This window comes from Ptychodera flava, chromosome 2, assembly GCF_041260155.1.
Source record: "Ptychodera flava strain L36383 chromosome 2, AS_Pfla_20210202, whole genome shotgun sequence".
NCBI classification, from domain to species: domain Eukaryota; kingdom Metazoa; phylum Hemichordata; class Enteropneusta; family Ptychoderidae; genus Ptychodera; species Ptychodera flava.
This window is the reverse complement of record NC_091929.1, coordinates 19157505-19222914: the sequence shown is the minus strand read 5'-3', so window position 1 is coordinate 19222914 and position 65410 is coordinate 19157505. Positions and strand designations below refer to the sequence as shown.

The 65410-nt window shown below is 37.6% G+C and overlaps 4 protein-coding genes across 7 annotated transcripts; 1 reads left to right on the top strand and 3 right to left on the bottom strand.

Moving 5' to 3' along the window:
• The first annotated feature begins 3625 nt into the window (after positions 1-3625).
• LOC139116191 (tubulin beta chain-like) lies at positions 3626-7675 on the top strand. Its single transcript, XM_070678753.1, has 4 exons — positions 3626-3806; positions 4304-4412; positions 6133-6243; positions 6417-7675. The coding sequence occupies exons 1-4, from the start codon at positions 3750-3752 to the stop codon at positions 7478-7480; spliced, it is 1341 nt and encodes a 446-aa protein (XP_070534854.1). The 5' UTR covers positions 3626-3749; the 3' UTR covers positions 7481-7675.
• A 4657-nt stretch (positions 7676-12332) lies between these two features.
• LOC139116178 (WASH complex subunit 3-like) lies at positions 12333-32887 on the bottom strand. Of its 2 annotated transcripts, none has more exons than XM_070678735.1 (7): positions 32727-32887; positions 22152-22250; positions 19918-19983; positions 19254-19385; positions 17875-17973; positions 15723-15787; positions 12333-14938 (listed from the first exon to the last, which is right to left on the bottom strand). In XM_070678735.1, the coding sequence occupies exons 1-7, from the start codon at positions 32775-32777 to the stop codon at positions 14845-14847; spliced, it is 606 nt and encodes a 201-aa protein (XP_070534836.1). In that variant the 5' UTR covers positions 32778-32887; the 3' UTR covers positions 12333-14844. The 2 variants fall into 2 exon arrangements, with proteins under 2 accessions (XP_070534836.1, XP_070534845.1); XM_070678744.1 differs by having other exon boundaries at positions 17875-17970.
• A 3178-nt stretch (positions 32888-36065) lies between these two features.
• On the bottom strand, positions 36066-44539 carry LOC139116147 (BMP-binding endothelial regulator protein-like). The gene is made up of 6 exons (XM_070678695.1): positions 44323-44539; positions 43980-44013; positions 40008-40286; positions 38674-38915; positions 36788-37080; positions 36066-36262 (listed from the first exon to the last, which is right to left on the bottom strand). The coding sequence occupies exons 1-6, from the start codon at positions 44386-44388 to the stop codon at positions 36253-36255; spliced, it is 924 nt and encodes a 307-aa protein (XP_070534796.1). The 5' UTR covers positions 44389-44539; the 3' UTR covers positions 36066-36252.
• An 11417-nt stretch (positions 44540-55956) lies between these two features.
• LOC139116157 (uncharacterized) lies at positions 55957-62834 on the bottom strand. 3 transcript variants are annotated; one of them, XM_070678723.1, is made up of 6 exons: positions 62630-62834; positions 62310-62337; positions 59340-59767; positions 58543-58784; positions 57748-58038; positions 55957-56510 (listed from the first exon to the last, which is right to left on the bottom strand). In XM_070678723.1, exons 1-3 carry the CDS (start codon positions 62690-62692, stop codon positions 59577-59579), a joined length of 282 nt encoding a protein of 93 aa, XP_070534824.1. In that variant the 5' UTR covers positions 62693-62834; the 3' UTR covers positions 55957-56510; positions 57748-58038; positions 58543-58784; positions 59340-59576. The 3 variants fall into 3 exon arrangements, with proteins under 3 accessions (XP_070534824.1, XP_070534808.1, XP_070534815.1); XM_070678707.1 differs by lacking the exon at positions 62630-62834 and having other exon boundaries at positions 62310-62507; XM_070678714.1 differs by lacking the exons at positions 62310-62337; positions 62630-62834.
• Positions 62835-65410: the final 2576 nt, after the last annotated feature.

Sequence of the window (65410 nt, the reverse complement as noted above, 5' to 3'; positions counted from 1 at the left end):
ATATATATTTTCTGATGTCAAAACATACTCTGTTGGACCCCTTGTGTCAATTTGGCCATAGAGGGCACTCTGCAGCCCGGACTTGAGTGTACTACAAAAGAGAGCTTTACATACACACAAGGGACTTGTACAACTAATTCCTAAAAATGTATTTTACTCATGTTTGTCTGCGAACTAATATGGATGATTGATTATTAAGATATTCAAAATTTATAAAGAACTAGATTCTTCAATTTGATAAATTCTGAATATTTTTTGACAATATAGACTCTCTGGGAAATTGTATACACACACACACATATGTGTGTGTGTGTGTATGTGTGTATTTACAATTTCCCAGTATATACAATATATATATATATATATATATATATATATATATATATATATATATATATATATACATATATAATGTGAATTACATTGTTGTGTGATATCGTCAACTACACAACTTGAAATTCTATGAACTGAATGTCCTGTGTACGTATAGATGCATTTAGTCGACAAACAGAATACAATGCAATTTTGCGGTGTATTATATTGCAGATAGACATGATATAACCAATGAAAGATAATTTATAAGATTATTGATTTGACTGGATTGTGGTGTATCATTTCAAGAATTGAAAATCAGAATCTTGTTTGTTTAGCACTTTTCAATATTCGTAATTATAATGCACATTGTAATGTTACATCAAACAGAGAGTTCGATTTAAAAGGATTAAACTGTTTGCCTCAGCATGTCCTAAAAAGTTTCCCAAGAGGGCATCATATTTTGAGTGTTGGGAAATTTGCATCGTAGAGCGCCCTCAGAGTCAGACATGCTCACATGTCAGTTGTAGCAGATGCCCTGTCATAATAACAGCAAGTGTGGTAGCAATTTTATCATGTATAGTCACTTACATTTTTTCCACACTTAAACATATTGGGATTACCTATTAAGGATGAATTATCCAATCAAAAGCTTTGATCTCTCCCTCTTGAAAAGAATAATATATATATATATATATATATATATATATATATATATATATATATATATATATATATATATATATATATATATATATATATTATATATATATACATATATATATATATATATATATATATATATATATATATCAGATCTGTGTATGTTTGTGTATGTGTGTGTTTAGTTTTTGGAGTTCAGTCATGTGGTGACATAGACAAACAGACATATCTAAACAAGTATGTATGTATAGTTTTGGTATTTATGTTTATTAGACATATGATACAAACAAACATATGAAGACTTCCGTAGGTCTGAGTCATTTTATAAAATTGACACTTTATGTAAGAATTAAATCTACATTATCATGGTCAAAATGGGCATTGTGCAATAAAGTAACATGTATGTCACATTTTTATGTATAAGTGCATCATATATGCACTCACACACGCACTCACAAAACTAGAAGCAGTTGTCTTCGTGGGAAATTACAGTGCTTGATGCTATAAAGCAGAGTGTTATGGTAAAGAATATAACACAAATATCTTCCTACAATCCTCAGACAGACAACTGAATTAAATTTTCCCTGGGTATTTACTCTAACCCATATGTCTTGGATTTACCATCATAGGCCTACTGTGGTCTTAGGTGCTGTTGAAATTCAATAATAGATAATATTTGTTTTGGTAGTGACATTTTGATACAATTCAGAGCACTGTGACTTGAACTAAAATGGCTGGGACTTACAATTATACAGTGGTCTTAAGTTATATTGAAATTCGATAATAAAAAATAATTTTAATAACTTTTAGTTCTGTCTGAAGATTGCTGGATGCATGAAACTTAAGTAACAGGTATACTTTTTGCTTGTTGCAATAACATTGTGTTGTTATTTATAACGCTCTGCTTTTGGCATCAAGCATTGTAATTTCCCACGAGGACATCTGTATACTTATATAAGTAATCATTATATGCATACCAGATTTATGTATGTGTACAGTGTGTATGAGAAAGCATTCATATTAAAATGAGAAAAGGTGTGAGTCACTGATTATTGTTCAACCGTTAAATGACAAAACATGGCATTGTGTTGTTTGTTTTATCATTTGAAAGAAATCTGACACGTGGCTCATTCCAAGCGGCTGACATCATTGTGGTACAGTGGAGGATGAGTCAGATTGGTGTTTTCGAAAAACGAAAATATGTTTGTCGCTTGTGGCGCTCTTTTGTATTCCCACAACGCCCGTGATATATGAGAAGTTTCGGTCCTGGGGTTTTGGTGCTGGAGCGTCTCTCGTCTCGAATTCGGTCCCGTATTTAGCGGCCCTTAGTCACTTCGGCACCTGGACACTCTATTTCCTGACAATGGTACCAATTTGGACCACAGGTGCCTGGGGTTGCCGGTGTACATGCATATGCATGTATACCGGCAACCCCAGGCACCTGTGATTTGGACCAACAAATTTTTGCCAGGCAACAAACACATATCACCACCAAGTTTTCATCGTACACCAGACCATGTGTGGCACAAAATGAGAAAATGAGCCACCAGACGAACAATCAATATGCCTAGAATGATTTTTTGAGAATGAATACGCAAATAACAAGGCAATAGATACGCAGCTGCAAGTTCGAAGGCAAATATCTGAATGTTACGCTTACGTATTCGACCGCCGCAGTTTCGAGCGTGTCAAATATTTGAATTGAATGAATTATACGCTATTAAATTTGTCTATGTTTGGTCCCAGTACCAAGTCCACGTTAGGGTGGTAAATACGGGGCCAAGACGACTTTGGCCGTGAGGTTTAGTACCTTGTCACCATGGATGTCTATTTTTTACGTCCATGCTTGTTACCAATGATGCGATACACTATGTTGTTAATTGCCCCGGGTTAATTGATGATTACTTGGTGCCCATTGACTGTGGTTTGTCGGATATTTTCAACCCTGCCTATAGGCTTGATTGTTTTTTTACCTCCATGTTATAATCCAGGAGACGGTGACACTAGTATTGGGTCATTCTAGTCCAGGTTCTATTATTAAGTAATCTCAGGCTACAAACCAGACCCATGGTCCATTACATGCATGGACGATCGGATTCTGCATGGACCGGGATTAAAAAACTACTCCGGTTATGTTCCCCATTAAAAACCGTTATTGATCTGCGCATGTTTGAGATAACTGGTCTGAGGCGGAACCGACTTTTGATTAGCTGGTTTATCACACCACGGTACGGGGCCCACCTACTTGCACATGTTGTAGCACTATTTGGCGATGGGGAGGGACGGGCGGGTAGGACAAATTTCGATTAAAATAAGACGTAGAAATGTGCTGGTATAGGTTTCGCGTTTGCTATCTCGCCTCTGGCATGGCTTGTCTAGTCCAGAGAACCCGGGAGATAACCACGCCAAGAATGCAGCACAAGAATGGAATGAGCAAACCCCCCACCCCATCTGATTTTAATATTGATCGACGCTGCGCGCTGTGTTAAAATGTTGATGGCGACCAGTAAACACATTAATTACGTCACCAGTCTCCGGGCCATGGTTACCGCCACGGTCGCCCGCCGACTTGGTGAAATTTACATAGTTATTCACAAGTAAACAAACAAAGCGGCAATGATTGGCTGTTTTGAATGTCATGTGACAAATTTGGCTGTATATAAAGCGCGTCCACTCACGACAAACGACACACAGACGTACGGAAGAACATTTCGAAAGAGACTATCGTTAGCATTGCTTTTCAAGTTTGAAATCAATACCATTATACCGACAGAATGCGTGAAATCGTCCACTTACAAGCCGGCCAGTGTGGTAACCAGATTGGTGCCAAGGTAAGTTTAAAACTGGGAACATTTTGAAAAGTTTGTATCCGGAATGGCTGCCACGCTACTTGCTGACTGCGTGACCGCATGCAATATTGCAACGGTCATTGGGCCATTCTGGTTTCTGTGATGCTGTAACTCGGGAGTTTGCCGCAAAACTGTACATTTTAAATTAAGTACGAGGTGTCAATTGAAAATTTAAGGCGTAAGTTCTGTTCTTTCCTCCTGCATGCTGTGCAGCCTTGGCTATGTTAATAACGACGACCGTTTTGAATAATTGAATCGGCCAATGGCGGGAGGTTAAAAAAGTGACCCATGAGGAAGTAGTTGCTGTCATGATACGACCGGACAGACTCAGGCGCACATTTCTCATCGTAGAGGAACCGTGTTTTTTGACAGATATAAAGCGTTGCATCAACCGTAGCGGATTTGTATAGCTGTATGTGTACAGGTGCGCATGCGAGTTGAATTCATAGGTAACGTTTTTCTTGTCTTTTCGTTCGCAGTTCTGGGAAGTGATTTCTGATGAACACGGTATCGATCCCACCGGCACATACCATGGCGATTCTGATCTCCAACTTGAAAGAATCAACGTCTACTACAACGAAGCAACAGGTCAGTTTGCAGTACTGTTACTGTCTGTGTATTGTACCCGCTAAACTAGAGTTTGCACTCCCATTTTACTTGTATCTGCTCAATCTGGTTCAAACCGGATGTAGAGATGACCTGTACCTGGCAGAGGTGAACGGCACAACTGCAACATTTCAGTGGTTTCACAAGAAGTGAGAAACAAGCAGAAGACAAGTCCATCTGCCTATATTTGTGAAATATACAGAATTCAGTCTGTCTGTACTTTAGAAACCTATTAATTAGTGGCAGTTAGCGGCATTAGCAGAGGTGTAAGCTTGTCATTGATGTTACGTCATACTCACCTGTTGTGCAGTGACATGGCCGTTGCCACTAGCGATTGCAAGCAAACTTGCCTACCAAGTAGATGACAAGTAGCATCTGATTTAAATCAAATTAGGTCTCTGCCTATTTCGAAATAAATTGAATACGATCTGTTGTCTGTCATTAGAAACGCAATAATTAGTGGCATACCTGAGATGAAAGCTTGTCATTGATTGATGTTACGTCATGTGCACCTGTTGTGCAGTGACATGGCCGTTGCCACTAGTGATTGTAAACAAACCCTGCCTAACAGAACAAGATCCCTTAAAGGGAACTCTATAGAAGTAGTCTGACTTTTTAAAAACAAATCCAGCAAAATGGAAAACAAAATTAGACCAATTGGTTTCCCCTTTTTCTAAAGAATGTAACACTGTAAAACCCCTGTTTGCGTTTCCGTTACAATTTCAAAACTTGCGTACGATTTTACGCAACTGAGTTTTTATTTGCGAAAATGTATTCAAAATGCGTACGGTAGGAATCAGTATCTGAAGTGAGTTGGGCAGGCTTTTCTGTAGAACTTGGGGGGTTTCCCGTAATGCGCATGCTCTATTAACAAAAAACAACAACCTGGGGAGCTTCAAGGTGTAGCTGAACGTTTGCCATGCCATGATGCATGTCCCGTATATGATCGTGAGCAGCCCAATGAGTTCATGTTCAAAGAAAATACCTTCTGACTACGAAATTAGTGTTTTCAAAGGGCCAACAAAAGCAATACTGTTCAAAAGTCCAGCGGGACCTCTCAAGAATGCAACCCGACAGTCTAAATGGTCACCCGTAAACACTTTCCAAATAACATGCGGCGTAATGACCATTAACTGTATTGTGTTACCAACAACGTAGACTCGATCGATTCTCGAATTTTTTGCATCTGTAGTGCCATTGTCTGTACAGAACTGATTGACATGACGTTTTGTGATGATGAAATACAATGTTGCATAAGGTGCTGCGGTCTGCTAAAGTCTAAAATGTTGCAATATCATGATAAATGTCACTTGCAAGCAGGTGCATATGTTCTATTTTTGTCCTGCATTGAACCACGTTCAGGCAATGTAGTAAGGCCAAGTACGTCGTGTCATTGGGCGGCATTTCTCAACGCGTATTTGTTTACGCAGTCATGATTTTTTTTGCGTATTTCCGAACAATTTTGCGTAAAATACGCAGGATTTTGCGTTAACGGAAACACTGCCTGTTTAAATTTTTGTTGGGTGGTAGGGTATGGGAATCTGGGATATTACTGCACTCAGATAATGAAGCAATGTCTTTGCAACTAATCTGAAAACTTGGTCTTGTAATGGGAAGACATTCTACCAAACTATCAATTATCACCACCATACTATGGTGGTGATAATTGTTAAATGTATCTATGATTCCTCTCTCACCACAGGTGGCAAGTATGTGCCCCGTGCTGTCTTGGTTGATTTGGAGCCTGGTACCATGGACTCCGTGAGATCAGGTCCATTTGGACAAATCTTCAGACCAGACAACTTTGTCTTTGGTAAGTGAACACGGTACTTATAACATTCCGGTTTGGCATTTTATGGACATAATACCCAGAACAGTTTCTTAATATTTGACAAACTATTGACAGTAGCCTTTCTACTGTCTATGGACACACACTATCCTTCTCGATTATTTATCACTTATATGTTGTTTCATTCATATTTTCAGGCCAGAGTGGTGCAGGTAACAACTGGGCAAAGGGTCACTACACAGAAGGTGCTGAACTTGTAGACTCTGTTCTTGATGTTGTGAGAAAGGAGGCTGAAAGCTGTGACTGTCTCCAAGGTTTCCAACTTACACATTCACTTGGTGGTGGTACTGGTTCTGGTATGGGCACACTGTTGATCAGCAAAATCCGTGAAGAATATCCCGACAGAATTATGAACACATTTTCAGTTGTACCAAGCCCCAAAGTATCAGACACTGTAGTAGAGCCATACAACGCTACACTCTCAGTCCATCAGCTTGTTGAAAATACAGATGAAACCTACTGTATTGACAATGAAGCCCTGTACGATATCTGCTTCCGTACTCTGAAACTTACCACTCCAACCTACGGTGACTTGAACCATCTTGTATCTGCTACCATGAGTGGTGTAACAACTTGCCTGCGTTTCCCAGGTCAGCTGAATGCTGATTTGCGTAAATTGGCTGTCAACATGGTACCATTCCCACGTCTCCACTTCTTCATGCCTGGTTTTGCCCCACTTACCAGCCGTGGTAGCCAGCAATACCGTGCCTTGACCGTACCAGAGCTGACCCAACAGATGTTTGATGCCAAGAACATGATGGCTGCTTGTGATCCTCGTCATGGTCGCTACCTGACTGTGGCAGCCATGTTCCGTGGTCGTATGTCAATGAAGGAAGTTGATGAGCAGATGTTGAACGTCCAGAACAAGAACAGCAGCTACTTCGTTGAATGGATCCCCAACAACGTGAAGACCGCAGTCTGTGACATCCCACCACGTGGTCTCAAGATGTCTGCCACCTTCATCGGCAACAGCACCGCCATCCAAGAACTCTTCAAGCGTATCTCTGAGCAGTTCACCGCTATGTTCCGTCGTAAGGCTTTCTTGCATTGGTACACTGGTGAAGGTATGGATGAAATGGAATTCACTGAAGCTGAGTCCAACATGAATGATCTGGTGTCTGAATACCAACAATACCAGGATGCAACAGCTGAAGAAGAAGGTGAATTTGATGAGGAAGAAGAAGCTGAGGAAGAAGGTTAAAAACCAGAATCCAAAAACATCTAATGTTAACAAAATGAAGAAAATTAACTTGAACTTTCTGTGAAGTTCAATGAAGAAAAAGCTTACACTATCTTTGAATGGACAATTTACTCATGTCAGAAAAATGTAAATAATCTTTCTATATACAGCAAACGCTTAACCATTTGTTGAATAATAAATTGAATAGAAAGAGAAGGACACTAGTGGTATGTTTTTGAATGTGTGTAAGTTTGATAGAAGCGTATGAGAGTGCACCTTCGAGACACATTCATACTTAAATTTTCTCAATACTTTTCTTGTGTGTGCTTAGTTTGAAGCATGGAGTAAACCCAAGTTTTCAGTCTTATTTGAAAAATGAAAACTTCCATGATAGTAAACACGCGTATGGTTATTTTGAATTTCAAATATCGGAAAGTTTAGACAGTTTGTTCCTCTACTACCAAAATTTACACCTTGACCCCTGCTTTTACCTTTTCAAGAACTGTTAGAAGTTCCTTTTAGGAATGCTTATGAAAGCCAAGGTTGTTGATCAGTTGAAATCTACTAAAGAAAGATGGATGCTCAGATGAGTATGATCGTCAGTTAGCAATCTAGGATAATTTACCAGATGCCTATGAATCCCCAGCATTCACTTTTGGAGAAAAATAATATGCGTTTCATTGACTATCAATTATGGAAATATCTGATGAAATCCATAAGAATACAGCCCTCCCCTCCCCCCCCCAGACCTTCATTATTGACTGAATATGCTTAACATCTACGTGACTGAGGTCTGTCAATCCCCAAATCTACAGAGTAGAAATCCTGTGAACTTGACAAGCGTTATCAATACTCAAAATCTCAACAAAATCTCAAAACTACCCTCCATATCTGGGATTTTTCAACCAAAAAGACACCAAGAAATTTAGGTGAAAAACCTAAAAATGTGCACTGGTATCAATTTTCCTTGAGAGTGCCGAAAACCGGTCTTTAAAGCTCCTTGTCTTGGCTTAGGTTGTAACAATGTAAACTGTTCATGTTGCAGTTGTGAGCAAAGGCTGGAGTATGATTGGTGCCTGAACAGCCAGAGAAACCAAGGCAAATTCCCAGACATGCCTGTAAACCTGGTCTTCGAAAAACCGTATACAGGGGTAGAGAAATTTTATATCAGAGCTATATGCACAGGCCTGAAACTGATCTGTTCCTGTCACATCAAATTACCCATCAACAGGTCAACAATCACCATTGGCAACAATGGGGTCGGCCATGCCAAAAGTGGTGTAATTTACTGTATCCGGTGCTTTGGGCTGAGGCCTTTAAGTTCAATCAATAAAGATCATGGTGGATCAGTATTGATTTTACAGACATGATAAAGGGTCTGTGAGGTTGCATAATCTATGGATGTGTATGTTCTGAACAAATGTGTCAATTTTCATGATAAATGTGTGTACAAGTAACAGTGTGCAAGCAACAGTTCCCAATTCTGTCACAGGTCTGTGTCCACAGCACTGTGTACAGTCCTGCATGTTGATACATTAGGTGTTATAAGTAGAAATTTTAATACCCTGTAACACCCTTGTAGACATGGCAGTGCATACATAGTGGAAGCAAAAGCTCTGCAGACATCTTTACTGATGGACCTGTTACATGGGGTTGTATTACCAGTCACAGGAATGTATATTTTTAGGCTGTGTGTGGTATAGCTGGCACTCTGAATGTTACACACTGCCATCATTTGCAGTCAAAAAAGCACAATTGACTGCTCACAGCCAGTGTACAATGATGTTCCCATTACAAAAAATATTGATCTCCAACTCTAATATCGACAGCAGACAATATCGATTTGCCTCAACTACACTCTTTAAAGGGCTTTGCCTTTAAAATCCTTGAATTTTCAGCCACACCCCTTTGAGTCCCTAAACTGCTGTTGTCAGTGCTTGCAAAACAGTGACACAGTGTCAGAATTTGCCGATTCAGTATGTTTCTCAGTACTGTGAACAAGGTCTCTATACCTCCGGTGCTGAAGGTTAACTGTTTTGAATATGGCTAGCCTGACCTGATAGTTTAACACGAGCTGATAGTGTGATTTGAGAACAAGGACGCCAATGTTCTTGATCATACAGTGGAACAGGAGAATGACCTATTGGCATTGCCAAGCAAATCAAAAGGCTAGACAGCATGTTTGCAAGCTTTACAAGTGACTTTTATTCAAATGAATATGTTCAAGGTGGATGATATGTTCATGGCAAGTAAAACAGCGGTTCAAGGTCACTACCAAGCCAGGTTGAAATTTATGTCCCATGCAGGCCAGCAATTATAAGACTTGTCTAGGCGAGCCTCAACAAACCAGAAGTGTGGGGAAATATTGATTTTTTGCGAAGTGAAAATAAGTCTAGCTGTGTATGCAACAGGTCTTGTATTGTTGGAAGTGCAGCCACTGGCATGAAGAGATCTCACTGAACCATGACAGGAGTAACAAGGGAAGGTTTCAGTGAACTGAATGACAAGCTGAGAAATCAATCAGACTAGATGATTCTGTTACACAGACCTGGGTTGGTCCATAGTTCCATTATCAAAATGGACCTACAGAATAGCGTACCTGGGTCACTAAAATCAAAGTGTTGTAACAGATCCTTTTCCTCTTTTTCATACCTACCTTTCCCACACAGATTAGAACTGGAACACTATAAATCAGTTTTTAATGTCTATGTTTGTGACAAATTCTACTGTGACCAAGTCTCGTAATTAATTTGAAGAATTAGCTATTGTTTGGTTGAAGACAATCTGACCGACCACCGCTCTCCACGAAAACCCCACTGAGAATTTTTCATTTTGAGCGGATCAGTGTAAACTGTTTGAGAAAGTCAGATTACCTGAACCACATATTGGGTTTTTACAGGTAACATATTGCACAATGGCTGCGGTTGTTCTGACAACCGCCTCAACAACGCAAAGAGAAAGACGCAATTGTTCCTCTTAAAAGACGTCTTTACCTTGATGATTTAATGCTACAAGTAATGGCATTTCAAAGACAGTTAAGGAATGTGGTGCGCAGAGCCTGTTAAATACAGATATAAACAAAAGACTTGTCAGGGCTTTTGGACCAGCTGAGACTAAAACTTGGCATGTTTCCAGTCAATATTTGTGAGGCAACGAGAAGTGCGCCCTCACACATCCAGGTCACGTCCAAATTTTTGGTAAAAGTGAGGCATATATTCAACTCTTCTCTCACATTCACATCGCATCGGTCAAATAATTAAGAAATCAAACATTGAGCAGATGATATAATTTAGAATTAAGAGAAAACTGTCACAGTAAAGCAAGTATGCCAACACCAACAATCGCGATGAAAATGTGTTTTTGTAACCAAGGAAACTTCATTCTGAAAGGGGAAACAATTTTCAACATCAGTGGAATAAAAAGTAATTAGAATAAGCCTATAATGTGGTTTCAAAGATGGATAGGATAATATTTTGAGGAATTTTTTCTTTTAATTTAGATTTGCTGCTTGTTCTGTGGAATGTGCCTACATGTACCATACTGGTATGAAGGTTAGGTGACAAGCATTTTAAGGACGTTTCAAAAATCATGCTCTCACAGTGTGAAAAAAATTAAAATGGTAGCTTTATAAGCACTGCATCCAAAGATGTTTTCCTCACCCAGTCGAGTAATGTTTTGGCTCCATGGAAAATAATATTAACTGTCTCACAAAAGCAGTGTTCTCCAACAATAAAGAGAGATTATCCACAACTTGGACGTCTACGTCTGCTCTTCAGTGCAACATCATGGGTCTATGTAAATTCAAGGCCTAAAATTTAATGTGGAGGGGCTTAGGGAAATCGCTTAATCTCATAATGCAGGTATAGCCTTTGAGCAGATTTTCAGACTCAGAAAACCTACCAATCTGTGTGGGTCAACAGCTGGGCCAGTGGTACAGGGCATATGTTCAAACACGGTCACTCCACAAAGAGTGACAATGGTTCAAACCCACTGAAATATAATCATTGAGTTTTCAATGTCACAAATTATACATTAGAATACTCTAATTTTGTTTTTTGTAGATTTGGCAGAAAAAAAGTGTGGTGATACTTTGAATTTAAATTTTGTGTACCTATCAAGTCACTACATTTTGAAGGCAATTCTTAATTTTTATTCTTAGTTATCAAAGAGGATCACCGAATTATCAGATTTGGATTAACTAAAGCCTGCTGTGTGGTCTGCAATTTATACATTGAACTCACCTAATGAATAAAGCAACTCAATAAACCAGCACTTGAAATCCCTGTCAAAACAAAGCTGGTTTTACACTGTTCTGTTTTTGCATTTTGCAAAGTTGCTCTATCAAAGTTTGTTAACAATTTCTGATCATATGATTTATCTATGACTACTATATAGCAGGTAAACTTCATGACACATTCCAGCAGCTCTGAGTAGGGAAGCAAACTTATTGAACAAAACGTTTGTTTATGCCAAGGTCGTTCACACCACACAAATGACCTTGAGGTTAAAAGCCTGATATATCACTGTACCTGCACTGCTGTACTGCCATGAATCAATGATCTCTTTTGAACCTTAGTTTCTAGTTCTGCTGACTTTTGACATTTTTTTACAAAATAAACAGCACAATAACCTACAAATACTTCCAGATTAAAATATCATTAGACTCAATGTTTTTGCCATTTCAATGGTTGGAGAAAATGTTGTCTTTGTATTAGCCAATCACCTTTCAGTGCCATACTGGGCATCCTGTGTTGGAAAATCCTTGTGGAAATTTACAGATTCATGAAAATCTTTTTTTATATCTTGACATTAAAGACAGACAATTATGTATAAATGTTCCCCTGTAAAGACTTGACACATTGCAAGCGACACATTTGTATTTAAAATTTATTTTCACTGATATATCTTACATTGCACAATTTTTACATGCTTCTGAGGGAAATCTCAATACTTAGGCATTAAATCTGAAAAGTTAAAATGTATAATTGATGTGCCCTTAACTTGTAATTCTTTGCTCAACTTGGAAGAGTCAATGTTGTACAGATAGCATTGTTGCACGGTTGTGTGATACATGAAACAGCCAATTTACATGCTGTCAATTATTTAAATTTATGCAAATGACACAATTTCTTCATTTAACCTTTTCACCCCAATTCCCAGTATACAGGTCCACACTTACCATTGATAACAATGGGTTTGGACCAAACCATGGTGGTGAAAAGGTTAATGCTGAATCCCTCTAGCAAACTTTCCAAGCAAAACTCAGTATCATTTACATTTATCTCATGATACGCAGTACCGGTATTTTATTTTTCTCTGATGAAAAATAAATTATAGTTTTAATCTCTCATATCCCAATGAACAAATTGCATTTCACATGTCTGTTTTTCTCATCAAGTGCCCCTATGGTCAGTGATGACAGCAATATGAGTATGTAGCAAATATGATTCTATCAATGGGACAGTTTTCCCTCGCACTTGATGGAGTAGTTCTTTGTACCTTGAAATTGTTCTTAAAATAGAGGCGTACTATTTCCACACATTTCCCAACAACCAATGAAATTATATATGTCTCTTTTTTTCATGCATTTCTCCAACAAAAGTCTCATGTAACCTGAATAATGGGTTAAAGTCTGAATTCAAATGGACCACAGTATAAACAAATCCATGTGCGCAAAGCACACAGAAATACATGTATTTCCATACACGTTTGTCCTTGTTGGTTTGTTTCTACTGCCAGCAATTCATCTTTTAGGTTAAATCTGTAGAACAGTGCACATTCTAGTCAATTTATTCAAGAGTAGAACATGCACAGAAACCAGTGCATATCTTTATTTGTGTGTGCACAGGTATTTTCGATTGGGAGAGTTACTATTCATTCATATGCATGCTTGGACCACAAGCTTGTGCAGTATCTATGGTATTCTGCAGCAAAATATAAAAAAGTCCCTCAGCTCTTGTTGTGAAATATAAGTTACTATTATTGACTTTATCTTTGCTTCACTTGTACTTTATATAAAGAAAATAAGTTTCTTCTCCAAATTCATTGGAATTCAGTAAAGTAGCTCTGAAAAAATGTCCCGTAGAGTTTTTGAACAGAAAGACTGTAATACCGCAAAAACAAACTCTGGATTAAGTATTCTACAGGGTGTAACTGAGAATGTGTATTGTATCAAACGATGTGTGAAAATGTTTTTTCCAGCAAAGACACCAGTGAAGCGGGCAATTTTTCAGCCATTTTGAGGGGCTCTTCTCTTGACTTTGTAACAGGTTTCCAGGTATTTGATCTTCAGCAAATTTACAACACATATTGTAGATTATGGGCTTGATTACAGACCCCATAACTGTTACTTCTGACTAACTTTCTTCAGGTTTTTGTTGCATGTGTCAGCCACAGTTTCTAAGTCTACTTCCCATAGCATGTAGAAATACCCAGTACTCAGCTTGTCAACATCAAGTATTGATATCATTCCTGCATAATAGTGTCCATAATCAAATAAGGTCTGGACAGTTGTCAACAATATCAATGCTTGTAAGTCTAACACACTTATAGGCTACACTGACAAGTCAAAGACTGGATATTTCAAAACTGATGTGGGAAGTAGACCAGATACTGTAGTGTGTAAAATGGAACAAAAACACTGAAAAGATTTTCAGAAAGTTACTGTAGCTTCAAGTACAATCATTTTGGAATATCTACTACAGTCCACAAAAACTGACTGTAGTTGGGCTGAAGTTGACCGTATATTTCCACTGTGGCAATCTGAGTATCCTAGGTCTGGTAAAACTGTCACTGAATGAGAAGACCAACCCTTCTAACTGCCAGACTTTGAACCATCCTATTGTTTTAAGTGTGTAGGCTGAACCACTGTATACAGAAATGGGGTGAAAGGCTGAAATATGATCAACTTCTTTCTAACAGCACTTTACTTTCACTAAGACAACATATTCCCTGATGATATAATACTTAAAGTACCTGGTCTTTTTTATCAGTTGACAGTAGTCTGATCATAACCAGTGAAGTACTTGAAGCCAACTTAAAAGTTAAAGTACCAAGAAAATCATTATGACACATAGCTCTGTGACATACACTATCATTATCTGGTCAAGTCAGTCAAAATAACCATGTTTTGTATGTTCTAGCAAGAAATGTCAGTGACAATCATGTCTATGTATGCTTTTTGATGGTTTTCAAATGGTCAGGTCTGTTAACCCTTTGAACCCTGACCTTTGACATCTAATTTTTTTTACCTATAAACAATGTTCCGAGAGTCAAGATATTTTATGCTTTACTGGTAATAACAGAACTTGACCAGATACCAACATATGAACCTGGGTAGGAAAAGGGTAAATGAAAAAAATAGAACATGTATTCTAAGTTTTCTTCTAGTCATCGCTGAAACTACTTTGGCTGTCATCATCGCTGAAGTCACTGTCACTCCCTCCTGCTTCTTTGGGTGGTGCTGGAGCGTTAGGGTCACTGAAACAGAGCAAATTTTGACAATAATTATGGATTTTACTGACAAAGGAGTCTATCATAACTGTTTTACAGCATATGTCAATATACTCTGACATGGGATATGACCCCTGTGGGCCCCTAATCTTACAACATTTTTGAACCCAATGAGTCAAATTTGGAAAGTTGAAATTCTTGTCATCAGCCCTTTTAATGTTAATGTTTGGTAAAAGTTTTCCTGAGTCAAAGACTTTTTTAAGTCAGAGGCATTTCAATTTAGCGAAAAGGGTACATCTCCAATTTTCCTGGATTAACTAACAGTATCAATAAAATTTTGAAATTTGAGTTACTTTGTTTCTGAATGCATTGGGCATTGCTTGCAGCACTAGATTCTCAAACACCAGAATAAGAAATACAGTCCCAGACTCCATGTAGTGTGTATATTGTATCTGTCTATCGATGTTAGTTTTCCAAGATACGAGTCAGAAATTATATAGAGCAGATTATGAGATGATCATGTTGGTATTCAAGGGGCTAGTGCTCATTTAGTTCATAAACACTGTGGTGAAGTAATTACGGAACTGTTTCTTGTTGGCATTGTGTTGATAATGTAAATAACATAACCACCCAGTGATTGTCTATTTCAAAATAAAATCTAGTAGTGATCATCAAATCAGTCTGCCAAAATACTTCAGACAATGATCAGATGATCAATCAATCAATCACAATCAATCAATCAATCAATCATCATCAGTCAATCAATCAATCAATCAATCAATCAATGATGATGTGATCATTCTGTACTTACTCTAAGATGTCCGGATCAACTCCTTCACTTTGCATTTTTAACTTAATAGCCTGTGCTGGAATACCCTGAAGGAAATAAAAATATCATTAAAGTTTCCAATGTTACAATTGCTATGCATGCAACTCTGTTTTATGTCCCTGTATCTCTATGTGTAACTTTTGAGAGAATTGTTCATTCCATTTACTCCATGTATAAGGATGATTTTTCAGGTGTACTCTCTGAAACATGGTGAAATACTTAGTATTTGGTTGTAAAGTTTACGTTGCAATTTAATGTGCCACAGGGAACTGAATTTCTTTTGCCTAATTGTAGTCTTACTGGAAACATTGTGTACACTAAATTTCTGTGATTGTGGACAATTTTTCCTGAAATTGTTATGGTGCCAGCAGAAGATGTAAGTTGATAGAAATAAATGTTCAAGTGACCCTAAACTTTATAGATTTTTTCTCAGTATTTATGTTCTATATGTTTAAAATGTTTCTTGGTATATGTGTAATATATTGAAGTCCTCAGTTTTCAGCATACCACACACTGTTCTGGCCTACATGTGTTTTGTAATTGGATTAAACTAAAGGTATATGTAATTGGACACTGGATGGCGCTCTTCATAAGAACTTGTCACTTGACTGCTTATTTGAAACAAAGAGCAGAGAGTAGACACAGCAAAATGATTGGAAACAATTGATAGACATGGACCACAGGTATCATCAGTATCAATTTGGAAAAGTTACTGACATTTTCTTGTTTGGCTTTGATTTAGATAATGTCAAATTTTACAGGGATTAGGTTTGTAAGGTAACAACTGGGTGTAATTCAATGCATTTTCCATGACTTGTATTCAGTTCAGTTTGATTGATCTAATGGTGGATAATTCTATGAAAATTGATGTTTTTAGTTCTTGACATATACTGTACTATATATAGATTTTCTCTTTTTTTGTGTGAAAATGTTGTATAAAACCTGTGGAGTGGCAAGTATATTTCTATAATGAAAATTTGCAAGAAACCACAAGAGCAAACCAGAAATATGATGTTTTGATCAAACATTGTCATATTGGATCTACATACATATTGTCACGATGTTCCATGCCATGAGTTGGCTCACACTGGAGAGTTTGTGTAGGGCCTGAGTCACTGTAGGTTTTAAGGAGACTTCAGGTAGGTTGCGCCTCAAAAATGAAAGACTTAACTTTTCTCCAACTTTCAACCATTTTCTTTCAAAATCAAGAATACAAATCGGGGAACATCATATCAATTTCGGTACTAGAGAAAAATTATTTGAATTCAAAATGGCCACCATCTCTCTGTTATCTCTATGGGGAAATAAATTCCTGAATTTCACAAACCTAAGCAGGTGCAAACTTTATTTTCTCAATAAGCTTCAAAATGAACCAAAACAAGTGGTATGCCAATAGAATATTGCAAACGTTTGGAAGTCTCAATATATGTCACCAAGGCACATTCTACCTTAAGAGAAGCAACAGAGTTACACTGTATTGGGCCAGACTCTAACACTTTAAGTCTTGGTGTGAAGAAGACTACAGATGGACCTCAAAGTTTCTTCAGACCATGGAATATGTGATGAGAAGTTATATTGGGCCTGGTCCCAGTTGATGTACTGGCAGTTGATTTTTCTTAAGGGTCTCACGGAAGTCAGGGGTCTTAGGTACTTTTTATTATGTGGGCCTGTGGCAGGCACTGACTTCAGATGAAAAGTTTTGATACAGATCAAATATATTCCCCAAAGAGGATGGCATCAGCCCTGTTTAATTGCAACTGTGAGTCATAGCTATCATTTGGTATCATTACCGTGTGATTATTTTTATGGTTGCATATTCGAGTGCAATATTCTTAGACACATGAACAGTGCACCTCCATAGCATTACACTTTGCATTTCATACTTAGTACGCCCCTCGAAAGTGAAAGACTTCAACTTTTGCTCAAAATTTCTGCAATTCGAAAAAGTAAGATGGTGAAACTTTTTCTTACTCTACGAGCTTTAAAACAAGCCCCAACAAGTGGTAGACCAAACAATAATTGTAAAAAATTGAGTCTGAATATCTATCCCTGAGGGACATTCTACCTTAAACATAAACGGTAATTTCCTTACATCAAAGTGTTCATTAATAACATTAGAAGTAATGATACTTACTACATTCAGCATTTTAAAATAGTGCGCAAATCTGGGATCCCGTGAGACAGGGTTGTCTGAAGCCACTGGTTCTGCTGCCGCCGGCTCTTCTGAAGTCTGCAGAAAATTTTATGGGAAGAATTCTATAATGATATTGTGAAGGTGTATGTGAGTTCTGGTAGTAAATTTGCTGAGGCCTAACCTGTTCACACCCAATTTACTGTAAACAGGTCCAGAGTTGCCATTGATTACAGTGGTTTTGGGCCAAACCATTGCGGTGGAAGGGTTGTCTCGTTGTTTAACCAAGTTTTAATTTCATTGAACGTATCATTCTGTTCATGCCATCTTCCAAAATGTTACAAATTTAGTCAATTTTAGAATAATTATCAATAGGAAGTGTATTTCTGATATTTCTAGAATGAATGTCTAGGTTCAGATTTTTAACTGCCACTGATCAGCTGCACGGATGACATAAGAAAATCAAACTGAAGTAGAGAAAGATAATTTTGACTGCAAGTATGCTGAAAATTGAGCAAAATTTCAACTGAGCGCAACATGGCAGTCGTCCAGTGTAGCTCCAAAGAATGAGAATAATTAAATTGTACCGTGCCTACAACGGATTGTTGGATGTGAAAAATTGGTTTGCTATTAAAACATTCAAGTCGCCAGACATAAACTGTTCATTATTATGTGTATTAACCCTTTGAGAGCTGTAATTTTTCCCTCCAAAATTTAGGTGCAACATTTTCACACTCTTTGTGATTTTTTCTTAAATTCTTTTGATAATTTTGGACTAAATGGACCTCATTTTACATTGGCTACAGTTTTTGATCAAAATTTTATAAAATCTGAACAAAAATTCATTGGTTATATTTTATCAAGGTGACAGAAATTGACTTTGGCACTCAAAGCCTTAACAGAGTATTGGTATCACATAGGCAAGATATGATGAATTTTTGATGTGTAGTTCCAGAGTAATTTGATTCAGCCATGAAAAATACTGTCAGCATGTTTGAAAGGTGATGCTGTCATCCCTTTTGGCCAACTTAAAAACACATCGGAGACCCAAGTTTTATACAATCATGTTGAGGAGCATTTGTATCCCTTATAGTTGTAAAGGGATACAAATGCTCCTCAACATGGTTGTATCAAAGTATGTATATGTCACATAATGTCTTACAGGCTTTCATAAGTTCAAGGCCACCAACAGTTTGCCTGACTGTGAATGGAAACACTGATTTCGCTAAGTAAATACTCAAAGCTAATCATGCAGAAATATAACAATATCCGCACTTGCTTCCCTCAACATGTATCACAACTTGGGTGTATGAGCTTACATGTTTGCTTTAATACATGGACTATGCTAATATAATACAGGTTTCTATGATATTTCCACTTACAGATTGACTCTCCTGTGGTGTGGGAGCAGCCTGTGGTGTGCTTGTTGCTGGTGCTTGGCTTGACGGAGCTGTGCTGCCTCCTGAGGGCGCTGTTGCTGCTGTGACATCATCCAGGCCAGGAATGGATGCAAGCTGCATGGAATGGAGGCAAATACTTCTGGTTTAGAGAAAGTTGTTTCGCAGGAAAGATAAAATGCTACTGACAAATGTCTCCCAGAAATATCACACAAAGTTTTTGGAATATATCAGCTTGGCAAATAAGAATACACGCCGTTTTTTTGAAACTTTCAAACTAAACTTGAAATAATTCAACATAGTGCTGATTGCAACTGTAGGATTTTGTAAATATAAAGAATCGTGTGTGCAACATTGTCTGGTTTGCGTCCGTGTTTCTTACTGTAGTTTGTGGTCAGATCATTTGATATGTGATTTCAATTATTTCCACAGTGTAAAATTGACGATAACAACAATCTTCTCTATGTCAACAAAATGAGCAGTACGATATAATTTCTCTTACATTGATTTTGTCATGAATCATGAAAGTGGTTCTGTATAATATTAGATGTTAGTTGATATTCAGTTGATATAAAATCAAATTTAGCATGTAACCTATCTGTGTCTCCTTGCATAATCAATGAATAAAAACACACTGTGTGCTACTTACCTTAGCTTCAAGTATACTTAATGTTGTGTCCAGCTTTTGCATCCTCAGATTGAGGGTTTCAAGTTTCTGAAAAATATAAACAAAAGATCCCGACAGATCTTTATGCTGCAATGTGGCTTGGAAGTCCAATGTTAACCTGTGCACCCCCAATTCCCTGTAAACAGGTCCACAGTAACCATTGATAACAATGGCTTTGGGCTAAACCATGGTAGTGAAAGGGTTAAAGGGCCAGTAGCTGTTTGTTTTGATGACTTTTTCACAATTTTTTTGTTTTTAAAGTCAACTACTGTTTCTTGTTCTACTCCCCCAAGCATGCTGAGATACACAGTATTCAGCTTGTCAGCTCAGCCTGTACATGTGTAGACTGTATTGTTATTGTTGATAAGTGAATTCTGGTCAAGACTAGAATTCAAATGTAAACAGCAAGAGTGCATTTTACACACATAGACATTGTGTTGACAACAAACTACATATTTGGTGTTTAAACATGCTTTGGTGAGTAGAACAAGAGCTTTCAATTCACTTACAAAACAAAATAGTGACAAAAATCATCGACAGTTACAGCTACTTGCCCATTAAATTTGCATATCACTGACGAGAGATTTCCCCTGGACAATAGAAAATTTACAAGGTAAGGCTGATGAACAGAAATTTCCAGAAATTCCCAATTGTCTGGAAGATGTGAGAATGGTCCAACGGTCAGAGGACACACTGTTTATCGGAAATGATGAAAAGATTATGCAAGATACTTTATGATAATAAACCTGTCCACCCAATTCCCTGTCAACAGTCGACCATCACCATTGATAGCAATTGGATTGTGCTAAACCATGGTAGTCAAAGGGAAATTACCCCCTTGTGAATGGTATTTTGGGACTGTAGCCCATCTACCCTCTATTCTTCATAGGACTTATTGTCTGCAATAGTATGGCTGAACGTTTGTTGGGATATCGGGGATGAGGGAGTAATCAACACACCAAGGTAATTGTATACTAGGCATGAATCCTGTGATATGTTGACTTGAACTGCAAATATGAATCTGAAATTTGAGGCGAAATTAAAGTGGGTTCCAAAATGGTTTATATTTATATTCCACTCTTTCTGTTGAAAAAGTTAGGAACTTAAATCAGTGTTTCATCATGTGAGGTCAGTGTGGCTGTGTGATACTTGCTTGCAATTGTTCTGTGAGTAAGATATGGCATGTCCACAATGGTTCATGCACTCAATTAAATGTGTATTTTATATTAACCTGTTTATGCTGATTCTAAGTAAACAGGTCCACACATTCATTGATAACAAAAGGTTTGGCCAAAACCCATTTTTGAAAGGTTCAATGGTTCTATTCCGAAAAAAAAGACATGATGTGTTTCTACAGGCTCAGTACATGATGGCAGTATAAACAAACCCTCATGGGTGCAATCGTGTATAAAATACTGTACTTCTATGCACTTGGGCTTGTTTGTACTGTGGGCTATTCAAATTCTAGTTTGACGCATTGGTGCAACACTCATATTCAATCCTAATAATATTGAGTTTTAAGTCTAAATTGAATCCTTTGCTGCAAAGTATAACATACACTGAATGCAATCATTGGCCATTGTGGCTGTGAAAGTAGTTTCTTTGACGGAGTAAAGAAAAAGAAAGACCAACTTGGACATAATACACGGTAAGCACAGTGGTTGTTTGTACCCTTTCACCACCATGGTTTTGTCCAAAACAATTGTTATCGATGTTGATTGTGGACCTGTTTACCTCGAACTGGGGGTGGACAAGTAAGGCGCTGATAGACTTGTCTTGCTGCAAGTGAAGCTGATGGGTGCCTCTCGACTTTGGTAACAAATCTTTCATGGCAACAAACCAGTGAGCTGGTATATCATCATGCACATAGTGTGCGGTGGTCTTTCAATTTATCATAGGTTTTACTGATGAATTATGTAACCAAATTTAAACTATTATTAATTTGTTTTTCAGTAAATAAAGATATTTTCTACATCAATTAAGATACAATGGACACAGCTAATCACATAATCACACAGGCGCTTAGAGTTGACAGTCATATCAACACATTGTGAAAAAAAATTCAACAAAAGCTGTGATAAGTGACACCTTTGACAACAGCTATCTCAAGACCAGCAGTGGTGAGTCCAAAGCTAACCATCCAAACTCTGAAACTGAGGATGGAGGTTGGTAAATGGGCAAATTGTACACACCAAGAGCATGGTTCATGTACTCACCTCTTCACAGACACAGGAAAACTTGTTGAGGAATCTGACTGTGTGGGTGATGAAATGATTGAGAAATGCCAACATCCTCTTCTGGTGAATTGCTTCAACCTGATGAGAAAGATTACAAGTATGTTGAAAGTGAGTTTGTTTTTAGCAAGAAGCAAAAAACAGCATGAAGATGGTAATAATACTCAGCAAACAAATAATCTTTAAGCTTCTAATGTGCTGCACATTGCCAGTACAGAGGCTACAGGTAACACCATGCTCTCATTCAAATCTCTAGGAATATGTCAGTCTTAATAAATCGTTCATTGCCAAATTGCTGATCCCAGTTCTCTACACATCCAATGCTTCATTAAAACTGTTCACAATAATTGAACAGCATTCTTGGCAAGGTGTCCAGGATGGTAAAAAATATGGGATAATGCCTCTTATCGGGGCACCCCTAAACAAGTCCCTTGTTTGGTATTTGTCTATAATTTTGCATATAAATGTATTAAAGCTACCATTTTATATCTTGGTAAGCATATAAAGTAGTCACAGGCTTGTAATTGCATAACCATCAATGTGACAGAGCTTGCCAAAGTTTATTACAGGGTACTTCCATTTACTCTATTAATAATTAAGATATTGATAAGTCCACAGGTTTGGGACATGTCTAGGGTACCCCAGTCATTTCACATAGGATCTCTCTTGATATATTGTATGATGTGTATCATGGAGGCAGTAAGAATTACGCTCATTATCTCCATGCATATAGTCATGTTAGCCTTTGGAGACAGCAACAATGTTGTTTTTGTACCAAATTATTTTACTTGCACTGTATATGGTCACAGTCCCTCTAAACTGTGCACTGGTAAAATTGTAGATCTTAATTTTCACATTCTCATGAAATGAATGGGCTGGATTTGAATTTTACAGCAAATTTGACTTCACAAAGAAAGTGGTATTACACTAAACCGCGTGACTGTTTGTTTAAAAACTACATAGCACTCAGCAATAGTTGGGACAGCTAGCCGTAGTCAATGTGTATTTGTAAAAGTTGGGGGGGGGGCCAAAAGTTTACCTTTGGCCCCCCCCCCCCCAACTTCAGCATTGGGGGGGCGCCCCCCCCCCCCCCCCCCCCCCCCCCCCGGTTCCTACGCCTATGCTGTACACTGTAAAAATTGCTGTACTCGGAATTACTGTAAACTCCCATGCCAGACACTGACCTCTCATTGGGACTGAGCAAAGACAAACCAGTACAGTACTGGTTACATTATTGGTGAATCCATCAAAATGAAATTCAAAGTCACAATAAAATAAAGATGTAAAAGCTCACGCAGTATCTAACCATATAGTATATTGTTTAATTTGGATGGGTATTATGATAGGGATTTCACTAGAATATCTGACCGGGCAGAATTTGTTAGTACAGGGGGAGAACACGCGAGAGGCGTAGGGGGAAAGTGTCACAGGGGCTTTGTCCTATCTTGCATGGAAATTTTTAAGATATTGATGTTTGCAATGGTGCAGTCTGGTGCAATCTGAGAGGTGTTTTTTAATTTTTTTACTAAGTGAAAGTGGGGCAGGTGGGACTAAGGCCTAAACTGTTAGAATACCCCAAGGGGGAGAGCACGAGAGGGGGTTCCCCCTCTCGTATTGGAAAGTTTGAGAAATTGATGTGTTTAATGGTGCAATCTGAGAGGAGTTTCAGTTTATTTTGCACTCGGTAAAACTGTTTGAAAATGACATTGAACACTGATATTTTTTACATTTTTTGCATGATCAGTGTTTGAGTCACAATATTCAACAACCAAACAATGACAATACAATGCCAGTATAACTACTTTCCTGTACTCTTAAACCAAGACATGAACATCTCATTCTATCCAATGCATGTCTATATTTTAACTCTGTAATTTCAAACAAGTATTTTTCAGGTTCAAGCATGCTTTTAAAATTACGATATGTACGGAGTTTGTCTTTTGTGCATACGTCACTGTACCATTCCTGTTTGTACACATCAGATACACGTTGTTTAAAATCAGCTATGAATGATAGAATATCTCCCACCCCTTGTGATAGCCAAACAATGCCATAACCGTATGAACATAAAATAGTTTTAATCTGTGAAGCCCATGATGTGTGGCCATTTTCATCCACTGTAAACATCAATTTGTATGCATGTGAAGCTATTCCGTCTTCTGTGAGTTCAGTGAGGCGCAACCAATACTTAATGCATTTTGTGACTGAATTTATATAAAGAGGATATCTCCCACACTCGCCATCTACTGCTTCATTTGAAGTACTCTGACCCACTCCAAGAAAGTGCTTGCAGAACGTCAAATGAACCCTTTCTATCTCCATGTATTGTTTGAATCCCAAAATATCAGCCCCATACAATGATATTGGCAATATCAGTGTATCAAAAAGTTTAAAGTATACATCTCTGTTAATCATACCAACTTTGCGTTCAAACTTAAAAATTTAAAACATAGCTTTTCGTGCTTGTGCAGCCAAATTACATACAGCTTTGCTCCAAGTATTTCTACAGGATAACAATAAACAAAGATACTTATATGACTAACAACTTCCACAGCTTCTCCATTCATCTTCCACATTTCACTTTTTGCGTTATGTCCCCCTTTGCGAAATACTACAGATTACAGACAGATTACGTCACGGTCATAGCAGCAGCGTGTGCAATCACTTACAGAATGACAGCTCTTGAAACGTAAGAAGCAGGGTAAAAACATGCGGTACCCAATTGTTACATGGCGACCCTAACCTTTTCAAAGCCAAACACAGAAATGAAAAATTAAGAAAATGAAATTTGGCGAAAATTCAATTCAACGAGAACTTCCGTGAGATACACCAGTATTCATGTAACATTCTGCAAGCAAGCATACTTAAATACATTTTGGAACTCATGAAGATTTGTAGAGGTATTTGGTAGAGACAACCGAAAAAACAGAGTCTTTCCTAATGAAAACCCCAATAAACTTAAGCCTCAGCACGCAATAACAAAAAATAATATTTTCCATCGAAAGTGAGGGTGGCTGCCCCATCCAAAACACACACACGCAATGCTGGCCCGCGAGTATTTTTCTATTGACTGGATTCAAATATTCATAATATAATAATAATATTTTTATTGCTTGCTTGTAAATATAGGATTTACATCACATTTGTGGCAATAAAAGTGTGATAAAAAATAAGTTAAAATTTTCTTCAATAAAGATAAAGTATTACAGTATAATAATAGTAGCTAATAATAAATATAACTAGGTATTTCTTTGTTTATATAAAGTAAAAATATAATCAGCAAGTTGTTCATTAAAAGATAACTCTTGTTTTGTTAGTAGAGAAATAAGCTGATTTTCAGTATCGTCGTTTGGGAAATTGATTTTACTGAAAAAGTTCTTTCTTTGGACTTTGTATTTCTGACAGACTAATAAAAAGTGTGTTTCATCTTCAATACTGTTGGTGTTACACTGATTGCAGTATCTTTCAGTAATTGGGGTTTTTGGAACAGTGTGTCTCCCTTTTTCAATTGCTAGATCATGATTGCTAATGCGAAGTTTGGTGAGCAATTTTCTTTTCTCACCTTGCAACTGTGTTAAGTAGGGTTCTAATCTAAAATTACGTTTTATTTTGGCATACATTCTTAGTTTACTATTTTCATCAGTGATCAACTTTTTCCAAAAGACTTCATAATTGTTTGTTAAATTTGTTTTCATTAAACCAGTTATAACTTTGTGGTGTTTAAGTGATGGAGCTTTATCAAGGAGAAAGTCCATTCCATTGTCTTTAATTAAAGCACTTAAACAGTTAAACCAGGATCTATTGTTAGTGTTGTTTACCATTTGCTCCAGAAAAGCTTCTTTAGCAGATTACAATGTGGCAGTTGTACGATATGAAGCCAGTGTTTAACAATATTAAGTTTGATCTCAAGTAGAAGTGGAAACTGTCCTAGTTCACCCCTCACAGCGGCATTACAAGCTTGTCTATTACACTGTAAAATGTTCTTACAAAATTTGAGGTGAGTTTTTTCAATTGCTGATTTATCCCACTTCTTGTAATCCATGAAATCTTGTCCCCCAAATCTCTGAGCCATACAGTAAAACAGGTTTAATGAAAACATTGAATAGATGTAGGGAAAATTTTATCTTTTTGTTGTGCAATAAATCCTTTTTAAACTATACAAGATTTTGCTGCTTTATCAGCCAAATTTGTAATTGTGTCACTAAAACTACCGTTTGATTTAATTGTCAGTCCTAAGTATGTATAGCTCTTAACAGATTTGATGCATGTACTACCATAGTTAAATAAGTGTTTATCTACCAAAGGAGATTTACTAAAATTAATTGCTTGGGTTTTCTGTAAATTAACATCAAGTTTCCAATTGGAGCAAAATGTGTGTAGTGTATTTAACTCCCTTTGTAGACCTTCTTTTGAAGTAGAGATTAGACTAGGTCATCAGCGTAAAATAATGAGTTACTGGGGTATTATTCACACTGGTGGTGGTATTTACTTTGTCTAGATTCATATGTGTGATGGTCAATGTGTTTTTCATTGTACATTTCTGTTATGAGATTGTGTACCGGTATGTCTTCTATTGTATTTTTTGTGTCATCTGTTGCCAATTTTGTGTAGTATTGTTGATCGTTAAGTTGACATTCTCTTATGTAATCATCAGTGTTTAAAATTGCTGTCCCCGGTCCTTTTTCAAACGGTTTGATGGTTATCTTCTTGTTTTTTGATAGCGTTTTGAACACTATTTGTTCTGCACGTGTCATGTTGTTTTTTTTTGTGGTTCGAATAGGTACGTTAACAATAGCCAATTTTGATGCTTCCAAATAATTTTCTAGTTTTGTTTTCTCGGTTGTATGTGGGATCAATTTCGAGTTCATTTTGACTGGGTGTTGTACGGTCTGTGTCTCATGATATATCGGAGTCTCATTTTCGGAATGTATATTTTATGTCCCCTAACAGATGGATTCTGTTAGGACGATTTGTTGTGGGAATGAATTTTAAGCCTTTGTCAAGTACGTTGATTTCAATGCTGGTGAGTTTGTGTGTCGATAGGTTCTTAATGAATCTGAGTTGTTTGATGCAGTGCTCAATTTTGTTCTATTGTGACTTTTCGTTATTTTTGTCATTCTATGATTCTTGTTTATGTGTTTCCTTTTTTTATCTTTGAACTTGGTCATACTAACACACAATACAAAGCTGTCTCCGGCCATTCTGTCTCTCTCTAATCCTAACCTATCTCCAAGTGTGTACCCCAGAAAACTCTGTTTTCGAAACATAGCGCCAAAGTATCGTAGTGTCACAGCAATCTCACCGCTCCAGTGCGGATAAACACAAGACATGTAAATAACGGGTACGTCTCGCCATGGCTGAGCAACATTTTACACAAAACAGCCAAACATGATATACACTTATATTATACACAATATCACACACAAAACGCAAACAACCCAAATATGAAGTGGAGTTGCTTTCCCTTTACTAGCAAAGACGAACAACAACTGATGAATAATTTTGTCTTTTTTGTCTTTCTTATTTATTTATTTATTAATTAATTTATTTATTTATTTATCTATTTATTTATTTATTTATTTCACATTACAGACATTTGTATCGTATAAAATAAAACAAGTATTGATTACAAGACATAGTGTGTGAGAATACTATTGTTTTACAGTAAAATTCGGAATTATGTTCCTGTTTTGTAAATAATAACGATGGAATTATTGTTAAAAATGTCTAAAATATGAAAGGAGTGTACAAGGTATATGGAAATAAAAAAAAATTATTAAAATCGGACCAATATTGGGCAGTAAGTGGCCAAAAGCGTTGAAACTATAATACCGGGGCGGTCATTTTGGATTTATGCAAATTGGGCGGTTTTCAACTCCACAAATTTTGGAAGACTTTTGATATGTTTTTATATGGGTTTTTCTGAGATGAATGGTGAAAAAATAAATTCTGTTGCAATTTGTGGTGGGTTACCCCCTTTTTTGGCCTAAAATGACTGGAGTACATACCCACTTCCTCCATACCCCCCCCCGAAATCAAATGGTTCTCCCCCAACGGAGACGCAGCGCAGCGTGCTCTGATTTCAGGGCACGCCGTCCGAATGATTAATGACAGACATGGGGCTGCTGCGTCGACAAACACAAATCTATTTCTCATCGGAATAAAAATAGTCATAAGAAACTGGTTAGATTTTCGACTGATTGGGCTCCCCGTTTACAAGAATCAGTCAAAATTCAAGCTCAGTCAGAGCACAATCACCGACGATTTCGGGGCAGGACGATTCCACGATTTCTCATGTTCTATCTACATCTGTAGCTACAAGCCTCCGGGGCTCTGTCAATAGACAGAATCCGGCTATTGACAGGCGCCTGTCAATAGACAAAAATTGGCTATTGACACGCGGGACTTTTTTCGCCATATTTCACCACATTTTAGCGAAATAAACTGTTCTTCTTCTATGTAAATGAAGAAGACATTGTTCTGCCATGTAGTAATTACAAAATAAGTTCTAATACGTCGGAAACAGCACTGATTTACATTTACAAATTATTCTACGTGAAGTAATTCTTCAATTGCAGATACTATGATAGAAGAGTTCAGCACTGCCAAGATATGAGTATAGCACACTGAATTTTGAACCAGAGTTATGAAAATGACTGAACTGTGTCACAATAAGTTTTTTTTATTAAATCAATCGTTTCATTTTTTCTAAGATTGTAGAGACTAAGGTTAAGGATATTAGTAACTTTAAACCAGGAAAAAATACCAATAAGTGGAAAGGATCAAAAGAAATCAACTTATTTATTTCTTTACATGTTACAAAACCAGAAAGTAACACATAATTCTTTAAGGCTAGTTTTACAAGCTTACTTGTCAATGTTTGATGATGAAAAGAAACAAAAAACCACGAATAAACCTCAAAAGCACAAAATTCCAAGCATAGATTACACGATGGTTCAGAATGTTCATTTACAAAGTTCACTCAAAATGTACTTTGAAAACGATAGTATTTTGAGTGTCAAAATTTGACAGCTGAGGGATAGAAATACTGTTTTATTTCTTGTGGCAAAAGTTTGCCACCGGATATAAAATTAGGTGGCAATTATGAAAAATCTGGTGGCAGTTTAACACATCATGTGATCGGTATAATAAAACATTTTGTCATTGCCACATACTCATTCTAATTTATAAATTCTTGAAAATATGGTGAGTACACGTCACAAAAAGTCAACCCATACTGCAGGCCTCGAAAATTTTTTTCAAACTTACTAACCGTGGGACACGTGAATTTCATTTTTACTTGCCCGAGAGGAAAAATTACTAAATTTCTAATAGCTGTACCAGTAATTTGTAACAGAGAGCAAGAGTTTGGCCATATGAAGTGAATTCAAAGAGGGAAAAAACAGATTCAAACATGAACTACATCTTGTTAAAATGAAGGACCATTACCAAATCTGAAATGTCGCAGAAGAAATGTGAGAATACTTAAGTCTTTTCTGTAGATTTGGTCATCCAGAAAACATCTTTGAATTTGGAATTTTTCCACAACCTAATCCAAATTAAAATCTTTGCATAAGAGTAATAAGATTGTGTGATTTACAATGTGCATGGCTGGCTGCTGCTCTTTATTATCAAGCTGAGATCACAGACAACTGCTCTGCTAGTGTTTATCTGCCAATGCATACGCACATGTACATCTTCAACCCTTTTACCTGTTTACATGTTTGCTCACTGAGCACAGCTGTTTTATTTTGATAAATGTATTCGTCAAGAGAGCAGATTCAAGTTTCATTTTCGTTACTCTTCAGTGCAGATTTGTTTTCTGTAAGTGAGAGCCGATCCCTAACAACCAAGGTCACGTAATTTGAAACTATCTGTATCTCACACACTACGTAGCTGCAATATGTGGCCTCCTTGGTCGACTGAGCCCGTTTCGACTACGATGTAAACTTGTACTTTTCAACTGGGTGTTGATTTAATTACGTTGAACAGTAAGCATTGCCGAGATCCATGGCTTCGAATAAGTTTACATCCATTTTAACCAAGCACATGGTGCAAAGACACTATCACGTGAAGCCGATCGATTGTCATACGAGTCACTCACTTGCACAAAGAGAATGGCAACCACTGTCAAGGGCATACCACTTTACGGCACACATACAAAACAGTGAGTTCACTCCGTGTCGTCGGAGAGAACATGTCGCAAAACTCTATTTTTACGACTTTTTGTGTTTTACAACAGCAAGAACGATTATTTTGCGATGTCGGGCGGATTTTCAAGGGTTTTCAGAAAAAACTTCTGAGAGTTGAAGGACTTACAATGATTGTAGGCGTGTACAGACCTAAAGAAATACGTTTTCAAGCTTGAATCGTCCGGAGCTTAGTTGATTCAACCGCTGGTGCACTTGCCCGTCGGACGGGAAGCATACTTTGATTTTACTTGCCCGAACGCAAAGTTCACTGCCACGATCGTCGGGCGATAGGAATTTTTGAGCCCTGTACTGGCTAATGAATTGCAATTATTTATTATTATTTAATGATGGCTGCAGTTTGGCTTTGTTTTCAAAATGTCACAACATGCTTTTATCATGCGCCGTATGACTGCATATGCGGCTATCACATAGGGCAACAACATGTCAAGTGTACAAAAGCTGCTGTCATCGATATGGAGATTAGCCAATCACAAGTTTGGATTCACGCTATGTTTTCATTCATGCCAAATGTCGCAATTAGTTTGGTGTTTTTTTGCTAATGAGTTTTTCCGCCGTCAGACAACCCGTTTTCCTTCATTCAAGCGGCAGGATTGACACATGATGATCCAAAATTTAGTGGCAGAAAAATACCACCAGAAAAAAAATTTGGTGGCAGATTGACAGTTTTTGGTGGCAAATGCCACCATTGCCACCGATTATGAGTGAGCTGTACCGCGGCTACTTACTAAAAGTCTGTTGAAAAAGAGTACTAAATATCGTTGTTTTTCAGGTCAACAAGTGATTGAATCAGAAACATGTGTCATGAAACAGTAAAACAACAACTGATAAATAAGTAACTTTTCTCAAGAGTAACTTGAAACGCCTCGCCTGAAAGAAAATTTCATCCCGTTTCACGGAAACTGACTGCGTATTCGAGCGCCACAGCAATGAACGGTCGGGGAATCCCCGCGAAAAATCACTCACACGTATGTACTCGTCCAAAACACTGATTGTTCACTTTTTAGCAATATGATTCAGCCTGCCAAAATATTTTTATTTTGTAGATAAATAATTGAATTTCTTACTTTTTTATTTCGTTTGTTAATGAAAAGTCATTTTAATATTTTTAGATGCTTTAAAAATTTCAAAACCCGCTAAAAAGCGACTATTTGGCCAAAATTCAAACGAAAAACAGGAAAACCAAGCTCGAATCATGGGCTATTTTTCTATGAATATTCTCAGTCTCTTTAAGCTTATACATGTTACTCTCGTCGATGCACAATTTTTGCATCGAAATTTTTCACTCATTTTCGTTGGTATGACTTTGAAACTCCAGGAAGCGATTGAGAAGAAAGGGTTACCTTGAATTATTGAGGTTTTTGCTGATAATTTGCCAAATTAAATGAGAAAAAACACTACGCAAATTTCCACCCCTTTCATGTTCGTGTGGTACAACATGTGATCATGGAGGTAGTAGGACACTGAGGTTTCTTGCACGGTTGCGCCGATGAAATGGGAAGCTGAAATTTTCGCTCGTAATTTTACAAACGAAATCGTAAATCCACTCAAAACTTCGTATTTTTTTGACATATTTGATACCCATGAGGAACGTAATCCATTCTCCCCTGCACAGTAAAAGGAGATCGAAACGACATGCATGTCAGGACCATAAGGGACGCATGATGTCCGTCAACATCCATCAATCTCGTAATTTACACTGACAGAACAAAAACAATATGATCGAGCATGGACGTTCTAACGTAAATGCATCATTGTCTATCGCATTTTCATGTAAGCCAATACACTCACACGTACGCTCTACGTTCAATTATGTCAATTCAACACGATCTGGTGTTTTCGCTGATGGTGAGTGTGCAACAACGTGAATGGTATGCCATGGAGGTATGCTATAGTCGTTAAATAACACTGATCACGTGGTGTGACAAAATAGTTTTACGGAAGTTGTTGACGGAAATTACGTCAATTTCGCCTCTCCCAACTCTATAAGCTTCCTCAGTTACGTAACTTCGTCGCTAAAAACCCAATAGAGTGAAGTTGCTTTCGAAATGACATAGCGCCGCGTGTTATGATCAATTCAAAACCTATGTTTTTGTTTGACGATTTTACAGATTTTCTGCGAGCATTCAGACGCCACGATCTTCTGAATTATGGTAGTGCTCGACCTCACTGCAGGTAAAGAAAAAGCCCTGTGGAACGTTTGTGCTTTCAAGAACATTACAGATCGGTGGTGCCACCCCTTTTCTTGTTTGTGTACGTTCTCCCGTTTAATATAATTAGAGCCCACATTACCATTCACTGGGATACCATATTTCCACTGTCACAAGCCTCACATTCAGCCACGTACCTTGGTTAAATCGACCCCCGATCCAACAATTGGCAACCCGTCTTCGTCCATTGCGGAAAACTGGGCAAGTAGCTCGTACGTCAATGAAATCCGGACAGATAGTCTGAGAGTCTATCATTCAGCGACCTCATTTGGCCTGAAAGCTCTTCCTGGTGAGAGGGGTCACCGTGTGGCGGCGCTCTTGCTCGAAGATGACCCCCTAAGCTAGCGCTGCAGAGCTCTATTTCCACGACCTGCCCGTAGCTGCTCCTGAGTCCACCCGCTGTTTTCGATTGGCTTCGATTCCTTTCAAATTTTGCTATAGGAATATTTTCAGAAATTATCCATGCTAAAATTGCCATGACCTTTTACAAACCTAAGACATACCAAGTGACTGCAAGTTTCTTATAAATCAAAGCAAAACTAAGTACATTGTTATGAATTGGCTCGTCTTGGTAAACAAGTTTTTCTAAGGTCTTTGCTGGTAGGCATAGGTAAGCACTGTAGGTAGGTAGGAAGGTAGGTGAGATGGATAGATACTGTGGAATACTTTATTTTCACTTGAAATTTATTTTCACTGGACCTTTTTTCCACTAAAATAAAATCTAAGTGAAAATTTTAATTTCTAGGCTTTGCATATAGTCAGACTAGACAAAGTGAAAATAAGATCACAGTGAAACATTGAAAATCTGTTTTCAATTTAAATTAATTCCAGTGAAAATAAAATAGTCCAGAGTAGATAGATAGATAGATAGATAGATAGATAGATAGATAGATAGATAGATAGATAGATAGATAGATAGATAGATAGATAGATAGATTGACAGATAGATAGATTCTCACATGTTTTCTTTCCTCTAGGTTTCTTTATTAAGACGACTTTGGTATTCGGTATACTGGTCCGCAGGATTGACCTTATCGAGATAATAGCTAGTATCAATAGGAAATTTTCTCCTCCCTCCAATAAGTTTCCCATTTCCCTCAAGGAAGTCTCCCCTTCCCTCTCTCGACCAAAACAAACCCAAAACCGGAACCAACAAAACAAGCACATAAATGAAACCACAAAAACACCAATCAAAACATAACAAACAAATAATCAACCGATGATGCAAATAAGCAAACAAGTTGTTTATCCTGGCTTCCCAGTGTTCAGATTAACAGAGTTATTGGTTGCCCCTGAAGTAATGTGATAAACTGTGATAAATGGTGTGCATTCGACAAAACAGTAGGCCTATAGGTCATATCAGAGATCTACATAAAACTTTTCAACCGGTTATTTCGAGAAATAACTTTTCCTCAGAGTATTTCTGGTAGTCTGCTTTTTTCACGCACCGCGCGCCTATCTTTAGATGTCATGGTTACATTTGTGACTTATCCGATACGTCTGATCAGTGTAGTGTTAAGGGACAGTCATTTCCAGAATTTAGCATTCACGATGCAAAGTTCGACTAATTTCAGATCCGTTGAAAACCGAACCTCACATCGTAAATGCTGACTTCTGGAAATGATTCTCCCCGTACATTGACCATTCTCCCGTACCTTGAATTGAAACCTTAGTGTAAGTCTGAATGGACTTTTTTTCAAATTATCTCACATTGCATTGCTGCTGCTTTAAATTCTTCATGTGCAACTGAAACAAAATTTAAAAAAATATCTTTATATGTGTGAAGACACTTTGCGATTGGAACGTGCGATTGTAACGATTTCTTACCGACTGAATGGTGATAAAAGGTCCTACAATTTTACTTTTTCCATATTACTACATCATGTAGAGTGTTCTTTCATTTCCATGGAAAAGCTGTCTAAAGTGTTCATTTTCTTCTTCAAAAGTATTTTCTGTACAAATTTAAACCAAGATGATGTTTTATTGCCAATGCAATTATCAAAACTTCTGCTACAAGTTCTTGAGAACTTTCTTCCGACCATTCGACTAATGTAAGTTGATCTGACGACGATAGCTAAATAGAAGAGTGAGCAAATATAAGAATCAATATGTAAAGCACCAGTAGCTATAACATTCGATAATATTTTAAACTATTCGTCTTCTGTGTCTCAATTAATATTACAAGTTCTTGTTCTACCCCTCCCAAGCATGTTGAAACACTCACTATTTGGCATGTAAACACAGCGTCCATATGTGTAGAATGCACTGTCAAATACATGTCGTTGTTTACATTTGAATTCTAGTCCGTACCAGAATTCACTGACCAACAATAAGAACACAGCCTACACATTGGAGGTTGACTTGACAAGCTGAATACTGCGTATCTCAGCATGCTGCGAGTAGTGGAACAAGAAACTGTTGTTGACATCGAAAATAATGGAAAAATTGCCAAAGTTACAGCTACCGGCCATTAAAGGCAAAGTGCAAAAACAAACCAGTATTTATACCTATTTGGTTTTTGTAGGAGTAAGGTATCACGTGACGACCATTGCCAGGGATTAGATCCATCTTTAATAGGTTAATTTCTTGTCTAGCGCCACAATATAACTTAAATTACAGACCACAGCGATAAAAAGGGCATGCATCTTCATGGCAAGTTAAAAAGCTCATTTTGTGAGATTTTTGATATCGACTCAACTTCTATCAATAACCAGGTGCCGCCAACTGAGCTCTTCGTGCAAAAAGGTGTTCGTGCGCAGTTTTTCAGCGGGCGGGCAATTTTCAAAACTAATCAGCGGGCGGGGGAAATCGATATTTACCTTGGGCATTTTTTTCAGTGGACGGGGAGAAAAGTTTTGACAGACCGGAAAATACGTAGAGGGAGGGGATTGCAGTGGTTGACAGAACTTGAGGGGAGATTAAGCGCCTAACTTATAGGGGAACAATGTTCCAAGGTATACTGCTTGCACAGTTTTGCGTTGATCCGGGTTGTATGGTGGGCACAAGGGGAATTTCAGTAGTTGGGAGGGCAATGGGGAGCTTTAATTATTGTAGAGAGTGGGCAGACTATAGACACTGGAGGGCCGTTGCTTCAAAATTCAGTCGGAGGACATATTTTCAGTGTATGCCAGTGGGAGGGCAGTTACGTACAGCTGTACTTTCCCCTCCAAATTTTAGGTCAAGGTCAAAAATAAGTAAAATCGGTACATCAGCCTTCGAAACATGTTTTGTGCGGATTTTGCGAAATTGATGAAATTTACCAGTTGGCGGCGCCTGAATAACTCTGTGACAAGACAGACTACTTCAATCAACCATTGCAATAAACCCACACTGATAATTCATATGGTCCCGGTTACTCGGAAAGATCGTTTCAGCCAGTCTGTTCTTCCGACTGCTGTGTCTAATTTTCATAACTCGTTTCATAACTCGTTTCTAATTTTTTTCACCCATTTGTATGTACTCAGTGTTATAATAAGTTTTTGGTGCAAATTTTGATATGCCTAAAGGTAAATATTGTACAGAGGAGCAGAAAATAAAAGCATTTGAATTGAATTGAGTTGAATTGAATGTTAGACTTCTTGGATCCAGTATCGAAAACTATCCATACGGTCGTCTCAAATTTCGTAGTCCAGTCCACCGCGGCAAGCATCCGTTATTTTGGTCTCACTCACAACTGCAATGAAAGAAGACACAATGGAAATCTCGAGATCATTTGAGCTTCGATTCAGAAAATGTTATGTAGCATCATTTGGAATCATGACTTGGTGATTACAAGTTTTAAATATTTTTATACGTGAGGGTTTTACAACTAGATATTTTGAAGAGATGTTAGATTGAAAAACTAGATATTTTTCTTTTTTTTTAAAACAAAAAACAAAAACTAACTTTGTCAGTGTTAGCAAAGCAAGCACGCTTTTACAATTCTATTCTATTTGAACTTCTGGCTACATGAATATTTGATTTTGCAAAATCAGAAAAAATCAGAAATGCAGCACAACAATTTCTGCAAATTTCGTTGCACACGTTGTTGTTTTCACCAAAGCCTCCAACTTTCAAACAGCGTAAATGACGACCTCTTGCCTTTCGTCGAGTATCTCGAAGTGAACAGAGTTAAGACTTTGGTTCATGTGGACTCGCCAGACTCATAAAAACGCCTTTGTTTTAGCAGACACGATGAGTAATATCATTATTAACACACCTTCCTGGGATCACCCAGCTCTCCGCAAACTCAGTTGTATTGAAAGTCCTGGTACCATCAGACTTGACAAGGTCATGACCTCTAACAAAGCTTCCATCTCCCAGCATGCCACACAGCTTCCCAGACAAGTCGTGGTTGCCGATGGATACCGAGACTTCGTGTTTCTTTCCGATCCAAGTCAGGGCCAGGCCGGCTTCCTTTAGATGTAGTTTCACACTATGGCCGTCAGCCTGAATATGTCCATGGTTGTCTCCGATAAAAATTCCATTTTCACGAACTTGGCGACCATCGACCTGAAGTTCAGGAGACGTAGATTAAATGCCTCACAGCGTTGTATTAAAGAACACACAAAAACAATTTCTCATTACAAATCTTGAACTAGTTTTCAGGCTGAAATTACTTTACAGCAAAAGGAAGATTTTTCCGGTTTTGGAAAGACAAGCAACATTTTTTCGCGTTCAAAATGTTGACGTTATTTCTGAGAGGCTAAACTCTGCATACGTTCCCCAAAGAATTCAACATTTTTAGTTTTCAGTATGAAGATGTGAGTAAATGTTTTGGCAAAAGTAGACAGAGTTTTTTGAATCATTTCCCCTGAATCTCTTCATTTTTGACTATCCCTTCCCACGGGTTGACGGTGAAAGCTTTGGTAACGATAAATCCGCTTGCTGCAAACTACACAAAATAATGTTGACATTTGTGACGTGCATGTACCATGACGTATTTGTTCGGGGTTTCCGATGATAATTTGACGTCATGTCAACCACAATAAATAAACAGGTGACACAAGAATCCATGATCCCTATAGCTTACAGCATATAGAAGAGAAACGAATTTTTTAGTTGTGTTATCCGATTGAAAACTTGCCAACTTTTCCTCAAATATCGCAAATGTTTGAAAATATCGAATACTAAAGTTACAGTACATGTAACTCGTAAGTTAGGTTGATGCCCATGCAAGCAAAATCATTAAGTTTGAGAAATTCCACATTTAAGAGGACAAACTTCAATAATACTTTCATTGATTTTGTTCAAGAATACGACATTTTCTTCTACAGCCAAATACCCTGTATTGCCCTTACATACACGAAACATTTCCTACAACGAGCAGTGGTAATATTGACGGATGAATTCTATTCCGGACTAGAATTTAGTCGTCACCAATGTAGAGAGCAAGAATATTACAAGCGACGACGACAAAACCGACAGATAATGTATCAGACGTCGCAGCTTTATCGTTACCTTTAACCCTTTGAGTGCTGTAATTTTTCCCACCAAAATTTTACTGCCAATTTTGTATGAATTTTTCTGAATTTTTTTGATAATTTTGGACCAATTGGACATCACATTTCATTGGCTACAGTTTGTTATCAAAATTTTGACAAAAATCTGAAAAAAATTGACTGGAGTAGGCTATATTTTCTAAAGGTGACAAAAATTTACTTTGGCGCTCAAAGGATTAACTTTGAACGCCAAAGTCAATATTTGTTGCCTTTATGAAATATACAACAGTCAATATTTTGCAGATTTTTGCCAAAATTTGATAAAAAACTGTAGCCAATGCAAGATCCGAGGTACATGAATATTCCGCATTGATTAAGGGTCATTAGCATAGAATTTTAATACCGAAACAATGCTCATTAGTGTAATCTGCATATTTGAATATCATTATACCTCGCATCTTGCACTAATTTGATAAAAAACTGTAGCCAATCAAATACGATGTCTACTTGGTCCAAAATTATCAAAAATATAACAGAAAAATTCATAAAAATTTGGAAAATCTTACACTAAACTTTTGGTAAGAAAAGTTACAGCACTCAAAGGGTTAATGAAATATTTCGTCAGCGTTATCAGATGCATTAATGTCGGTGCATTTTCACATACAAGAATAGAGTTATCCTCCAGAAACGTGTAAGTATTTCCACCCTTTACTCTGGCAGTCACTTCTACCATCCTGGTTGGGGAATCAATCTGATTCGGGTCGCGCCTACGAAAGGCTGCAGAGATGTCAAAAGAGGGCGCACTCGTCCGACAGTCTCTCACAAGGGTATACCTGCAGCGCCCTTGGAAATTGAACTTCGCACCGCTGAACGTACGCATGTGTGGATCGCCCCAGGTAATGGCGCCTTGAATTGGAATTAAAGATTGAAATTATGTTAATCACTGTATTAGTGTAAATGGAAATCGACGTTACCCGTCACAGTGTAACGTGCACCTGATATCGTTCGATGATCATCATATCGCGTTGAAAAAAGGCTACAAGAGCAAAGATTGTACACAAGGCAGCAAGAGTAAACAGTTACAAACTTCTCTAATAAACAGGAAATCGCAGCATCAAATATACAGAGAATTCATTTTTCATTCGCGACAAGGGTGGTCAATAATATTTAAGTTTATGATCGACTTGGGGAGTGTTTCGTGATAATAAAAAATTCTAAAAATATTGACTCAGTCACAGTTGTTATAGATAGGTGGATGGATAATGGAGGGATGATGGATAAATAGAAAAATGCACAGATAGATACATGGAAACATACATACATACACACATACACAGATACACTCATACACATACATACATACATACATACATACATACATACATACATACATACATACATACATACATACATACATACATACATACATACATACATACATACATACATACATACATGCATGCAGGCATGCATGCATGCATGCATGCATGCATGCATACATACATACATACATACATACATACATACATACATACATACATACATACATACATACATACATACATACATACATACATACATACATACATACATACATACATACATACATACATACATACATGCATACATACATGCATACATACATACATACATACATACATACATACATACATACACACATACATACATACACACACACATACACACATACATTCATACACATACATACATACATACATACATACATACATACATACATACATACATACATACATACATACATACATACACACACACACAACATACATACATACATACATACATACATACATACATACATACATACATACATACATACATACATACATACATACATACATACATACATACATACATACATACATAGACTTATCTGTGATACCTATCAACCTATGTACCTACCTACCTACCTAACTACCTACCTACTTAATATTAACGAGGGACAGCGGTATTACTCACATTTTGATACTTGTATGCTTCCGTTATGGCTTGGGTCGTGCTGATCTGCCCAATCGACCGTGTAATCGATTGCATTAGACGGAACCTGAAAGCTGTCTGAGCCGGTTGTGGCTCCCTTTAACTTGATGGTAGTGTCTAACCTCACCACCTTGGTGTCTGTCTCAGAAATCTTGACGTTTACAGACAGAGATTTCACTTTGATGTCATAGATTGTAACCCTTATTCGTTTTGTCGCACAGGTGTCCCACACGGCGCTGATCGACCAGTCGTCGCCGTGGCCTACACAGAAAAATTAGAAAATCACTTGTAAGGGAGCCGTCATTATTTATGGCCTGGGGGGTCGGAGGAATCTGAGGGGGGTCACTCAAAAAATCGAAAGCTACAAGGGGGGTTGCTCAAAAGTGGAGAACAAGAAGGGGGGCTACTCAATTTTGTTGATATGTACTGAAGTATTTAATGAAGTTATGAATTAATACAACAATAATATTAAAGAACAGCAATATGTATGCTTGAGATATATATTTTCGTACCCGGTATATGTACACACACATATAATATACAATAGAAACTAAAATCTCATTTCACTATTTGTTTCACGTTATTGTGATCTTCAGACGAGAATGGTCATCTCTTCGACGTGTCAAGCCTTATGTTAGAGGCTAGTACTGAGTACATTTTTCAGTATTTCCTGATTAAAGATTGATATACTTGCCTGATCATTCATGAGAAACGTCTGCTTTCTATATTCTACATTGTATAGGGTACCGATAGGGGAAAATGTGTAAAGCAAGCTAATTCTGATTCTATAAATTTTAAAACCAGTGGAATGCCTTGACAACAAACCCATCTTTTATTGCAGGAAAATAATAATAAATAATAAATGTGAATAAATGTATGTCTGTCGTTTTCAAAAAATGTAATCTTCATTGAAATCAGTGAACTGGAATATAAGTTTTGGAATGCTGTCTCAGATTTCTGTTCCTTTGAGTTTTTATACGAAAAAAATCTGAAAAAAAATACTCTCCAAGTGCCACCAAATAACCTCATTTTAATCTCTTTTTTTCAAAAGCTCCAACGGCAGGAGGGGGGGACAACCCCCTCCTGACCTCCCCCCGTTGCGCAGTCGCTTGCGGTGCTTTTGCACCACATCTCCCCCCTCTTGTAAAAAACATCCTAGGGAGAACACTGTATGTCATCAGAACACTGGATACAGACCAGCACATCAGCCCCTGTCACAGGAATGGAACCTCTTTCCGGCGCAGACCTGTACCACAGGGATTAATCAGGGTCTGTACAGGGCCTGTCGCAGCAGCAATCCATTTTACTGTATAGATATTTAACTTTCCCATTTTTTTTGGGGGGGGGGGAGGTCACTCAAAATTTCTGTAACAGAGAGGGGGCGGGTTACTCGAACATGTCATGGCTGGCAAGGGGGTTACTCGAAATTTTGGAGTTTCTAAAGCAATTCCTCCGAACCCCCAGGCCGTAAATAATGACGGCTCCCTAAATGAGAAATTGAGGGATTAATTATCGCCACTGTTATTCAAAACTTGAATTCTGATCACTTTTATTTGCTTTCCTCATGGGATTGCTTTAGAAATTTTTAATTTTTTAACAAGATTTGTTAACAATATTTGTATTAAAAACAATCAGTAGTACCGGTACATAGGGAATCCTACTATGTAAGTTAAGGAATCAGCAAATGTACTTCACATTAGATCTAGGTGATTATAAGTAACGAACGCGCTGAAAAAAAAATGTGTGTACTGTAATATTTGTTTCCATATATATTAAGACGAATTCAGTTCCTTTTTTAATATGTCCGCTTTATCAATATTTGAGAACTACGTATATTCCTTTTTATTTTTACTCAATTCCGTCTCATCAAATTTTACCCGTTTTATGCAATCTAAGAGTACAGCCTTTTTGCACAATTTTAGCACACCCCCCCCCTTTTGCGTTGAACATGCGTTCCCAGATAGTCACTGATGCAACCACAATATAAAGAATACTTTAACGTCTTTTGTATAAGCATTTTGAATGTGCATCCTTCTTCTTGGACTTTGTCATTAGCTATGTAATACTTTAAGGCCAGTGGCCTATAGTATCTGAATAACATTATATGTATAAAGTGCTGTATGGCGACTGATGACTTCTGTCGCTTGGTTTTCATTACCACGTAATGTAACTTTACTACTTTTGGCGGTAAGATATTGTCTTTTGACTCGGAAAACCACCCAGCGTAAGCTGCATGCTGGCAAAAACACATAAACACAGACGTAGTCAGACACAGACACAAACACAGACAGACACAGACAGATAAACAAGCAGACATAGACATAGAGAGCCCTAGAGGGAGAAACACATATGGGATGTTATTCCTCAAATACAAAATCTATATATAGCCTTTTCTCTGTGCCTGTCTTTGAACATATCGAAGAATTTACCTCCACTCTGTCTGGTCCGAATCGCCTTTTCATTCACGATGGAATATATAACTGACACAAGCCGGCGTTTTTTTCACCCCAAATGATCACAGACGGTAACTGACATTTATTTTTTTCGATTTCACATTTCCGAAAACTGCCGAGTGTATGCAAAGATAATGTAAAACAAAATTGCTGGTTTTGTGCATATAATCTCACAGATTAAAATGAGACAAACTGATTCAAACTCTTGCACTCACCTTGTTTTACGAAAATAACCTCAAATGGACCTTTATCGAGAAAACAGTGTTTTTTTTTTCCTATTTCGAGCAAACGTGTCTTACGAGGTAAAATTTAAGAATCTCGGCTTTCGAAAAATGACATTGTATACATGCGTTTCCCGTAGCGTCTATGAATAACATGTTAACACAGCTTTAACATTGCCACCTTATAGGCAGCTTATCGTTAGAAAGAAATGCGTCAAGTGTGATAAAGTCATAGCTTTAAGGTAGAACGCACCACGGGGACAGACATTCGGACTCTCAAACTTTTACAATTCTCTTCTGATATACCACATGTGGGGTTCATTTAAACCTCTTGGTGAAAGAAAACTTTTCACCGGCTTAGGTTTTTGAAATTCGAAAATTTTTATTTTTCACCATAGGGTTAACACAGGGATGGCGCCATTTTGAATTTCTAATATCGGTAAATCTTGGATAATTTGTTTCTGTAGTTAAGTGCCAAACTTTGCATGGTAACCCCCAATTTTTATTCTTGATTTTGAAAGAGAATGATTGAAAGATTCCTTGAGGAAAGTTTGAGCAAAAGTTTAAGTCTTTCACTTTCGAGGTGCATATTACCTTAAAATACTAAACCGTTTTTCCACCAGCCAACACTTACGAGTATCGGTATAGAATTTATTTTCAAGAACTGGTGAGCCTGGTCGTAGCTCAATCAATCGTATTCGGCATTGTATTACAGAGTGAAGTGATACCGAAGTGTTGGTCGCTACAACAAAACCTGCGACAGATGATGTTTTGTGCATTTTATGTCTCCAGTACGTAATACAGGCAATGCTGTGCCGACTGACACGCAGTAGCTCTTTCAAGCGTGATTCAGAGGACCCGAGAGTCACAGGGAAAGTTTGATAGATTTTTGAATCTTGTAAGTCCCCTAACTTTTTAAAAATGCTTTTCTAACATGTTGATTTCCACTTGAAGCACAGAACAGTAGTAAAAACAAACAAAGGCAAAATAATACGAAGACAGACAAGGGCGACAAACAACCAGCAGAACAAACAATATAGAGTGGCCGAAAAATGCGAACCTTGCATGAATGATCACATCGAAGATTTTCATCACTATTGTAAGTTCATGACAGGACTGTTTCTCAGGGCAAACAGTCTCGCTCTCCCGTTCACATCGTATCTTTTCCAAGCATTTCTCCTACTCCTGAAATTTGGTACATTTCTGAGAGTGTATGCATTTATAGTACAGAAAAATGTGAGAGAGTTCATATTTATGTGAATGAGTTTAGTCTCTCTTACCTCGTTTAGTCAACGTGTGTTCTTCCGGTAGCTCCTGTTGTGTAGAAACAGACGATAACATGGAAAGCAACAGTGTGAAGAAATAGGAATTTTGTTTGAACTGTAGTGTTGGCCAGCATATCCAGAACTACACTTAATGAGTTTTGGAGGAGAAAATGTGATCCCTGTAGGATTGACTGTGAGCTGGGAAGTTATAAATTAAAATTACGTAGTGACACCTTGGCTTTGTTGTATGCAGATGCTTATGCACGTCATCGAATGGGCTGATCGACTCTTCAGAGATCGATTTCCAAAGATAATTTGCCTGGAAACAAATTAATATCAAGGCATTTAACGAACTTACCCTGCCTTGCCCTCCGGACGCCAGAACAATCGAAAAGATGACGATAATTAAATGCCGTGGTTTCATCTTCAAAATTCGTATCTTCCACGTACACGCCTCTGCAACGGCAATTCTTGTTTAGTGAACCAAGGCGTGATAAAAAGTCCTTTGATCTGACAATCAGGAATAGTACAGTTTTATCACAGGCAGGAAAATCGCCTTAAATGTCGTGTATTCTGGAGAGCTACGTGCCGATGGTGACGTGGTATGAAGGCGACAGTATCAACAGATTCTATTGGACAACAGTTAATGCTTCCAATTTGAATTCTGCGATGTCAAATCGTGCCACGTCGAAATTGGAAACCAACCGATAAAAAGTATGAATATATTATGTTTTAAGTAATCCTTGAATGAGGAATTCCGAAACACAATACATAGTCAGGACAATGTAGGCCTATATTCCCAGCGCATTGGGATTCCACCAATTGTCTGGAAAATTCTCCTTGCCGGATCGACTTTTATTATCATGTCATATTATCTGCACCACCGAACAAGAAGACAGAAACAGACATAAAACATCGACCATAGCACAGACAAATAAGGAGACACGGTAGGACAGACACTGATAAAAACAGACAAAAATGAAACGAGCCATCCGCAAATGCTCCTTTTAATCACCCTTGGTGGTTTTATTCGTCATAATGATGCCAATACGCCAAAGAGTCCAATGAAACTAACTTATTATCAGAATATACATTTTATGATATTCGTGAACATATATAGTCAGGCATAAAAAAATTCCATTCCATTCTCTGATAACGACCTTTCAACTTACTCGTTTTAAGAACTTTTTTCAGGTATTCTCAGAGAGCACACCCGTTTCTGAATCAGTGACACTTTGGGTCATGCGCGGTGGGATTACTCCAGCTCTCATAAAATCTGCTGCCAGGAAGCCCTGGAAGCCTACCAGCATCTTCCGATCATACTTGAATTTGAGCTGAAAGGATCCCGTCACAATTTAGAGTCACATGATGCGCTTACCCTCAAGCCACCTCAATTTCCATCTCCCTACCCCAAGGCCGCTATAAACATTGTAAAGGCTTCTGAAACAAAAACACTAAGGTCATCTACTTATACATCGATTTCCGATCTACCATTAAATATTGCTAAAAGTCGAATAATCCCTTCAACACAAAACAAACTATAACGAAGAGGCACATTCTCAATAATTTTTCAGTATGTTTTGTATTATTTGTACTCGATTTTAACTCTGCCTATGGCCGTAGACTACACTTGATTTGTATTTTAAGTCAGGGAAACATTGATTTTTTGCTTCTGACGCTATTTTCTATTGTAATACTTTTTGACCGAGCTAACGCGAATACCAACAATCAACCCCCAAGACGGCCACCGACGAAGACCGAACTTCACCTGTATGACGAGAGAACCTTCAAGTACTTTGTAAAAGCACCATTTAATATTTCTGTTGTTGGATAACATTTTGAGATACCTTGATGAAGGCTAGACGACCAGTCTTACGGGAGACAGTGCGAAGTCAAAGGCACTTTCTAATTTCCCGCATAACTTAGACCTCCATATTATAACTTTTACATTGAAATAACTGTCGTCCAACGTGAACTCTATTCAAAGGTGGCGCCACAAGATACAAATATAATGGATCGAAAGCCTAGCATGACTCAATCCCATTCTAAGGGGCACGCTCATCGTTGAACACTGTCAATACCCCTACAGAAACAATTAAAACTGATCAGACATTCTACTCAAGGTGATAATCATTATTCTTAGCCTGGAGGCTACATGCTGACATGAAGTCCTGGACAACACTTTATTATCTTAGTTTCACGTAGTTCATATCTTAATCATTAGTCCCATACTGGTGTCTCAATCTTACTGTAAGTGTCAAATTTAAATTAATGTCTTGTTCTCCTACAGTTTACATGCCCAAGTGATTCCATTTGAAGTTCTCGTGTACCCAAAGCAAAGCCGAGCAAATCCTATCTCCCGTTCAAGAATTACCTACCTATCTCCCTTTTCATAATTTCACAGTTGTTTAGTCGATTCTTGCGATTTGGTGAGGAAACAGTGACCAATATTTTATTCTCGTGCATTTATAGCTCTCTGGTTCATTTTCTGTGCTTCCAATCCGATATTTAGCATGTTAGTATTTATTTCTTTTTAATATACTTCAGAATTAAGGCCTATGGGTAATATTCTGAAGACAACCACTTACATTCTGAAAAAGAAAATTAAAATTAACACAATATTAGAATACCATAAAAACAAAGATACAGTACACGAAGGGAGACACAGAACAATAACAGAGAAGTAGAGACTAAATCACACAAACAAGTAACAAAATAAGCAAAAATATACGAAGTAAAACACAATGCTCTCTCTCTCTCTCTCTCTCTCTCTCTCTCTCTCTCTCTCTCTCTCTCTCTCTCTCTTATACATAATAACAATATTGCAGAACATGAGATCCCTAGTGGAGTATGCAATTAATTAATAAGTGAAAAAAACGTTGAAGAAACACGCTGACAGTCTGGAGATTTCGTCTATACTTTGATGTTATTCTTGCGTATAACATTTTGCTCTACAGACAGACTTCTTCACGTACATCTATATAGAGTGATATGATGTACAGATCTGAGTATGCTTGGAAATTGCAAGATAAAGGTGAAATTTGCTCGATTTAGCGTACTCAAAAATTAACTGAAAGTTTTTTTCCGAACTTCAAAAAAATACACGTGTAGGAGACTGACATTTTGAAAACGCCGTGAATGATGTATATATATAATATATATATATATATATATATATATATATATATATATATATATATATATATATATATATATATATATATATATATATATATTTGGCAGATTTGCGGACAAGCGCATTGTTGATCAATTTTTCAAGAGTTTTCTTCGTTAAATATGTTATTACGTAAATGATTATTGTTAATTAAACATTAGGCATACATCTCTGTTATGTTTTGTGGAAATCATCATAGACGAGCACATATTATAACAACATAAGAACGAGAAAGTGTTTTCTCTCTTGAAATTGGCTCAATCTTTGAATAAGACTTACAAAATCAGTTTTGAGGTCCATAAAAATTGACGACACTTTTTATCTTAACTTCAAAATATTAGGCGGATTTGTGGATATTTCGGCAAAGTTCATCGAGTACTTACACGCAATTGCACGACTTGCCTTGATCATTTACATATTTCTAACGTTTATTGTCGGTGCCTGACCTTCCTGTGTCTTTCCGACCACTGATGACGTAAACTCCATCTGTTGCCCCCAAAACCGATTTTAAAGAAACGGCCGATATGGCTGTTTCTTTCACACCTACCCACGCTTTCGTTAGTTTTTCATACGGAAAATTCAATAAAAGAGGCAACTTGTTATTTTTGTGTGCTTTGCGCGCCTGCAGAAATTACAAAATCCTGCAATAAATAATATAAAACTAGTTTAATCCCCTGCCATTCTGCTACAATGGTAACATGCTCATTACATTATCTGGAAAGGTACACGTTCGCACAAAGTGTATTTACCGCTGCCACAGACTCTTTCAAGCTACAAGACATAATTGTGAATTTTCGCCTCATCGATTCGGACCAACTACTTCGTCTTATGTCCTCTTTCACTCCTCTCACACAAGGACGGTGCAGTTACCCAAATGTCTCAAGGGACGAGTCAGACGATTACGTCATCGATCACATAATATTAATTCGTTACATATTCTCCGTCGGTGATTGGTTTCCCCCTTTCATTTGTCATGAAGGTTGTTTGACGGGGGATTGACCTGTCGATGAAATTTCTACTCTCTGTTAAATTGGAGTCTGCTCCGAATCATACTGTGATCAATCTCACTTATTAAAGACCTGTGTTAGCGGAATAGGAAGGTTTACGTGCGAGACAAATAGGTTTATATGTGTTTAAGCTTTATGAAACATTTTTAACAACCGTTGGATAGAGTCATATTTGTAGACAGAAAACTCACAGCTGGAGAAGTCGAGTTAAAAGATAAATAAATACGACAAGTAAATGGTAAGGTAGGAGCTACCGTAGATTGGGGCATCTGCCGAAAAGCTATACGAGGGTATTTACACCCCCTCCCCCAAGTTTGCTTCTTCTACACTTTATGTCAGCCAAAATCCTTTTAGCTTTATTGATCCTAATCGGTTCAATCGGTATTTTCACATGTCTACTTTTAGACAGCATCTGGTATACTATTGGGATCATGAATTCGGCTAAACAGATAGAAGCCATACTTGTACACTTCACTCCAAAACGTATGGAAATCACCATCGGGATTGGAGCAAAATAATTAATCCTCTCCTTTTCCCAGATTGGGTTGGGGGCGCTTGAATTTAAAACCAACAAAACTTCGTGATGTGAAGGTAAGAAGATACGTTCTTGAACCGCTGGCTCAAAAACAAATATTCGACTAAGTGTTGAACCCTTTCACCCCCAGTTCCCTGTGTAGAGCTCCAACTTTACCATAGAAAACAATGGATTTGGGACAAACCATAGTGGTGAAAGGGTTAAAACGTACTTTATGTAATACTGCTCTGTAATCTAGAATAGGTCCATAGGAAACTTTACTTCTTTAACATTACTTCTCACCGTACCTCCTCCAAGACGGCTTTACTTTCAAGTTATTTGCTTCAGTTCTTAAAATAAGAACATGCTTAAAATTATGATGGTCCAAAATAAGATAGATCTGGTGTCTCACTCGCTACATTTCAACATACACCTCTTTGGAACTTTGTGCAAGATCAGTTGCAATGTGACAAAATAATATTGTAATAGAGAGTTACAAAAAACATTTATGCTACACAGACATTTGCCCAATATAATGACATGTGTTTCAGCAATGTATCATGTAGCTGAGATAACTTCAGCAATCTATACTGTCAGCTGATTGGTAGCGACAGTTCTGTGTATATCTGTAGAGCATAAACTAATCGGCACGCGTGTACGAGGAAAGGTTAGTTGACCTATGACAATTTGGAATCGGGCCGTGGATTATACAAGAAGATAAAATTTATTAAAGATATGACGTCAGGAATAAAATAAAGGTCTGACTGAAGCTATAGGGAAACAGACCAATCATAGACAGCGTTTTGAAACTACAGCTGGTAACTCGAAAAAAATAAGATACCCTTGGGATAACTAACAGATGGGCTGTGGTTTCTATTTTACCTAAAACAAATAGCTTTGTAGGGTGATTAATACCAGTAGAAACCGTAACAGCATTTTCTATGGACATTTTAAAATAATAAATCCGTTTGACGCAATTTCCGTTACATCTATTTGGCAGCCCGAAACAATAACTTTCATGCCGATCAGACAACTCGCAGTGGCAATGTTTGTTTGTAACATCTTTATGCAACTTATGTTAATGCAAATATGCAAAATTTGAGCTTAAGTAATAGACAGAGTGCTAGAGATAGAGAAAAAAGGATTGATTTTAGGACGCAAGTCTCAGAACTTCGGTTTATGTGTTGTCATGCTCATTCTTTACTAGAAAGTTAACAAAAAGGGCGTGCGCCAAAAGGCAACAACCTGTACCACGCCGTTCATTCACTGAGTTTCGAACTTGCCCAGCCTCCTAGACCAAAATGAATACCGGTGACGAACCCAAAAATTCATCGAAATACAAATTGTTTAATCAATTTCCTTCGCAGTGGGTAATGGAAACGCAAACTTCTCCGAAAACTTAGTGTTTTTAATAGATTCACCAATTATTGCAAGATCTAATATTTATCGTTGGCATTCACATAGCCTTTTTGACTTCAATCAAAAAATTAGACGAAGCCACTTTAACAAAACGATAAAAACTCTTTCAGTTTACATGAGATGCTTAAAACATTTTGAACCACAAGACACTTGAATGTTTATTAGCATGTTATAAAAATAGCTATTGGCTTATAGGTGTTGTTGTAATGTCTAATATTAATTAACATTTTTTAAACCGACCTTCTAAAATTCAGGGTTCTAATATCAGTCCTAAACGCCTGAATGAATGCGAGGTCTACAATTTAACAATCTTTTAAAATGCTGGTCACACCTATTCGTCTTTTTTCCATGTAATTGTATTCGTACGAGTGAATTAAATAATGAATCTGCTCTAGTTACTGAAACACGGTCTTTAAAAGATAGAATTAGCTGTGATCAGTAGGTTTGCTGGATTGGAAAAACAGGCAAGTCATTGTCACAGAAAAAAAAACAATGAATGGGCTAGATATGTGAAACTCCGTCAACCAATATTTCCATGTAATAATTCCAGTTTTACCATCCCGCTTTGTTGACTTAAGGCTGGAGCTGTGGAAAGGGTCCATTATGCACCAGCTGGTTTTGAAGGATATGGGTTTACAGATAAATGCTGCCGCCATTTTAATCATCGGAAGAAGTCAAAATAGCTTCCCTGCAACAAACAATGGCGGTGACGTCTTACACAGTCAAGTTCGCAACCTTCTACCTGAAAGTTTGTTTTCGTATAAAGCTACCGTAGCTACAGGCCTTACAGTGACCTTACATCGTCTCGGCTAGAAAAGGTTAGAATCCTCCTATTGACTGCCTGTAACAATGCAATACGCATGCGCATTTACTTCTCTCATTGGCCATTTGCTATCGTGGCGATGGGAACTCTGGGGAGTTCGTAAACATCAATAAAACAAATCAGTCACAAATAGCTCGGAAAAAAGATGGAATGCTGATGAAGAAAAAGCAGAAAAGAAAAGCTAACCAGAAACACCTTATTCAGCACGTGACCGTGTCACTTTCATGCTAAGTGTTTTCGCATCATCACGTTAAGCGCCCCCTCAGGCGAACTTTTAGAAAAAAATTACTAATGCAAAACATAAGACAGGGACAGTAAATATAACAACTGTTAACTTTATGGCAAATTAGTCTGGTCTTCTACTGGTTTCTTCTCCTCAGTCACTACAGCCTGATGAAACGCCCACACCCTGTATATGTCGCGTGTTGTATTTGTTGTCAACTAAATTTAGGCCCTTTACATAATTACTCGTTGAAGACAATATTTACACGGAAAGGCTGCATCAAAAGGCAACGTTTTGTAGTCGTACATGTCATGTCGATCTCGCACTGGCAATGAAATTTACACTCGTGGTTGATGAGTATTATGGGCTTTTTATGGGAATGCGCCTCTAGGAAAGATATTCGGACTCTCAGACTTTAAAATTCTCTTCTAATCTGCCACTTGTTGGCGCTCATTTTAAAGTTCTTGGTATAAGAAAAAAAAATTACCGTCTTAATTTTTCGAAAAATCGAAAATTCTATTATTCTCCTTAGAGTTAACACAAGAATGATAGCTGTTTTGAACATTTCAAGTATCTGTAAATTTTGAGCTATTTGTTTCTGAAGTACCAAATTTGCACGGTGACCCCCCCCCCTCGATTTTCATTCTTGATTTAGAAAGAGAATGGTGGAAAGAGTCCTTTGGGAATGTTTGAGCATAGTGTTTCACTTTCGAGCCGCATACTACCTTAAAACTGATACCACAGAAACCAGTACTAAGTATGAAATCGCTTGTCCCATCGTAATGGTTTAAAGTTATGCTCTACGACTAGACTTAAACCATGAATTATCTGTCATGATGACATAGCATTGCCGAGCGAAGCTATCGAGAGGGAGCTTTAACCTGCTTCACTCTTATCAAGATGCATTGCTAATCGTATCTTTAAACTGTAACTTTTGGTGTATTTTACAGCATCTGTGTTCTTTTTGTCAAAAAAGTTACTTGTTTCACACTCAAAGTCATTTCGAAAGGCCTCGTGTTCTGACCCACTGTTTATGATTCAACTTGTCAACATAAGCCGTGCGTGTGCAGTGTGCAATGTCATTGTTGACAGCGGCAATTGAGTCCGAACCGGCATTCATTTGCCAATAACAACATTCACAATGTATTGCCTAGGAAAGGTTAACGCTTGGTATTTCAACGTTCTTCAGATAGAAGAAGATGTATTCAATTAAGATAGAACGCTCCTCGGGGACAGAAATTCAAATTTTATCAATTCTCTTGTGATCCATTACTTGTAGGAGTTCATTTTAAAACTCTTAGTGAAAGCAAACAATTAACCGGCTGAGTTTTTCGTAAATCGAAAATTTTATTTTTCATCATAGAGTTAACACAGGAATAGCGGCCATTTTGAATTTCAAATATCGGGAAATATTAGGTAATCTGTTGTCCCTCAGGTATTAAATTTTGCACGGTAACCCTGATTTTTGTTCTTGCTTTGGTAACAGAATTATCAAAACTTTCATTATGGAAAGTTTGAGCAAAATTTTATGTCTTTCATACTTTCGAGACGCATATTACCTTTATAAAACAGAAGTAACGAGAGCGTATCAAAAGTTATCGCCAATGTCGAAATGCACACGCTCGAGTAGAGGAGGGAGTTGGTTGTTCAACGAAATGACCACAATTCAAGATAACTGTACACGGTACAAACTGAAAAATGCGAATGAGAAAATAGTTCTTACTGCATGAGCTTTAAAATGAGCCGTACAAGTGGTATACCAGGATGATTTTGGAAAACAATTGAGAGTCCTAGTTACAGTCACGTGTGATCTATTCTACGCTAATAGACGTGTGCACATATGCTAGAGAAAACAGGCATATGTACACACGTCTATGGGCGCATAGTCCGAGAGCGGAATAGAGCGATCACAAGTGACTGTGGTCCTTGTCTCTATCCACCAGGCGCATTACTTTGTTGACTGGCTGGAGACGTCATCTGCTCAGTTTCCGTTGTCATGGACTGGTTGTTTGCTGCCCTGTCGGGGGTGATGCATCAGTGTTTTTACTGATATTAATCTTGGTTTAGCCCTGCGTACAGGTCTGTGTGTTCCCGGCGTTATACGGCCTCCACCTCAGCCCTGCAAAGGTCTATGGAGATAACTGGCGACTCTGCGGTCCGGATCCGGACCGCAACGAAAAAAACGGTCTTTTTCGGCCGAAATTCTACTCTATCGGGGCAAAATCCTTTCCCTGCCTACATTTACCTCCTAACCGACCCCAGAAAAGATGCGATTAACTTCTCCTAACGTCCAAAACCGCTCGTTTTCTGAAACATAACGTACTCAACAAGTTGTTTACCCATGGATATCGCCATTTTGAATCTCGCCATTTATCTCTGTGGACCGTTGCAGGGCTGTGGTGGAGGCCATATAACGCCGGGAACACACAGACCTGTTCGCAGGGCTAATCTTGGTTGTGCAGGTTGTTGAGAGTTGTAATGCCCGTCTTTGCTTCGCACTGTCAGCAGAGTTCAACGTTCACAGAAGTGGTAGGTATTGATGATAAGGGTATTAGCTTTGTAGCTTCTACAAATTAGGAGACAGAGGTGCCGCTGACTTGATCTGCACTCGATTCAGTCTTACCATACCTCAGGTTGTTTCAACTGTGCACGACCTTCACTCATCATGGTGGATGACCTGCCCATATGTCCATGGTTTACCTCTCAAGTGTGGTGGGGGTTATACGTCAATATCAGTCCTGTGCTGTTTTGTGCCTGTGTTTATAACAATTGACTGTGTTTTACGAATTCTGACCTAGTAATATTGGATTATGGATGAGTATGATGGTGATTTTTTCATTTCCATAGAAATACCTGTCTAAAGTGTTCACTTTCTTCTTCAAAAGTATTTTCTCTACAAATTTAAACCAACATGATGTTTTATAAATAAGATAGTAATCAATATAAGAATGTTTAAAGTGACAGTAGCTCTACCATTTGATGATATTTTAAAACTATTCTTGTTCTGTGTGCCACTTGCAATTTCTTGTTCTACCCCTCGCCCAAGCGTGTTGAAACACAGCGTCTATATGTGTAGAATGCACTGTCAAATACCTATCGTTGTTTACATTTGAATTCTAGTCCGTACCAGAATTCACTTAATAACAATGACAACACAGCCTACACATTGTAGGCTGAGTTGACAAGCTGAATACTGCGTATCTCAACATGCTGTGAGAAGTAGAACCAGAAACTGTTGTTTACATTAAAAGTCACATCTGAACTGAATGTGCTGGTTTACAACAGGTTCATTACATAGTAGTACGCTTTATGGAACAATCAGATATCTGCCAGATCATCATATATAGTAGGTTCCATCAACTTTCGCTCAGTACTCTCTAAATTAAATCACTCATTGCAAAACTTCATTAAATATGGAAATGAGCTGTTTATTAACTTGACACTGCGAAAAGCTTCATCTGACAATTAGATGTCTATCAGATCAACGTCTGTAGCACGTTTCAAATTTAATGCTGTAATTTCTGAGTAATATGACTAAGTCCAGAGTTCATTAAATATGCAAATAACCCTCCATTAACTTGACACTGCTGAGTGCTTCACGCGACAACTAGATATTTATTAGATCAATATCTCTAGCAGGTTTCACCAAATTTGGTGCAATAATTTCAGAGTTATATCACTAATTAAAGCGTTTATGAAATATGCAAATGAACGCTTAACTTCACACAATTATATGCTTTTCAACATAGTCAGATATTTGCTGGGTCAGTGTCTGCAGCAGATTTCATCAAATTTGGTACAGTTATTTCGGAGTTATATGACTAATCACAAATCTTCATTGAAAATGCGAATTAGCTATTTATTAACTTGACATTACCCAATGCTTCTCAGTAAAATCAGATATCTATCAGATCAATATTTGTAGCAGGTATCATCACATTTGTTGTAGGAATTTCTGAGTTATATCACTAATTACAAAAGTTCCCTAAATATGCAAATGAGCAGATAATTGACATGACACTCACAGTATCATCATAATGTTCTGAGATTGTCATCTGTGAAAGGTTTTACGAAATTTTGTGCAGTATTTCTTTATTTATGTCGACACTGTCATTACTGTCTCCATAGGAATGCATTAAATGAAAAACATATTCATAACTTCATTAATGTGCAAACCAAACTAACCAAAATCTAATCGGTTCTTGCCATTAGCATCTGGTAAGGCAAAAAAAATTATTTGTGCTGTTCCGATAACATCGTTTTCAAAAAATAGGGTAGGTAGGTCGGCAGGATTTTTTTCCCCCAAAATATTTTCATTTTAAAATACGCATCTTTCTAGGGTTCAGGGCGGTCAAACAATGGCAACAACATTTCCAGAAAAATGTATCATAGATATAAAAGGAAAAAAAAAAAAAGATATCCTCGTTCAAGCAAAAATCAAATGCCAAGTAACGAACGCGTCATTTTACGTTTTTTTTTCTTTCTTTTTTTACTTCCGTGTTTACGTAGTTTAGGGTCGGCAGGTAAAAAAGGGATGGGTCGGGTTATCGGAACAACACAACTTTTTGTTCGACCTAACTGTCTACCAAATCTGACTTGAATCCGTTCAGGCGAATTTGAGTCATCGTGTAAACAGACAGACACGCTCACATACACGGGCAGATAGACAGACATCGCTACGACATTAGCTCACGTGTGTGAGAACGTGAGTTACTAATGAAAAAAAATCGCAAAAAGTTACAGCTATCGGCCATGAAAGGCAAAGTACAAAAACAAACCAGTATTTAAAACTATCTGATTTTTGTAAGACTGAGGTACGACATGACGACCATTGGCAGGGATAAGATGCAACTTTAATAGGATAATGTGATATTTAGTGCCATAATATGACGTAAATTACAGACCACAGCGGTAAAAATGGCATGCAGTGCCTCCTTCATGGCAAGTTAAAAAGCTAATTTTGCGAGATTTTTGACATCGACCCATCTTCTATAAATAACTTAGTGAAAAGAAAGACTACTTAAATCAACGATTGTGATAACCCTTGGTGAAAGACACACTCATAATTCATATGGTCCCGGTTGCTCGGCAAGGTCATTTCAGGCAGTTTTTTTCTTCCAACAGCTGTGTTCATTTTAAAGGCGTTTAATAACTCGTTTATGATTTTTCACACGTTTGTATGTACTGGTGTTATGATAAGATCTTGGTGCAAATATTTATGAGCCTTAGGTAACTATTCCCAAATTGAGCAGACAATAAAGCATTTGAATAGAGCCTAATTAATTGCATGAATTAGATATAATACTGGTTGCATCCAGCATTGAAAATTGTCCATATGGTCGTCTCAAATTTCTCAAACATCCGTTCTTTTCCTCTCACTCACAACTGCAATGAAAAAGACACAATGGAAATCTTGGGATCATTTGAGCTTCAGAAAATGTTATGTGGCATCATATCGAATTGCCGCTTAGTGCTTTCAAGTTTAAAAGATTTTGTCAGTCACACACACGATGGTTTTACCACTACATAATTTCGCAGATACAGTTAGATTAGAAAATAGATAGATATTTTCTGTTTTTTTTCAAAACAATTTACTTTGTCAGAGTTTCGGCGGAGAAAGCATGCTTCTACAATTCTACTCTTATCTAACTTCTGGCTACATGAATAGTAAACACGATTGGAACTAAATTGGGATAATTGGATTGGCAGAATTTCTCAAGAATTTCAGAAAATTTCTCTAATTTTACACCATATTTGCTTACCGTCTTTAAAATTTTATACACAATTTACGATACTGTTTAAATCTTATGAGTAAGAATCAGTGAATGATAGTATCTAATGCAATATTGTTCAAAACCTGTGAACAGTATTCACATTTGAATGAAAATATGAGAGTTTGTCTGTAGTTTCTTCATTACTGAAACACTAGTAATAATGTCAGTTTGTCATTTTTCCTCGACCAAAATGAAGCTTTTCGATTAATTAACAGTTAAGTCAGTCAGGGTCTTTTAAAATGTGCCCTGACTCAATTTTATGTTTATGAAGCCTTAAATTCATGAAAAAGTCAGGGGCATTTAAAATGTGCCCTGACTCAAAATACGTCAATTAGAGAAATTTTAAGCATTTTGTCTCGTTTCTTCGGTACATTTACACAAAAATGAGCTTATTTTCATAAAAATGAATCCGATGAAAGAGGTATGCAATAATCGTTGTGTTTTCGTTGTTTTGTCCGATGAGAACAATATTTCAAATTTTACACTATTTTATCATTTTGTAACATTTCAGCTGTAAAAATTTTGATTTCGTTACATTTTCCAAATAATTATTCTCATCCAATTTTCCCAAATTAGTTCCAATCGTGTTAGTATTTGATTTTTGACAAAGCCAGAAAAATCAGAAAGGCTGCACAACAATTTCTAGCAATTTTCGTCAAACACGTTTTGGTTTTCACCGAAGCCTCCAACAATCAAATAGTCCATGAATAGAGATCTCTCACCTATTGTAGAGTATTTCGAAGTGATTAGATTTAGTGAAGACTTATTTGATTCATCTGGACGCGCCAGGTTCATAAAAGCGCCATTGCTTCAGCAGACACAATGAGTAATTATCATTATTAACACACCTTCCTGGGATCACCCAGCTCTCTGCAAACTCAGTTGTGTTGAAAGTCCTGGTACCATCAGACTTGACAAGGTCATGACCTCTAACTGAGCTTCCGTCTCCCAGCATGCCACACAGCTTCCCAGACAAGTCATAGTTGCCGATGGATACTGAGGCTTCGTGTTTCTTTCCGATCCAAGTCAGAGCCAGGTCGGCTTCCTTTAGATGTAGGTTCACACTATGGCCGTCAGCCTCAATATGTCCATGGTTGTCTCCGATAAAAATTGCTTTCATGAACTTGGCGACCATCGACCTGAAGTATAGAAGACGCAGATAAAATGCCTCACAGCGTTGTATAAGAACAATCCCTTGTTACAAACCCTGAACTAGCTTTCGGGTCGAAATTACTCAGTGGCAATGAAGAAGTTATTTAACAGCTTGGGAAAGACAAGCAACATTTTTTCGCGTTCAAAATGTTGACGTTATTTGTGAATCATTCATACTTCCCACCAAGAATTCCACATTTTCTGTTTTCAGTATCAAGATGTGAGTAAATGTTTTGGCAAAAGTTCTGCTTTTTACGGGCTTGTTTTGACTTCTACATTTTTATCCCCGCCACACTAGCTGTGGTGGCGGGATTAAAAACGTAAAAGTCACAACCAGCCCATAAAAGGCAACAATCCCGTCCGAACACACCACAGCTATCGACCAATAGCTAAAACGGATTATGTACCAAACATATACAGCTAAATGTACATTAAATGAAATATTTCGTCAATGTTATCTGGTTTATAAATGTCGGTGCATTTTCACTTACAAGAATAGAGTTATCCTCCAGAAACGTGTAAGTATTTCCTCCCTTTACTCTGGCAGTCACTTCTACCATCCTGGTTGGGGAATCAATCTGATACGGGTCGCGCCTACGAAAGGCTGCAGAGATGTCAAAAGAGGGCGCACTCGTCCGACAGTCTCTCACAAGGGTATACCTGCAGCGCCCTTGGAAATTGAATTTCGTACCACTGAACGTACGCATGTGTGGATCGCCCCAGCCACCGCCGCCTTGAATTGGAATTAAAGATTGAAATTATGTTAATCACTGTATTAGTGTAAATGGTAATCAACGTCAACCGTGTAACGTACACCTGATATTCATCATATCGCCTTGAAACAAAGCTACAAAAGCAAAGATAGTAAAACAAGGCAGCAAGGGCTAATAGTTGCAAAAATTTTAATAAACCACGAATCGCAACATCAAATACTGAGGGAATTCATTTTTCGTTGGTGACAAGGGTGGTCAACAATATTTGAATTTATGATCGATTTTGGGGAGTATAAATGTTTACAAATTGCAAAAATTGTGACTCGGTCATGGTTATAAAAGATAGATAGCTGGATGGATGGATAGATAGCAAATGCAGAGATAGATACGTGGAAACATACAGACACACACACATACATACATACATACATACATACATACATACATACATACATACATACATACATACATACATACATACATACATACATACATACATACATACATACATACATACATACAGACAGACAGACATACATACATACATACATACACAGAAACGACAGTGTACTCACATTTGCGTACTTTAAAGCTTCCTTTGTTGTTCGGATTGGCGCCTTCTGTGTTATCTACCCAATCGATGGTATAATCGACTGCATTAGACCCAACTACAAAGCTTTCAGACCCCGCTGGGGCTCCAGCATTGATGGTTTTATCGGCTATTTGCTTGCCAGTATCTGTTTCACTAATCTTGACCGTTACAGATGCAGTTGGCGTATCGATGCCAGAGATTGTAACCCTTATTTGTTTTGTCACACAAGTGTCCCACTCGGCGCTGACCGACAAGTTATCGTTGTCGTCATCGTCGTCATCGTCGTCTCATCATCATCATCATCATCATCGTCGTCATCATCATCATCATCATCATCATCGTCGTCGTCGTCGTCATCATCGTCGTCGTCGTCGTTGTCGTCGTCGTCGTCATCGTCGTCGTTGTCGAAACCTACATAGAAATTAGAAAACCACTTGTAAATGAGAAATATCGCCACTGTTATTCAAAACTTGAATTCTCATCACTTTTTATTTGTTTTTCTCATTGGATTATTCTCAAAATTTTAAAGTTTTTGGACAAGATTTGTAATTAAAGAGCGATTAGTACAGGGAAGGCTTATAGAGATTTAAGATATCAACACATGTTCTATACTAGACGGTTATCAGAAATGAACGTGCTGAAAAAATTTGTGTGTACTGTAATATTTCTTTCCATATATATTAAGACTAATTCAATTTCTGTTTTATACGTCCTCTTTATCAATGTTTGAGGTCTAAGTATATTCCAAGTTATTTTCACCAAATCCCGTCTCATCAAATTTTTGCGCAGTCTATCAAAATGTGTATTTCTTTGCCTTGAAAATACATCCTGGGACATTCACTGACACAACCGCAATGTAATACTTTAAAGTCTTTGGTAGATTCATTTTGAATAGGCGTCCTTCTCTTTGGATTTTGTCATCAGCTATGTAACACTTTCAGGCCAGTGTTGAAGCTCATATGTTGTATCACGATTGATATCTTCTGTTGCTGGGTTATAGGCACGTTTTAATGTTGCAATGTATGAAACACCGTAGCTGTATTAGGTGGTGCATTTAACATAATGGCAGGACCACACCACATATCGGAAAGACTGCACCACATAATGGAAAGACTGCACCACATATGGAAAGACTACACCATATAATGGAAAGACTACACCACATTATGGAAAAACTACACCACATAATGGAAATACTACGCCACATAATGGAAAAACTACACCACATAATGGAAAGACTACGCCAAATAATGGAAAAACTACACCACATAATGGAAAGACTGCACCACATAATGGAAAGACTACACCACATAATGGAAAGACTACGCCACATAATGAAAAGACTACGCCACATAATGGAATAACTGCATATAATGGCAAGTTAATATGACGTAATGGAAAAACTTAAGAACATAATCACGTCAATACGACAAAGTGCAAAGACTACATGGCATATTGCCAAAACTGCATCACATAATGGAAGGAACACATAACATAACGCTTGCACTACATCACATAATTTAATGCACGGCCTACGACAGTTAGGGCGTTCCATAGCAATGCAACATTTTTAAGATATTGTAAGATATTGTTGTTTGACTAGGAAAACCACCCAGCTCAAGCTGCTAGCTAACACAAAGACATATACACAGAGAGAGAGACATACAGACATATACGTAGAGAGCCTTAGAGACAAAAACACATATTGAATGTTTTTCCTCAAATACAAAATCGATATATGTGTATATTAGGGTTTTTCTCCGTGCATGTCTCTAAACATTTTTGAAAACGTCGAAGAATTACCTCCGCTCTGTTTGGGCCGAAACGCCATTTCATTTCCCATGGAATATATATCACACACAAGCACGGCGTTTTTCTCTCAAAATGATCGAAGTCGGAGTCAAATTTCTGCGAATGTTTTTTTTAGAGATTTCACTTTTCCGAAAAGTGCCGAGTGATGGATGAGAAAATAACGTAAAACAAAATTGCTGGTTTGGTTCATATAATCTCACATTCCAATTAATATTGAGATAAACTTACACAAACTCTCGCACTTAATTTCTTTTATGACAATAACCTCAAATGGACCTTTGCCAGGAAAAAAATGTTTTGTTTTGCAATTTCGAGTAAAATAACCTTTCTATGTAAAATTTCAGAATCTCGACTTTTTAAAGTACTACTGTATTCATGCATTTCCCCGTAGTGTCTATGAGAAACACGGCTTTAACATCGCCTCTTATAAGAAAGAATGATCAAATTTGATAATTCGTTTTTTCCATCAGCCAACACTTATGATTATCGATATCGAATTTATTTTCAAGAACTTGTGAACGTGGTCATGCTGGTCTAAGGTCAGTTTAATCGTATTCGGAATTGTATTACAGAGTGAAGTGATACTGAAGTGTTGCGCGCTAAAACAAAACCTGTACGGTGACAGACGATGTTTTGTGCATTTTAGGTCTCCAGTATGTAGTACATGCAATGCTGTGCCGATTGACAGGCAATAGCTCCTTCAAGCTTGATTCAGAGTACCAGGGAGTCGCACGGTGAAATTTTAATAGATTTTTGAATCTTTTGAGTATCCAAACTATTGAATATGCCTCTGTAGCAACTTTGTCTTCCACTTGAAACACAGAATAGCAAACAAAGCAGACAAAGGCAAAATAATACAAAGACAGACAAGGGTGACAAACCAACAGCAGGAGCAGAACGATATCGTGTGGCCGAAAAATGCGAACCTTTGCATGAATAATCACATGTGAATAATCACATCAACATGTTTTTCGCCATTATCTTTTCTAAGTTCATGACAGGACTGTTTGTAACGGTAAATCGTCCCGTTTTTCCGTCAACGTCGTGTCATTTCTCCTTCTTCTGAAATTAAATACATTTCTGAGAATGTATGCATCTATAGTTGAGAAAAATGGCAGACAGTTAATGTTGATTCTCTTACCTCCTTTTTGGTTTTCCGGTCCCTTCTTCTGTGTAGAAACAAACGGTAGCATAAAAAAGAACAGTTTGAAGAAATAAGAACATTGTTTCACTTTTATTTTGGCCAGCATGTGCAGAACTACAATTTATGAGTTTGGAAGGAGGAAATGTGATCCCTGTAGGATTGACCTGAGCTAAGAAGTTATAAATCACAGTGACAAATTGGCTTTATTGTATACAGATGCTTTTTGCAAGATACCGAATGGGCTGATTGACTCTTCAGAGATCAATTTCTAAAGACAATTTGCTTGGAAACAAATCTTATCTTTTCATCTTACTTACCATGCCTTCCCCTACGGACGCCAACGCAATCGAAAAAAGGACGATAATTAAAAGTGGCGACATCTTCAAAACTCGTATCTTCAACACACCTCTGAAACGGCAATTCTTCTTTAGTGAGCAAGGTGTGATAAAAAGTCCCTTGATCTGACAATCTGGCAGAGAACAGTTTTAGCACAGGCAGGAAAATCGCCTTAAATTCACTCTTGAGAGCCACGTGCCGATGGTGACGTGGTATGAAGGCGACAGTATCAACCGGTTCTATTGGACAATAGTTAATGCTTCTAATTTGAATTCTGCAATGTCAAATCGTGCCACGTCGAAATTGGAAACCAACCAATAAAAAGTGTGAACATATTATGTTTTAAGTAATCCTTGAATGAGAAATTCCGAAACACAATACAAAGTCAGAAGAATGTATATTCCTATTACATTGGAATTCCAATGATGATATGAAAATTCTCCTTACTGGACAGACTTTTACTGTCTTATATCATGTATATTATCTGCACCACCGGACAAGAAAACAGAAACAAAGACAAACAACATCGACCCTAGCACACACAAATAACGAGATATGGTAAGATAGATACTAATGAAAAGAGACACAAAATAAAACGAGCCTTTTTAAACACCCTAAGTCAGTGGTTTCATATTTGTCGTAGTTGCTAAAACGCCAAAAAAGTCATATGAAGCGAACTCAGTCTCTAGTATACATTTTATGATATTGTGAACGTATAGTCATATTTAAACTGTAACACACCTCATCCGCAGTCTGTATTCTAATTCGCCAATTGATAGTCACTTGGGATGCGTTCTTTTTGTGCTGATCCACGTAAACGACGTCATCAGGCATCATTCGTTTGAACTTTTGCCTGCCAGGCATCAGTTCTGAAAAATGATGCCCGCTGACGTCAAAAACGATATTTGACGCGAACGCGGACCGGAATGTAAACAAAGATGTCGTCTGCGGCCGATTGAAACGATAATCCAGAAATTTCTTGGTTTATCCTACTTCCTGAAGAAGAATTGAATGCTTTGGTTTCCAACAAGGACTCGATACGGACATAAACTACAAACCAAAGGTGAATTGAACGTTTTGCAGAAGTATTGCGGTCGTTTTAGGAAAACTTTTTCTTACGGAACCACTCAAACATATTACATCATAGACCTACATACGACAAGTTTTGTGTATAGTACGTTCTTATGCATGGCTACGGATGAGGTGTGTTACAAAACACATATTGACTGGCATGAGGGCAACAGCATACGTCTTTAACCCCTCGGGCCTGTGAGTCACCCCCAAAAACAGACTGTTTCCCTCGACCTACGGCCTCGGGAAACAGTCTGTTTTTGGGGGTGACTCACAGTCCCTCGGGGTACAGACGTATGCTGTTGCCCTCATAGCCAGTCAATAACTGAAAATGTTCCCATGTTTCATTTGTCTGTAAATTTACACTTTTCTCTAACATTATTGTCATGAGTTTGCAATTTCATTGTAAGCAAAGGGAAAGCAGCTCCACTCATCTTTCATATATTGGTTGTTTGCGTTTAATGTATGGTAGTGTATATTTTGTTTCACTGTCTTGTGTATAGAACGGATTAGTGACAGCGAGACACAGTTGTAATCTGCCTGTCAATACAGACTGTACCCCAGAGTGAAGAGAATGCGTACTACACCTGCTACACTACGATCCTTTCATTCTATGTTTCGAAAGTTTGCCAGACTTTCTTCATCAGTCGTCTCAAGTTCATCTTCAGTGGATAAATTGTGTGGTATATTGGCAGATTGTATGTATTCCTATGTTGTCCCAGTGGAGGTTTGTTCTTTTATTCTGGAAGCTAGGATGTCTAATTTTGTTCTATTGTGTTCAAGGTCGTGTTGAACTCGTATTGTGTTTACTACATTGAGAGATAGAGATATGTGGTCTCCATCATGTTTTATGTTGTGCGTTTCTGTCAAAGTTTTGTATTTTTTCAGTGTGTTGTCTATTGTAAACTTTGTGTGGAATCACCAGTTGTCGACTTCATTATGAGGCATTTTTATGTAACCATTAGTATATAGAATGTCGTTTCGCTTCCTTTATGTAAAGGTGTGATTGGTATCTCACCGTTTTCTGATAGTGTTGTTGATGACATGCCTTGGACATGAGATGTATAATGTATTCTATGTTTTTTAAGGGGAAATTCAGATGAATTCGAAACTGTTATTTGTATCGATATTGATTTTGCTTTGTTCTCGTGTAATGCGAAATTTTTGTTGCCATGATATGCATAATATGTTTCTCTTTTTCCATGTCATCTTATGATGTTGACTTCCTCTGTTTATTAAGCAATTTGATGTGTCTTATGTTTGTTATGTTTGTTTGTAGTGTACATTTTGGTATTGATGCATGGCACAGTGTTGATACTGTTTAACTGTCCCTTTTGAGTATGTATTGGCCTTTAAAACGATCGTTTGGTATTGTGATTCTTGTTTGGCCCATCTTGTATCCAGTGTGTACACACGTTGTTCACAACGTTTGCTGTTGCTGGAGTGTTATGCAGCTTCTTGTGGATTCATTGCATGGGCTAGAACCTTGTCTTGTTCTTTTTCGCTCACCTATTTACCGAACGTCTTCAATCTGTTGTACAGGTCTTTTACTGTTCGTCTTCGTGTAAACTTGTGTCCTTCGTTCTCGGAGAGTGTGGGGTTACCGTGACCATCGCTTACTATGAAAATGTAACCGTTACGTTCTTATTATCGTTTTTGCGTTGAGGTTGTCGTTGGCTGTTATTCCTTTC

Excerpts from the sequence above, each read along its gene's own strand:
- LOC139116147 (XM_070678695.1), bottom strand. The coding sequence starts at position 44,388 with ATGAAACCACGGCATTTAATTATCGTCATCTTTTCGATTGTTCTGGCG. Across the intron at positions 44,014-44,322 it reads CGTCCGGAGGGCAAGGCAGG|GAGCTACCGGAAGAACACAC; the intron begins GTAAGTTCGTTA and ends TCTACACAACAG. Across the intron at positions 37,081-38,673 it reads TGGAGGATAACTCTATTCTT|GTCGATGGTCGCCAAGTTCG; the intron begins GTATGTGAAAAT and ends CCTGAACTTCAG.
- LOC139116157 (XM_070678707.1), bottom strand. The coding sequence starts at position 62,418 with ATGCTGGCCAAAATAAAAGTGAAACAATGTTCTTATTTCTTCAAACTG. Across the intron at positions 59,768-62,309 it reads ACCGGAAAACCAAAAAGGAG|GTTTCGACAACGACGACGAT; the intron begins GTAAGAGAATCA and ends ATTTCTATGTAG.
- LOC139116191 (XM_070678753.1), top strand. The coding sequence starts at position 3,750 with ATGCGTGAAATCGTCCACTTACAAGCCGGCCAGTGTGGTAACCAGATT. Across the intron at positions 3,807-4,303 it reads GTAACCAGATTGGTGCCAAG|TTCTGGGAAGTGATTTCTGA; the intron begins GTAAGTTTAAAA and ends TTTCGTTCGCAG. Across the intron at positions 6,244-6,416 it reads ACCAGACAACTTTGTCTTTG|GCCAGAGTGGTGCAGGTAAC; the intron begins GTAAGTGAACAC and ends TCATATTTTCAG.
- LOC139116178 (XM_070678735.1), bottom strand. The coding sequence starts at position 32,777 with ATGGACGAAGACGGGTTGCCAATTGTTGGATCGGGGGTCGATTTAACC. Across the intron at positions 22,251-32,726 it reads CGGGGGTCGATTTAACCAAG|GTTGAAGCAATTCACCAGAA; the intron begins GTACGTGGCTGA and ends CTTTCTCATCAG. Across the intron at positions 19,386-19,917 it reads TAAGTATACTTGAAGCTAAG|CTTGCATCCATTCCTGGCCT; the intron begins GTAAGTAGCACA and ends CATTCCATGCAG.